General features: G+C 37.8%; 1 protein-coding gene across 1 annotated transcript; it reads right to left on the reverse strand.

Annotated features, from left to right (window-relative positions):
- Positions 1-3,295: 3,295 nt before the first annotated feature.
- On the reverse strand, positions 3,296-44,415 carry wnt7bb (wingless-type MMTV integration site family, member 7Bb). Its single transcript, XM_063003174.1, has 4 exons — positions 44,333-44,415; positions 31,687-31,913; positions 9,661-9,929; positions 3,296-3,846 (listed from the first exon to the last, which is right to left on the reverse strand). The coding sequence occupies exons 1-4, from the start codon at positions 44,413-44,415 to the stop codon at positions 3,367-3,369; spliced, it is 1,059 nt and encodes a 352-aa protein (XP_062859244.1). The 3' UTR covers positions 3,296-3,366.
- Positions 44,416-59,615: the final 15,200 nt, after the last annotated feature.

Consider the following 59,615-nt stretch of genomic DNA (forward strand, 5'->3'; position numbering starts at 1 on the left):
GAGGTCCCTATTTGGCTCCTTCCCTGGATGAACAACAGCCAATCGGATGGCAGAGCAGAGATTCGATATGATGTATTCGCAATCCCAGCTCTGGTGTGCTAGCGTATTTTACCGCTGCGCCACCTGAGCGGCAGAGGTTATATTTTAACTGTTTACCACCAATTAATCCTGGTCAGGGTCATGGCTGGACTGAATAACTGGGTATTTGTGTAATATCATGCATTGTTTAATAATCTGAGGTATTTAGTGGGACAAATATGCAATTATACTTGAAATCAGAAATATTCTTTTATAATAATTACACTGATAATTGTATGAGGTAACTTTTGAAATTCTTAATGCTTAAAAGTATCTATAAAGCAAAATATCAATTCAGCTAATATTTAACATGTAACCAATTGTAGAACTGGATTTTGTAATAGAATTTAAAACATACCATTTGAATGTAGCACTTAGAAACATTAATAAATAAATAAAAAATTAATAACCTAATAATTTTTTTTCTTCTGTCTTAGTTTTCTTTCTGGTTACATTTCTGGTAACCAGATATTTCTTTAAAAAGAGACAAAACGCTCCACTCCTCACTTGTAGTTCACTGCTAGCAAGCATCTTTTGCACCTGGCTTGAATGTGGCCCGAACCATTTTATGTAAACAGAAGGGGGGAGGGGATGCAGAGACTCTCTGGATGTTTACTTTTTGCCAAACAACAAAATGAAAGACATTCAAATAAAACACTCTATTATTAATGGCATAATTTAATTCATTGTAATAGCTTTGCAGCACCCCATACATTGCCCCTGCCCATGTGTCACGTACAAGATAAGGACCAAGTCAGCAAGTTGACAGATTTACTGTTACATTGTTTTTTAATGATTCATGTTTTTCCAACATGGCTAGTCATGGTATTTAGGGGTGGTTGGAACATCTGAACATGTCTTTAAAAACTGGCTCGAATATGCGTACAAATGAATAATTGCCTCGTTTAAAGAAACAATCCCAAATAAGGTCTCGAAGCATGGCAGTGGGAAACAGGTTTTTGACAAAGGGAACAGTGTGGTCATATTTGCTTACAGTACCAGAATCAAGAAACCAATGAACTATAGAATGTCAGCTGAAATTGCGATGGTTGGATAAAGCGGAATTTTCTATCCTCAAACGCTGAAACAATTTAACTCTTGATGTGCACAGTATGCCACTGTTTTATGTCTGTTATAAATATTACATACAAACATACAGAACTAGAACATTAATCCACCACTTTAGGACAAGAAATTTTATCAATGCAATCTTAAACTATATTACTTAAGTGTTACAATATGGCAATACAATGATACAATATGATCGTCCACTTAATTATTGCTATGAATATAGTATGTACAAGGAATGGACAAAAAACTGTAGACCTTCGTTTTAGAATGCTAAAGCAATCTAAAATTAATAAAGCTAATTTAAATAAAGAGCAGGGCAACCAGTCAGCAACCACTGAGCATTAAGTGAAGATAACATTATTATTTTTACGATAGAGCTTATTTTTCCTGCTTATTTTTTTTTTAAAGAAAAAATTGAAAGCACTACTGATTTTAATTACCTGATAAGGCAGACTTACCCAGAAGCAGCAGAGTCTCAAAGAGACATTATGCACTCCACAAATCATCCATCACTAGGGCAGGTGACTTAACCAACAATGGTGCTTGTAAGGACACCCAGCCAGGTGAACAGGACCATAGAGCATTAAACTGTGCTGTTTTACCTAACAATTCTTTAACATCCCAATGCATGTCCTGGGTGGTTTGTGGTGGAAATTTGTATATAAATTCATATAAAGGTTTATAAATGGTAGACTTGCCATTAATTTCAGCTTTGTAAAGTTTACAACATACAGTCGTTTATTAGGTCATTTAACAGCTATCAAATAAAATGCTGTCTATCCAGGTCAGTGAATAGACTTGGTTGGCTTTCAACAATCTGTCATTAAAGCTTTATAATTGCCTCATGTTGCTTTATAACTTACATATTACTAATACTAATAGTTATTTTTTTCATATATTTAGGTCACTGTAACCCTGACCAGGATGAAGCAGTTGATGAAAATGATATACAAATGAAATAAAAGATAAATACATGAAATGAAACTTCATCCAACATAACTCTTAAACATCTGGGTGATGTGTTTTGTTTTGTCCATCCCCTGTACATACAAATAAAACCCACAGTTACCATTGTAGCAGCTGGCCAATTTGTGGAATACATTATTGTTCCTATGAAAAAAGGTCCAAAGCCAGTCAAATGGAAATTTATTTAGTTTCATCTGTAATATCAGAACAGAAAAATATCAGTGCAGCACAACATATTCAGCAATATTTTAATTTCATGAGTCGAGTTAGCTAATGTCTAGGTTTTAAAAAATATAATGTTCCAAATTTTAGTGCATACCTTACGGCACACTAAGGCTAGGCTACAGCAAAGAAGAACCGATATTAAATAATTCAACTGAAAACTGTCCTAAACAGTGGTTTTTAAAATGAACACACTATTGATGGTTAAACCATTCGAAGAACATAAAAACTGTCACAGGACCGAGGAGCTTGTTTCTTGAGAAGACGCAACCTTCAGTCAGAAATTTATACAAAGACTTTTTTCTATCCCTCTCTGCTTCTTTACAGTTCATACAAAATAAGACGTTTCTACCCGTTAGTGCTTATTAAGAGACTATAACATAAATAAATTTATTTTCAGTGTTCAAACATACAGTTCCAGTGTGACTGGACAGCTAACGTATTCCACCGCCTTCCAGTTTGCAGCAGGAGGCTTTTTGTGGCAACTCCATTTTTTAGGTTGCTAAAATACAGAGCTTAGGAGCAGTTCCTTTTTCCCTCTTATGTCTCTGTCCCATAATCTTCTTCAGGATAACTGGATTAATTATGTCTGATTACTTTTGAAAAAGTTTGTGTCATTATTTAGATTCTTGTAACCTTCTGTTTGTACGTTTTTTTAAACTTACAACTTCATGGAAAAAATACAGATTCCAAAATGTAATGCTTAGGTCCTGGACATGATCCATATCAGGCAGTCTTTTTGCTCCAGTCAGTACAGATACCTCAGAGCATGTGCTTCTGATAGTTTAAACTCATCCAAGACAAGGGGTTGTACCTACAGATTTAGCATTTGACTGCTATAGGAAAGCGAACCTAAAACTGTGCAAAATGATGCGTGGTAGAGCAGAAAGTATAAATCCCATCTGATTTGAATGTTGTTTCCTTTTTCTGATTCAAAATTCTTGTACCATCCATTCTTCGAAGGGTTTTTCACCCATAATTACTGACATCCTCCTGCAAGCTGACTTATCCCTCTGAGTAAACACCTGTTCATTTGCAGGTGAACACTTCCGTCCTCTCGCTGCAGGTGTTACATTTGACAAAGCAGCACCACTGAAACTTGCAGTTACACTGCCACACCTTGGTGTACTGGTGTGTATTGTAGCCTCTGCCGCAACACATGAGGTCGCAGCCATCTGTGTCTGTTGATGTTCGGTTACATAAACGCCCCTGCGTCCCCACGCTGCCTGTCTTGGCGTCCTCCTCGCAGTAGTTAGGAGAACGCTCGATGTAGACCAGATCTGTCTCTGAGGGTTTTTGGTAACCAATTGTCTTCTTCACCTTGAGGAAGGTTGGCTGTCGCAGTCTACTGGCTCGTACCACCTCCACGTGAACTGCCTTTTTGTACTTCTCCTTTAGCACATAGCCAATCTCTCTGAACTTTGGGAGGGTGGTCCAGCATGTCTTAGTGGTGCAGGAACCTGACACACCATGGCATTTACACTCCAACTTCATCCGATCTTCCAGTACCTGAAAACAACAATGCAAGTAGAAATTAGTGGAGGTCTACAACCTTAAATCCAGAAGCTGCCTCAGTTGATCTGTCATGATTATGATATTTTAACTGATAATCAATATACAAGTTATACAACTGTAATATCTGTTACATATACACTGATCAGCCATAACATTAAAACCACCTCCTTGTTTCTACACTCACTGTCCATTTTATCAGCTTCACTTACCATATAGGAGCACTTTATAGTTTTACAATTACTGACTGTAGTCAATCTGTTTCTTTACATAACTTTTTAACCTGCTTTCACCCTTTTCTTCAATGGTCAGGACCCCACAGGACCACCACAAAGCAGGTATTATTTAGGTGGTGGATCATTCTCAGCACTGCACTGACAATGACACGGTGGTGGTGTGTTAGTGTGTGTTGTGCTGGTATGAGTGGGTCAGACACAGCAGCGCTGCTGGAGTTTTTAAATACCGTGTCCACTTACTGTCCACTCTATTAGACACTCCTACCTAGTTGATCCACCTTGTAGATATAAAGTCAGAGATGATCGTGCATCAATTGCTGCTATTTGAGTTGGTCATCTTCTAGACCTTCATCAGTGGTCACAGGACGCTGCCCACGGGGCGATGTTGGCTGGATATTTTTGGTTGGTGGACTATTCTCAGTCCAGAATGCAGGGACAGTAAGGTGTTTAAAAACTCCATCAGCATTGCTGTGTCTGATCCACTCATACCAGCACAACACACACTAACACACCACCACCATGTCAGTCTCACTGTGGTGCTGAGAATGACCCACCATCCAAATAATACCTGCTCTGTAGTGGTCCTGTAGGGGTCCTGACCATTGAAGAACAGCATGAAAGGGGACTAACAAAGCACACAGAGAAACAGATGGACTACAGTCAGTAATTGTAGAACTACAAAGAGCTTCTATATGGTAAGTGGAGCTGATAAAATGAACAATGTGTGTAGAAACAAGGAGGTGGTTTTATTGTTATGGCTGATCGGTGTATAATATATAAGTTATACAAGGGCACAGTTCGTATACCATGTGCCCTTCCCTTTACCCTTTTACCTCCCAATGACTACGCTGTTTCTGAACATACACCCCCCCCCCCCCCCCCCCGAACAGTTACTTCTGGATCAGTTACTACTAAACTAGTTGTACCTCTGGATCAAAACAAAAAAAAGTACTTAAACTAAAAAAATCCAAACGTTTTGCATAACATCACTCCAAAGTTCCTGAAAGCAAGACCATATGTACTGTATGTGCTTTCAGGAAAGCTGCATAACATTTTTGCATATTTGGTAGAGATCTTTTTCCAGTGTCCCTACCAACTAGTGTACCACACTATACCAGGCCTTTCATCCTTTTCCTGGAAAATTTGTGTAAACTAATTGATTAATCCAGCAAAAGGACCATGACCCACGCAAGGCACTGTCATTTTTTTTTGTTAAAACTAAGCCTTAATTCAGGCTGTTTTCAACAATATCTAACTCATTCAAGACAGCTGTTTCAATAGATCTGAGTTACAGATTACAAGTTTAATTCCACACCAGTCCTTTCAAATAAATGCCTGCATGGTTGTGCATATTCAAGGGGCTCTGGTTACATTAATTGGGATGATGTTCACCAGTTCTCTCCCCAATCCTTCAAAGCTAGCTTAAACCACACATATGTCTGATTGCAATTGAAATTCCAGAGCAGCGCAGCAGCCCTAATCCTGCTTGTTTCAGAGTCACATGGTAAATTCAAATCCTCCTAGCCCCCCTTTCTGCATTCTGATGTCACCGCTCAACTATTACTATGATGGCTCTTTTATAAAAGACACAAAAAAACTGATGTAGGGGAGCAAGGGCTGTGTTTTCAGCGCAGCAGAAAGAGGCTCGCAATAATATGCTGTTACTGACTTTACAGTTTATGATTCCATGCATTGAACTGGAGGGGGATTGGAATGGCTCCATTTGGCAACCGCAGACTGGGCTCCGCTCTGCTCGGGCTTAGTTCTTCCAGCATACACAATAAAGAGCAGAGTTATTAATTAGATCCATTTGCCACCAGAGTGCACTCTGAAGCGGAGGAGCTGTGCTGTTAGGGTGCATGTTATTTTATGTTCTTGGATGACTAATAACAAACAAACATGGCCAAGAGGAGCTGAGCCAAGCCAAACCAGCTCTGGAATCAGGAGGATGCCACAAGATGGTGAAGGAAAAATGCCCAGTAATTCGCTAAAGTAAAACAAGCTGTCGAAAATGTTTGACTGTTAGTTATCAGCCCGAGCTTTTCCAAAAATCACACTCTGTAAGCTATGTGCAGGATACTGGCTTTTTACCCCAGTGGATTTTAAGATTTTCTGAGGAATTTACCTTAACACCTGTATATGACTAGAAACACTGTTGTAAAAAAGTAATTGCACTGTTTGGATTCCCTCTGACTGAATGACTGACTAAAATTTAAATCAAAACCTAACACAGATCATACCATCAATGACTTATTAACTGAAGGTGTAAACTTGCCTTTGTATTTGGAATCACTATTCTGTAGCATGAGCCAATAATACCTTAGTGTCAGCTCAGGAACAGACCTTACCTTACACTCCCCTCAGAAATTTTTATTGTTTACCCAGTCATGGCAAGTCACACCGCCATGTTTAATGTTGGTATAATGCTCTTTTAATGAAATGCTGTATTAGCATTTTTTATTATTATTATTTATGCATTTTTTCTCCCCTTTTTCTCCATTTTTAGCGCGTCCAATGCGTAATGCTTCCTCTCCACCAATGCCGATCCCTGCTCTGATTGAGGAGAACGAAGCTAATCCACGCCCCCTCCGACACGTGGGCAGCATGCCGTATGCATCTTATCACCTACACTTTGACGAGTGCAGTGCAGCTCAGCACTGTGTATGGACAGACACACCCTGAGAGCACTCTTTTCTCTGTGCAGGTGCCATCTATCAGCCAGCAGAGGTCATAATTGCATTAGTTATGAGAGAGAGACCCTATCCGGCTTATCCCACCCATATCTGAACAACAGGCCAATCGTTGTTCATGTGGCCGCTCAGCCTAGCCGGCAGGCAGAGCTGAGATTTGATACGATGTATTCGAGATCCCAGCTCTGGTTCCAGCGTGTGATTTTACCACTGTGCCACCTGAGCGGCCCTGTATTAGCATTTTTAACTGATAATTTAACTGATCACCTGTCATAGTAAGACACATTTATAGAAAACATAGCCCAAAAGGTTTAGGTATCATCCTGATGCTTTTTTGTAAATCTTAAATATCTTAAATCACTAATTTTGGATAGCAATGGTTTCACATTTCCTAATGTCCAACAAACTGTCTTTTTGTTTAGCTTCATTTAATGTTGTGGATTCATGATCACTGGCCTTAGCTAAGAATTAAATAGTCTGCAGGTCCTTTGAATGTTTGTCTAGAATCCTTTGCGACTTTTTGAACGAGTTGTCACTCAGCCCTTAAAACACTTAATTAGGTCAACCACTCTCTCAGTAGATTAACCAAGGTTCCAAGATACCTCCATTTAAAGATAATTGCATTCACTGTGTTTCAGTGAAGTCTTGGAGCCTTAGAATGGGCTTTGTAACTCTTCCTAGATATTTACAGCTTTGTCAAAATATCGTATTTGTAGATGAGGAAAGATAAAGAAATTTATGTTTATCAGGACCAGGCTGTGAACAATTAGCTACACTGGTTAATCAAGTAGATTTGGTGAACTGGTAAGCCAGATTGCAACAACATTTTATAGATAACACATAGGTAATAATGTGTTGGGTTACCTTGCTCATTAAATGTGTTATAAAATGTATGTTTTACTTAGGTTTCTCTATATAATAATATAGGAATATTATAAACTTTCAGTGATAAATATGCAATGACAGAAGAAATCAGAAAATAGTGTAAATACTTTTTTACATTACATACAATGCATTCAGACACTTATTTACTGTAGTAAATTCAGGGTTGATTTAACCATATTTCTTAGTAACAGATTTGTAGCATTACTACTTTTTAAATCAAACAGTTTGTATTGTGTTACTATTTTGTCTCAATAGCTTGTGTTTGCAAACACTGCATAGTTTATGTTTTAACATATTTGCAATATGAAGTCACTGTCCTTGGGTTTGGTTCACAATTCTACCAAATAAAAGTTCTGTGGGAATTCAGCACCTCAGAAATTCATGCAATGAGAATTGAAAGTCAACACCAAAACCTAAATTCCACAACATAAGTTCTCATAATATTCTCATGATGTGAAGGATTGTCTGATAAATGTCTAACATATTTAGTAAGTGGTGTGTTTAAATAGCCCTAGACTTTTACAGTACCAACAATTTACTTAAATTAATAATTAATAGTTACATAATTTACTATAGTTGTACTAATCAACACAATTATTTATATGGGACAACAATAATAACTATATAATAATTATTATAATATAGTTACATAATAATTATGATAATAATAGAGTTTGTTATGAGTTTGTTATGCACCAACTGTAATGGATTGGTGTCCTGTGCATGGCAAATTTTTGCCTTTTGCCCACAATAACTTCTAACTTCATTGAGTATAACTTGATTCCAAACAAATAATTATTCTTATTAATTATAATAATAGTGTATAATAGTAATAGTAATAAAACTAAAAATGGCACAGCGGTAAAATAGGCTAGCACACCAGAGCTGGGATTTCGAATGCATCGTATCGAATCTCAGCTCTGACATCCAGCTGGGCTGGGAGGCCACATGAACAACGATTGGTTGTTGTTCAGGGTGGGATAAGCCGGACCAGGGTTCCTCATAACTGGTGCAATTACAACCTTTGCTGGCTGATTGATGACACCTGCGCAGAGTTGGGGAATAATGCTGATCAGGGTGTGGCTCTCTGTGCACAAGGTTGATCCGCATATGAACTCGCCTCATGCAGGTAAAAAGAGGCAGTCGGTACTGCTCACGTGTCGGAGGGGGCATGTGTCAGTTGCGAAGCTCCTCAGTCAGAAGTGGAGGGTTGTGTTGGTAGAGGTAAAGCGTAATGCAACCAGGGTAATTGGATACGACTAGATTAGGGGAGAAAATATGGGGGGGGGGGGGGGGGGGGGTAATAATAATGTTAAAATAGTGCTCCAATTATCAGAGACAATGCTTTATTAGATAAAAAATATTTAACAATACCAATAGGAAACAAAACGTGTATGAGTATCAACCCCCATTTAACATAATTTTTTCAATCTTTCTATTCTTCTTTTATTCTTATTTCTGGGTATTTTTAGGCATAAAATTAAAGGAATAATAAATGAGCCAATATAAAGCCTGAAGACCCAAACAGAAGACAAGATGTTCTGCAAAAACATTAATAGTTGCCAGGAGTTTGAATCAATCCGACAATTATATAGTCTTATTTATTTACCAAATAAAACAGCATGTTGTTTAAAGTTTCCCTAAACAAGTAAGTCAGTAGCTTAAGAGAATTTTTGGCCATGTACCAATCCACAGTCCATGACAAAAAAGTACACCAAAATTAGTGTTGATAATTTTTTTAAACTACTGGTGAGCATGTAGCATGTGCATAGTGGTATGAACTCCACCAACAAAAACAGCAGCAACACACATTAGCACATTTTTAATGGATGGCAAGAATGTTGATGTAAACATATACCTTTTGATCATACTGACACATAATTACATATTACATAGAACTAATTGTGGCTCATTCTGCAACAAATTTTGTTTCAAGCAAAACCATTAAAGTAGTAGCAACTCTTCAGAAAATATAAAGTATGAATATGATTGGTGTTTACCTTTCTCCCTGCTTCGTTGTTGTGCAGGTTCATAAGTCGACGGGCATTTTTTTTAATCTCACGAGCGTCCACAAACTTCTTGGAGAACTCGATGCCGTACTTGATGTCGGCAGAGCAGCCCCCCCACTTCCATCCCTCCTCCTGGTTGTAACCTTGATTTTCACGGTCGCAGCCACAGTGGCTCATGTTGCCTTGGCTACATGCTGCTGTCACCGCATGGGCCACTCCTGCAGCTGTGATGGCATAGGTGAATGCAGCCTCCCTGCTGCCTGGGGGAAAGAGAGATTAGCCTGTGATATCTGATCTATTCGGCTCAATTGATCATTTTAACAGTTTCTATTAATCATTTAAGTAAGATTGATACATAATTATTAATAACTGCAAAGGTCAATGGACTGAAACCTGTAGACTGATGATGCTTTCACAATGTTCCACCATTATAATTGACCATAAATGTGCACATTGAATAATTTAGTGTCTAGATAGGACTGCATCATTCAAATAAACAATAATGTTTGTGCTGTCTCCTGCTGTCACAAATGTTTCTGTGTTTGTCCCCTACAATTATTATGTTATTTGAGGCATTTTCACTTAGGAGTATAAAATACAAAGACATCTATACATACATTGATTCATTTAGTGCCAGAAGTGTGATTTTCTAAGTGCAATGTCGAAAGTGTATATTGCAAGTCTAAATTAATACAAGAAAAGATAATAATCTGATGCACAGCTTGCACAATGACCACTGCTGGTTGAAATTTCTTTTTTTTTAAATAACAAAATGACATAATAATAGAAACATATTAGATGTCTTTTGCCGACATTATTTCTGCTTAAACACATTTTTGTTCTCACTGTATTTCCAAATCCACATAGTAGCAGTAATTTATTTTTATGCAATTCTGATAGTTAAATTACATTACAAAAGTACAATGCACGTGCCAGTTTAGAACAGTGCATTAAGAGAGGATCCAATTTTACCATTATACCCCCTTGTGGACAAATGTCTGTTTAAAAAAGCCTCCAATGTTTGCTGGCAATTGTATGTATCAAACAAACAACAGTAATTTAGTGAAAATGATTAGGCTCAATTATGGCTTTTCCAGGACCAGGTGCACCTTACAGGACAAACGGTACTGTACTCTTTCCTGTTTCAGGACAATAATAAGTACTCATATATACTGATCCATTTAATTAAGTGTGCACTGATAAACCATAAAGTCAAGCACTGTCCATGTTCTGTCTGATCAACACAATGTTTTGGAAAGTAGACTGTAAAGCAGTTATCCACCTTCTTTATTTTTCAAAGAATTAGAAATCTTTTAACTTTAATAACAGTCTAACATTCCACAACAAACCATCCCCATAAACATCAGAATATTCTCATTGACTGTAATCAGTATTGTCGATTGTAAAATGTTGTAATTTAGTATAATAAAAAATAATAAAAATCAAGATATTTCTCACGCTTATATTATTCCTTTCAGATTCCCATACTGCTATTTACAACACATAAAATCTGAATCTTAAATCAAAAACACATGGCCTTTCAGACAGCCTGTTTAAGTACTAAATCCTGGCAAACTGATAGTGTGGGAACACAGTGCAGGTGCTGTCCAATGTGCTGAATTCCTCAGACTAAGCACCTTGCAAGCTGGCCACAAGAAAGAAGACGGGTCTCAAAGTCCTGCAGTCGTTGGAGATGGTCACAGGTTCACTATTTGTACAAGATGCATTGCTAATTTTGCATAAAATGATTTAATCATAAGTGCTAGCAATATGTTGATGTTTTAAACAGCAGGTAAGTAGATGTGTATTTTATTTACACCTATCCTGTGTCCATGTTTTGTGCAGAATAACCACATGACTTATATGTGTATAGATTTTAAAGAATGTCAGTGTAAGCCGGGCTAGCAGTAAAGACATGCACATGCAGTGCAAACTAGATCAGATGGCCACCTTTTTCCTCTGGTGTTCTACTGTAGCTCATTTCTAATATACGACACAATTGGACACTGACTCAGAACTGGTCATAGCAATTCTGGTTAGAAATCAAACTCTGTACTGTCAGTGTGTGGTACCACAGCAAGCCTACACACTGCACACACATGCATCCTGCTGCACACTCATGCCGACAGCTCACCACACACAGTGCCAGCATAATGATAAAAACATACACTTGCCTACTGCATATATTAAGGCACAAAGAGGAAATGATGGTGCATCAGTTGGTTGTTATTCCTGTTGGTTCTGGAACTGTTGAGGCTGGTAATGAGAGCATATTAAAGCAGCTTACAGAGAGAGCAAAAAGTCAGAAGTCTGTGTTTGTTCTGTGAGCTCAGCTAGCATTTCCATACATCATTGTTCACTTATACACAAAATAGGACTTTTCCACTGCTTATTAAAAAACCTTTCAGCATTTGTTACCTAGCTAAAAGTAAAAATATGTTTATTTTCAGTTTTGTAACCCTGAACCCTCAGTCTTGCTCTTTTTCCTTTCCTTTATTGCAGTCGTGTGGTTCCTGAAATGCTGAGTGAAAAAAGGACATCTTTCAAAGTCCACTTCCAGAAGTGTGACTCCGTTCCAGAAGGAACAACCCTGGGATAGCCTTGTGCACTGGCAGCGGAAAACTGGACTGATCCGAAAAACCTCAATGGGTTGGAGCAATTGGGAGAGAAGAACACAGCTTTATTAAACCACATGGCTTAAATGGTTCAGTGGCAAGTGTATGTGACAAGAGTCCAAGATTGGACCAGGGAGAATGACGTACTTCATATCCATATGAATTGCTATTAAAATCCCCTTCTATTTTCCAATTCCTCTGCTTGCTTAATATTCTCTTTCCCCCTCACGCAATCCTATAAATAGGCTCAGTTTGCCTCTCTATTTGCGAAACTGACCATTGTAACAGCTGAACAGTTTCTCAATTTGTGGAAAGTGGCTCACTACACAGACTGTGTATGACATAGCAGACTGGGTTTCCAGTCATACAACAATGACTGGAATAGTAAAGTACTAAAACATACTTTCTCTCGACTCATTCTGAAGTATTCAGTGTTGAATAGTGATAGGACATTCAATATCCAATTTAACCAGTTCCCAAACCATTTATTAATAACACCTGTTTTTATTGAAACCAGGCCTTATTTTTTTCTTAAAAAAGCACAAATAATAACTACAACATTTAATTTAGTAAATTGGTCAGAGGAGTAATTTTTAAACCTAGACTTACATTAGACACACAAAGAGTCAGAATAGACTCTCAAAAAGTGGATTGATGTACACACTGGACAAATACGTAAAGAACAGACTGAATTGTAACAGGGTGGAACAGTGGTTTGGTGGGTAGCACTGTCACCTCACAGCAACAAGGTCCTGGGTCTTGCGTTTAATTCCCAGATGGAGTGGTCCAGGTCCTCTCCCCAGATGCTCTAGTTTTCTATCACAGTCAGGCTAATCGGAGATCCAAAAATTGCCCTAGGGGTGTGTGTGTGTGTATTTATCTGCCCTATGATGAACTGGCAAGCTGTCCAGAGTGTTTCCTACTTTTCACGTGGTGAATAGGAATAGGATGAAGCGGTGGTAAAACTGACAATGACTAAATGAATGAATGAATAAATTAATGAATTAATTATGACATATTAACTGTTGTATTGAAAATCTTGAATATATTTTTAGATATTTACAATTAGTTTAAAGGGTGTTTGGGTGTTGCAGTGGTCTGTAATGGTAGTCTACTAGGTTCTGGGTTCGATTCTGAACTGTGCTACTGGCCAGTCAGGGATATCTACACAGACAGGATTATCTATGTCTGGGGGGGGGGGGATTAAAGCCCAGCATTGGCCAAGGATTGGCACCCTGTCAAGGGTATTCCTGCCATCCGCCCAGTGATTTCCAGTAAAACGGGACCTGCGGTAACTCTGACCAGAATAAAGTAGAAAAAACATAAAAATAAAATAAACAAATGATTCTAGCTTGTGAATTGGACTTTTTCATTCATGGGAATAGGCTATAGAATCAGTCTAAAAATGTAAAGATCATTACAAAACATAACCAAGATTACCAAGCCTGACAAATAAATTACACATTAAACCATGATAGTAACTGCTGATTTCTGCATTTGATTTTACACCAACAATGTCCGATTTAATATTTAAAACTAAGGCTGCAAGTTTATAATGCTATTTTTAATTAACATTGTATAGACGGTGGATATAATAAGTCAACACACCCCTGTTAAAATCCAAGATAAATCATTTCACATGTATTTTTACCTTTCATGTGACATATAATCTGTGTAATTCAATTGAGAACAAACTGAAATCATTTAGAGGTGGAAAAAACTAAAATAACGTGGCTGCTAATTGGGACTGTGCTCAATATAACCTTGTGAACTGATGAACCTTGTGTAATGAGTAACTACCGTTCCTGTCATGAATGTAACCAAAGTGTAAAACATTACATTAAAATCCTAATAAACAAACAAACAACTGCTTTTGATACAGTGACTCTGATTAACCTAAGTTCAGCTCTTCTAGTAGGATTTTCCTCACATTTACTCAGTTGCATCTTACAGCAAAGAGCATGGTTCACAAAAAGCTTACAAAGCATTAAATCTCACTGTTGAAAGTTATCAGTCAGGAGACGGGTACCAAAAAAATTTCAAGGCATTACATGTAACATGGAACACGGTGAACACAGTGAAGACAATCATCAACAAGTGGATAAAATATGAACTGGACATCCAAGAACTGGGCACCCCTCCAAAACTGATGAAAAGAAAAGTGGTGGCAGCATTATGTTTTGGGTCTGTTCTTCCTCAGCTGGAACTGGGGCTTTAAGTGAGTTTTAGGGAATTGTAAACAGTTCCAAATATCAGTCAATTTTGGCAGAAAACCTTCAGGTCTCTGCTAAAAACCTGAAGGTAAACAACAATAACCCAAATCATATCTCCATATCAACAAAAGTCCCTCCAAAAGATTTCAGTTTGTGTTTCAGAGGAATTGTACAGATTATAGGTCGCATTAAAGGTGGAAAAAGTTTTTAAATGATTCATCATGGTCTTGTTTTTTGCTAGATCATATTTAACATGAGTGTGTAGACTTGTTATATTCATTGTAAACATGTATTTTAATTAGTGTTGTAGAAACCTGTTGTAGTGTTGTTTTTGTTTATGGACATGGTTAACATGAGGCTTTTTTTGTGCAGTAAGGTTTAAAGTGGCATGTGTGAATGTAACTCTGTGTTGTAGTTTATACTGTCTGCAATGAAATAAAAGTCAAAGTAAATGTAAGAAACACTGCATTTTTCAAATGTATATAAATATTAATGTACTGTATGTGCTACTTAAATGTATGCTTTCCATTTTTTATCTGAAAGACAATTATAATAAATAAATCATTTAAGTAATCTTTGTAAATCTTTGTCAGTCAGCCAGTTGTAATCTAAATGGTTGTTTAAAGCAGGGGTTTTTCAACCTTTTTGGACATGCGCCCCCCTTCGTGTGCCAACCGTGAACTTGCGCCCCCCTCCCCTTCATCAACCACCACACAGAAATCATTGAGAAAGCTTCTGACAAGCTAAAAGAACGTAATTAATGTTGTGCACATTATATAATTTTGCTGATTGAAAATATTTTTTTTAAAAGATAATACATCTGAGCCGATTCTATCAGCACATTATATAAATTCGTGGTTCACTTTGATAAATCATAAGCGGTTCTTGCTTTGATGTAGATGAGAGCATAAAACGTTACTTCACAGAGCATAGACAAAAGTTCATCAATTACTAAGTTGGTTAGTTCGGGATCATCTGCTCTGACTGAAAACGTTTAGCTCCACAGGCAGAACGACTCTGACTCTGTGGTAATACTCAGTATAATTAAGCCTGAGCTTTTTAAGGTAAGCGAGTCACACGAAATGTTCTGTAGTAGTTGGTGTTTATTTACAACCGCAACATTCATTATAACAGTAAACACGGAGAGATGCCTGAGAAAAGAAACTTACGCTGCGCTTAAAATGAATTGACTCCCGAGTCACTTATAATCGATACGGTGAACAGAGCGTCTCTCTTAAAGACACAAACACGTCCTATAACAGCGGTCGTTGCTTTTGACACCGGTTATCTTCGCTGTGAGCCCTATTTTGAAGGTCTTTTTCAGACGGAACTGAATAACATTAAACGTGCGTGTGAGCGTGGTCAGTTAGAGTAATGAAATATGTCTCCCGTGGGTGAAAAATGAATTGCTTTAGTTTTAGAAGTAAAAAAAATCTCGTAATGCCACGCCCCCAGGTCAGGCACTCGCGCCCCCACAGACAAGTACTCGCGCCCCCCGGGGGGGTGCGCCCCACAGGTTGAAAACACCTGGTTTAAAGGATGTCATTCAATTAAACCCTATAGGAAAATAGAAAATATTCTAATCTTTTAATCTTCTGTTTTTTTTTATTATGTACTGACTATGGTTCACACCAAGAAATGCCCTAAAATGTCTTAGAACTGTGTCTAAAACATATTACCTAACACAAACTAGTCACAAATGAGTGGAAATAACTAAATTGCACCTGGATGCCTGAAGGCTTGCAAAATGTAAAGACCTGCAGTGTCAGTATGGCTACACTATGACCAATACGTCCAGGACCTGAGGTTTCTCAAATCTTTATTACTGAAACATTTTTCTCAATTTAACTCTGACTTCACTCTTTTGCTCCACTTAGCCAGTTACTCAATGGGTGTCTGCTGAAGCTTACAGAAAAAGTGGCACCCACTAGTGGCTACAAAGTGATGCACTCCACTCTCAAAAATACAGCTTTAGTCATTGTTATTCAAAACAATTTATTTAAGGTCATGTTCAAAGTCCAACTGGATTAATTAGCAGATTGATCTAATAAACTGAATTATACAGGCACGGGGCAAAAATGCTGTCATCATTATTTCTATGCTAGAGCCATGCATGCCATGTGTGTTTTGTGTCCCTGGCTCCAGGCATAGAAAGACTCCTTTGTATATCACTGATATAGAAACTGATTAATGAACTGTGCACTTAGGTTTTCCGTTCTACTTTTTTTGTCACGTTGCTATGAACATCCGTGCCCAGTTAATTATAGGCAAAGCTGTGGTCTATGAGTTTTGCAGCTAGAAGAATTAGCAAATCCATGTTCGTGGTCAATAAAATACTATGGCTTTACCAGAGCAGCATACTTTATAGCAAGCGTTTTGTAAAGAGTCCCAGGCTGAATGCACGTGTGTGTGTGTGTGTGTGTGCCTGTTGGGTGTGGGTGTGTTATTTTATCCACACCACAAAAAGGGCTAGGGTCACCAGGGCAGGAAGAAAGGAGAGTAAAAATAGCTGTGAAGTAGTGAAAACTCCTGGTTTATACCAACCTATGCTGATGGTCCAAAAGTATGTGGACACCTCTTCTAATTTCATGTGTTTTAGCCACACCCATTGTTAAAGTGTATAAAATCACTAACAGAAGATACATTTTATCCATTTGACTACTGCAATAGTTTGGGAAAGGCTATCTACTGTTCCAGCATGAGTGTGCCCCTGTGTATAATGCGAGGTCTGTAAAGTCATGGTTTGAAATAGAGGAACTTCAGTGCCCTGATCTGACTCCCACTGAACACCTTTGGGATAAATCCCAAAGCTTATTGCAAACCAGGCCTTCTCATTCAACATTAATGCTCTATAAATGCCACAAAAATGTTCTTTTTGCTAAATAGACACACATCCCCATGGGAAAAAACCAAAGTATAGTAACAAAAAAAGCCTCCATATTAATGGTTCGGAAAAAGATGTACAAAAAGATGTCCAATCAGTTTTGAAAATCACTACTTATATAGGCATATTTCCCGTATTTTTGCCTGGGGTCATCTTTAATATATTATAAATAATATAAATGCTAATATTGGTTTTAAAAGGAAACGTTTTATCCGCAAAACACTTCAAATGTCCATTCATGAAACATCTAGTCTATATTGTGATGCTTCTCCAGAGAGTAGATGCAGATAAATACACTGCCACTTATGAAACAAGATGTCATCACCTTTTACATTTGAATGCTCTTTAATTTTCTTATCCAGTTCACTTTAAAAATCCTATCTGGTTTCCTATCATTTATGGAAATTGAATGGCTTTAATATTCAAAGTCATAAGTCAATGTGCTAACCAAAAATAAACCCTCCTCTGATAGGAATGTAGCTTGTTTCATTCTACCCAATCAATGCAGTGTATTTATGTCATTCTCTAAAGCTGAGCAAGCCTTTATCTAATTTCCTAACATCCTGTTTCCACACTGATCTACCTGATAACACCCACTTCTCATCCATCCGCCTGTCTGTCCTTCTATTCATCCTTCTGTCTATCCATTTGTCCAGACAGGGTGTCAGGCACGCCTACCCTGACCAAGCCAACAGAGGCAGACACAGATTAGAATGATAAAATTTCCTACTCAGTCATCTATCTATCAGTCCAGTTGGCTATCCCAGCTCTGTTGGATGAGGGGGTTGGGGCCGGGAGGGGATGGCAAACCAGGGGAGCTGTGCTGTCAGCACACACTCTTCAGCTTCAATGCACACACTCCATTTAACCACTCTACTCGCAAACCCTCCCCTCATTTACGGAAAGAAAACTTTTTTTTACTTTTTGTCCAAGTAAAAGATTAGAACTTTGCTTTGTAGATTCTACCATGGCAAATTATCTGGACATTCAATTTGTAAAAAGCTAATAAAAGAATGCTGAAGGATTCTGGGTTTCTTTTTATAGGTAAATATACACTCACTGAGCACTTCATTGGAAACACCTACCATACCAATAAACTTTGTAGAAATACAGTTACTGACTGTAGTCCATCTGTTTCTCTGTTCACTCTGTCACCTTCTTGTACCCTATTTATCAATCTAAAGGATCCCTCCTAATAAACAGATGATGTTTGGGTAGTGGACCATTCTTAAGACTGCAATAACAGGTAATGACAAGGTAATGACTGTTGTTTTAGTGTGAGCAAACCAGGTGCAGTGTTGTTGGGATTTTTAAAAACTATTTATAACTACTAGCCTCTTTACTAGTACCCTATATACGTGTAGCACTTGTGGTAGGTTTAAAGATCTAGACTAGAGCTATGCATTTATTGGCACCTTTAGAAATTTAGAGACAAAATGTAGCTAAAGCATTTTTTCATTTATATTTAACCCTTTTTAATCAGTGTAGAGAAACTTCCAAGCAGTGTTCCACGACTTCCTCTTTCACTGGAGTATGTTTATAAGGTGACAGAGGTTAAAATAGGATTTTTCAACAGAGGAAAGAAAAGAGAAGACAGAATTGAAATTAGACAGGGCAATGTAATAACAAATGGTTACTCATTTGAAAGGTAGTGCAATAACAAAAAAGTTCCAATCAACTGCCTATATAAAGAACAGAGTTTGTTTTGCCCCTACATGCAGTGCACAGAATGGTAAGAAAGGCAAAAACTCCTTAAAGATCATTGTTGAAAAGTTCTTTAAAACTACTATCAGACACCACCTCCATGCCATGTCTTATTTGGAAGTCTTTCCTGTCATAAGTGCATTGAGTTTGCTAAACGCTACTAAGACTTTGACTGGAAACATGTTCTATAGTCAGCTGAAACAAAAAGTGTAAGTACGGTGAAGTGTCTTTGAAGTTGTGGAGCTGTTTTTCCTCCAAGGCTTCAAACAGGTGTACAATGTCATAAACTCCATGAACGACCAAGAAGATGATATTAAAATTAAACTTTACATTAAAATTCATTGAATTTTCAAGCAGGACAACAATCCAAAACTAATGTCTATGTCAACACAGAGATGAGCTGCGTCCGGAATCGCATAGTTACAGAGTACGTACTAGATTGGAGGAAGTATGCACTACTCGGCCGGTAAAAAAGTACATACTTTCAGTACAGAAGTATGCAGTATGCACACAACACCGCTACGTACTACATGGGCCATCTTGCCAATGTCAAGTGATGACGTAAGGACGTGATGACGTAATATCACCATAGTTACAGACTCATTACAAACCCCACTCGCCAAAATTTTGGATATTTATCGTGTTTTTGTTATTTATTCGTCTTTAAAATGTTTTATTTTATTTATCTTACTTACACTTGTGAACAGAGGACTCCGTTTTCCGCTATCTTTCTTGTTTCTTATTCCGCTTTCAACGCCTACGCAGCTCCAGTTGCATTATGGGATACATTAGCGGACCGCAAGTGTGCATCGCTTGCATACTCAAACATGGCTGCCCAATAAGTAGGTCATCCGGGTACTTCTCGCGTACCTCTTTATTTATACTATGTATTCGGACATACTAACCGCTCTCGCATACTCATTTCGCATAATATTGAGTATGGAAGTATGCGATTCCAGACGCAGCTATGGTTTACTGAACACAAAATTCAGCTTCTGCCATGGCCGCTGTTGGCCCCTGAGCTTAACCCCATACAAAAACAGTGTGGTGAGCTCAAGAGGAGAGTTCACAAAAGAGGACCAACAACTCCGAATGAACTGGAGAGAATCTGTAAGGAAAAATAGTCTCAAATGATCTGCTATGTATTCACCAACCTTATAAGATGCTGTCGCAGAAGACAAAGCGCTGTTGGCAAAGGAAGGCTGAGTATTAAATGCAGAGGTGCCAATAATTGTGTTACATGTGTTTTTTGTGCACAATTATAATTTCATAATAAGGAAGTTTTTTCTCAGAATACATTTACTTTAATTAAAGGTTAGATTTATTTTAGATTAGACCAATTCACCACCCAAACATTGTTTGGTCACTGGGGATTCTACAGGGTTCTATTCAATTGATAAACAGTGCACGAGGGGTTGACAAAGAGTACAGAACAACAGATTGCCTACACTGAGTAATTGTATACCCACAAGGTTTATCTGTATGGTAGGTGTAGCTTATAAAATAATCAATGAATGTACGTATCAGATAGGTGTACCCAATGAAGGCTTGGTCAGTGTGTATTTGAGATTAAAAAGGTGAGGTCTTTGATTGCTGATGCCTAAAGACTAACGTAAACGTAAACTAATCTAATGTAAACTCTGATAGATTGGAGATAAAATTCTGTTGGTGTAGGCCACACAGGTACCTGCCAACTTGATAAGAACATGGTAAAAATGACTAATCTAACCTTTTTTAACTGACCTATTTTGTCAATCAAATAGGCCACAAAACGATGTCTGAACGATGCTAAGAAAGGCTCAGTCATCAAAATGTACTCCCAATACTGGAAATAAAGGTATATTTATTTAGTATGCAGTAGTTTTTTTTTCTTCTAATATTTCAAATTTGAACCTTGTCAAATAGTGTAGTCAATTAGGTCAAAATTTCAGGTTGTTGTGGTTGCATGATCTGTGCAATACGCAAAAAAAAATTAACTTCCTTGGGCAAAAAAAGAAATAATCAAATTTGTTTCTGCTGTAACCTAAAAAGAAGGTAGCACTGGGGCACAACGGGTATTGTGTGCCACATAGCACCTGGACCTTCGTGTATTTCTGCTTTGTGACCAGTGTTTCCAAAATAGCTCCAGTATGAATCATGTCTGGCCCTGCAATATTTGAATTCCAAAATCACACCGAGGCCCCACGTTATATGCATTATAACCTTCCTCTGTCTTCATGACTAGAACTCTTCCTGGTACTAATCTTTAATCTGTGGTCTAGTCTACTTGCTGATAAAGCCCATGTATTTCCATGCAGATAGTTTACAATCTCTAAGTGAATGAAAATAGTAAGAACATTGTATTCTGATAAGGCAAAGCATATCGATGTTGATATGGTGTTCACTTAATCTACTATTGCTTTAATGGCATAGCTTATAAAATATAAAACAGGGTTTCTAAATAATGTAAGTCAAGACAACAACATGCCACAGGTCACACCAACATGCCAAGAGAGAGTGAGAGAAAGCATTTGTAAAGTTTGTCTTAGTTGCATAGAAAACTAAGCAAAGGTTCTTGGACTACAAACCTGGACTAAGTACTAAGGGGCTGGATGGCCTTTTGGAACCAACCCTCCATATTTTATCTGGGCTTGGGACCAGCACTGAGAGTGAGTTGCTATCAAGCAATCAAGGTGAAAATTAAAGAGCCACTTAAATTTTTAGTGCAACTGGGTCAATAATCTGAAAGTATGTGAGAAAGTGAGAGTTCAAAACCTTCCTGAACAGATGCTCAACCCTACTTTTTTAACGTAGAGATTAAATTTCAAGAACTTCAAGAAAATATATAACATTTAAGGAAATAGGGTTTGGGTTTTTGCCATTTAATGCTTTCTTTTTAAATGGCTTAATAGTCTGACAAAGACAGAATTGCTGGACCTTTTGCAGAATTTGTAAATTGTTTTTAATATTAGCATTCTAAGCAGTAATAAGGCACTATGTTTCTCATCCAATTACTAGACGCTTTTACCAACAAAATTACACAGAAAAGAAGTCAAAAATTGGTAAGAACCAGGGTGTCTGGTAACTCCGTTTCTACTTTCAACCCTGGCATTACTGGCCGACCGACCACTGCTCATCCCTGTCACCTGGGTCTCATTATGGACTCTTTAGAATTCAATACTTGAAATGTGTGTTTGGCATACTTCATTGTAAAGTCTTCTCATTGCTGATTTCCTGAGCCATGCATGAGTTATGTAGGGGTTTCTGTAATTAAACTTAAGATATCTGGTCATATTTTGGTATATGATTCTATATGCTTCACTATTTGCTTTACTCCATTTTTTGCAGTTGTTTTTTATTTTATTTTTCTCTTTTCCTTCTCAGCCTAGTAGTATTCAATTCCCTAGTTGTTACATCCTCTGCTACTGAAGACACCCACCCTGATCAAGGAGAGCTGCAGACTGTCATGCACCCCCGCTGTCACGCTTAGTCACATAGAGCAGTATTGCGTTTGGACCTGAACTCACTATCGTCCATGATCCTACTATCAATCTTGCAGGTGCCTTGACCAGTACGGCCACAGCAGCAAAGAAGGACCTGCATCATGTCTGTGTAGGCACCCAGCCAGTCAATGGCACACCTGACATTGTGGTACTAGCAGTGGTAGGCCAGTGCATCTTTTTCTACCATGTTCTACACATGCATTCAGTGCTTAGTGCTTATCCAAAATTAATAGTGTCACATTTGTTGCTTGTTTGCTTTATAACATGAACTACATGGCCAAACATATGGTAACCCTTCTAATTAGTTAGTTACATTTGGTACAAGTGCCCATGGTTTTGAAATGGGATATTGAACTAAGTCTAATAAGCAGAGGTCCACATACTTGTGGCCATATAGTGTATATTTCCGTGAGGTCGCATCACAGCAGTGATACACCAAAAATGGATTGTCTGATAATGACAGTGCATTAACAATTACAATTAAAGAACTGAACAAAATATTAGCATAAACAGAAAAATAAAAAAATGTGATTTCTATTTTTATTCACTAGTGATATTCTAAACTATTCACTTTGGGAATAGTTTGTTAGATTTTAAATGCATGTATAGAAATGTACAGTATATCCACCATTTAGATGAGAAAACATCTGTCCTGCCACACAGCCACTAGTACTAACTATCTAATCATCAGCACAATGTGTTGAAAACAACTAGCTATTAAAATGCCTTACTGAAATGTGAGGTTTAATTTTGCACCTGAAAGAAATTTATCCAAATGCAAGATGCTTAAACAAGGTAGAACAATGCTATGCTAAACAAGAAAAGAAATAAACACTAATAAAAGTAGTGCCCAAAATAACAAAAACAAAGTACAAATGAAGAACACAAAAACATCTGCAGCCCACAACAGTGAAAGTGGATAAACATGGATAGTGCAGAACTGAGAAGTGGTTGTCACAATATGACAGGCTGCTCCAACCTTCTGCAATAACCCAGTTATCAGAAAAAGAAAAAAGATGGGTAACACTCAGAACAAGCCGGGGACAGCAATGCATTAGTGGCACCTCAACCCCACCAACTGCCCCAGCCCATGCATGAAGCCTAAAAACGCTGTGACCATAGCCCGGTTTTCTTTTAAAGATAAAGGTATGCTGGCATCCCACACCAGCACAAAGCCAGATGGTTTTAGAGAAAAAGCAGAATCTGAGAGATATTGTGATAGATAGATGTGATAGACACTACCACCTGGAGCGAATTAATGCTCCCGAGGCACAGGTGACTTGTCACTTAAGAGAAACATGTCAATTATGTGCGCCTCTATGGATAAAAGGACTTAAATTAGGACTCAAGCTTTTCCCCTAAAATAACAAAATTACAACAACTGTTAACAGGAAATTATTTTCAAATAACACTCTATTCAAAAAAATTATTATTAATTGTTGACTCTATTAATTGTCATTACAAATAAATATAAATATAATTGGCTTAAACCCTACATACATTAAGTTTTCTGACTATTTGTTTTGTCATGCCCATTTCTACTTATAATAACGTATATTATTCAATTTGGATATCAGCAGCTCTGCTATACTAGGTATTAAATTTTATCAGAATATCTACAATCAAAACTGAAGCCACTTACTGCACCAAATAGTGAGACTATACAATAAACAAGAAAAGTGCCTTTTACTGTAGCCACTAGTTTTGAATTTTCTGGTCTCAAACAGCCACAATAATCATGCCAAAGGCTATTATTGCAAGTCTAAAATAAATTCTAAATTCTTTGTGAGGTTAAGAGGCTCATCCACCTGCCCTCATGCCAGCACTTTTGTAAAGTGTGTGAGGGCAGTGCAAGTTTGAACTGAAGCAATTATTCTCTGGGCTCAGTGACAAACTCCATTCACAAGCACACACTGAATCATCAGGATGGCAAACAAACCAGAAAGGTAAACGAAAGGAGTACTTCTCTCTTTCAACACCTCTATTGTGTAATAAAGAATGGAAGAGCCTTAGTTTTAGTCCTATTTCAAACAAAATAAGATTGTGAGATCATTTACAGCGCCACGCAGCAACACCTACACCACAACAGAGTAGTTATTGATTGACTGGATTGAAATTAGTTACCCGGAACATTTATTTTATTTTAAAGGCTTATAATTTTCATATTAATAAAGTATATGGAAACTGGAATACTATTAGACCTGACATTTCATTCTAACAACCATAATAATGGCAAAATGATTTCCATGAGACAATATAAAAAATGTAACTCCATGTACGGTAGATCTAATGGCACTTGAGCATTTCAAACATTTTAACAATTATCCATTACATTGATTATGATTTTTTTATATTCTCTTTTTTAACTGTCTTTCTATAAAGACAGTTCAGAAATCCTCTTTTACATATATTTATATTTTCTAGGTAATGTTGAACTGAGGATCAGATTACCTGCCCATTTTCTGAAACAGAATCTTTCCTTCAATGAAATCCCTGGAAGCTCAGTAATACCCAATAACCCAGCTATTAATGTTTGCTGCATTTTAAAGCCAAAGTAAAACAGCCACAGACTGTTCAGGCTGCTTGAGACTGGCCAGAAAAGAGCAAATTAGCTTTGTGGTTAACTGGCCTTTAACTCCTAAAAACAATGTAATCTTTGAAAGGAAAATGTTTGAGTGGTCATAATTTACATGACTTACATTAAAAAAAGATGGTGATGGGCATGACTGTAATTTTTTTTTTTTTTTTAGGTAAATATAAGGCCATTATTTTCAGGAGCTGGCCTGTTTCTGATGAGTAATAACGTGACAAATCTACTTGTCATCGTACTGCTAAAGTTAATAAATGAAACTCATTGAACAGAATGTTAAAACCTAGTATGACTACTGAGGTCAAACACATCATAAAGCATTTTACCTCAGCAAAAAAGTCTTTGCATGGTCAATGGGTACCAAAATGTACGTAGATCAACCTGCTTATTTTGCTTATGTTTATACACTGATCAGCCATAACATTAAAACCACCTCCTTGTTTCTACACACGTTGTCCATTTTATCAGCTCCACTTTGTAGTTCTACAATTACTGACTGTAGTCCATCTGTTTCTCTGCATGCTTTCTTAGCCCTCTTTCATGCTGTTCTTCAATGGTCAGGACTCTTACAGGACCACTACAGAGTAGGTATTATTTGGGTGGTGGATCATTCTCAGCACTGCAGTGACACTGACATGGTGGTGGTGTGTTAGTGTGTGTTGTGCTGGTATGAGTGGATCAGACACAGCAGCGCTGATGGAGTTTTTTTTAAACACCTCACTGTCCTTGCTGGACTGAGAATAGTCCACCAACCAAAAATATCCAGCTAACAGCACCCCATGGGCAGCGTCCTGTGACCACTGATGAAGGTCTAGAAGCAATCATCTCTGACTTTACATCTACAAGGTGGACCAACTAGGTAGGGGTGTCTAACAGAGTGGACAGTGAGTTGACACAGTATTTAAAAACTCAGTGCTGAGAATGATCCACCACCTAAATAATACTTGCTCTGTGGTGGTCCTGTGGGGGTCCTGACCATTGAAGAACAGTGTGAAAGTAGGCTAAAAATTATGTAGAGAAACAGATGGACTACAGTCAGTAATTGTAGAACTACAAAGTGCTTCTATATGGTAAGTGGAGATGATAAAATGGACAGTGAGTGTAGAAACAAGGAGGTGGTTATAATGTTATGGCTGATCAGGGTGCATAGACAATGCTACTATCTGAAGCTCTTTTTAAAAAAATATATAGAAAATATCATATAGAACTTCATTTAGCTTTGATTACTCATGTACGTTTGCCAAAATGAGAATACCATCCGGCTTTGTGTTAGAAAATACAACTGTATTCATCTCCCCCTGTTCAAAGATCTACCACATAAGTGTAATATTTCCCACAAACCATAATGCATTTTGTGGAGACCAAGTCAAGCAAGACATTTCAGAGCATCTGGACTCAACATTTACTTTGACCACATTTTAACAGCAACAAAACAGTCTTAAAGGAAAGGAAATATATATAGAGGGCTGTAAAAAAAAAAAAAAGCTCTATAGCCAACACTGGAACATCACTGAACAAAAGCAATGTAAATGTTTGTAGAGATGTAGTAAATTTTGACAGAATAGGAAAAACAGAGACAAAGAGAAAATCAGACATACAAGTAGAGAGAGAGAGAGAGAGAGAGAGAGAGAGAGAGAGAGAGAGAGAGAGAGAGAGAGAGAGAGAGAATAGCAATAGTTTTACAGCTTTAGGAACTAGTTTTGACTTTTTTAAAATCTTTTTTAGGATTGAAAATTAAACACATGACTCACTTGCCATTTAACTGGTTAAAGCAATAAGAACACAGCTGGTAGACATTCATTCATTTTTTTCTGTTGGCTGCTTTTTATTTAGGGGGTCGCCAAACCAGATCACTCTGGTAAGCATACCTTCCTGATGCAACCTTTCTTATTACTGACAGGTGCACCTCCCAATGTCTAGGCAGTGTGGCACACTCAGACATAGCCAATCATGTCTGTGTAGATGCCCGACTGGCTGATAACCTGATAGATTTGAATTCCATATCTCAGTGATATTAGACTAAGGTATTTTACCACTGCTCTACCTAAGTGGCCAATAAGCAATTGGTTAATACAGACACCAAAAGAAATCTCAGTCAGAACTCTGAGTCTTACACCACGATAATAAAAAAGCAGTAGCAGTAGAAACAGGACTATACTGTTGGGAATATCAACATTTTCTCAGATGTCTTAGTACAGATAGTAGTGAAGAGAAGATGCCAGACAATGACAATTACATTACAATTTGTAAACTGCTGGTGTTAGCGCATTTGAATTTTAACAACTTTCATACAAAGCTCAAGTGTGGGTTGTTTATAAATAATTATTGTAAAGATTAGGAATACAACCTATTTCAGAAACATCATACTAGATTATATTAGATTACATTAGATAAGATTAGATTATCATAAAGCCCACTTCCGCTAGGAACAAGGGTTCACATTTCCAGCAGTGCTATCAGCTTGGGGTTTATAGAAGTGGGTTAGCTAAGGCCATGCAATTAATTGATGTTTTGTCCAGGGTGTGTTACTGCATTGTGCCCAGTGATTCTGGGAGATTCAGACCCACCACGACCTTGACCAGATGGTAAAAACATGACAATTAAATAAAAAATATAATAAGTAGATATTTTATTCAGCATATATACACCGATTAAGCATAACATTATAACCACCTTCCTAACTGACCGGACCACACGGGCCAGCCTTCGCTCCCCACGTGCATCAATGAGCCTTGGCCGCCCATGACCCGGTTTACCACTGTTCCCTCCTTGGACCACTTTTGATAGATACTGACCACTGGAGACCAGGAACACCCCACAAGAGGTGCAGTTTTGGAGATGATCTATGGTCGTCTAGCCATCACAATTTGGCCCTTGTCAAACTCGCTCATCCTTACGCTTGCACATTTTTCCTGCTTCTAACAGTCGGTGTATTTCTGTATCCAACACCTCATTAATGGTCTTTTCAAATACTGAGGCTCTACTTAACCCTCCTCTTGTGTTAACTTTCTGTTACTATCTCTTATGTTAACGGGTCGGTTTTGACCCGTGTCTTAAACTAGCCATAAAATACCCTCAAAAGAATCATTTATCATCCAGTTTGTTTCTTACCTCTTGGTTACCTTGTTAGGCTTCCTTATCCATAAAAAAATTGTTTTTAATACTTTTGGTGTGGCCCCCGGGCCTTTCTTTTGACAGCTTACCCTTTGTTTTCAATTTTAAAAAATGGTAAAATGAACTTCAAAAAAATTATATAAATAAATAAAAGGTTATTAAGTAACCTGACTATTACTGAGGGGTATTAGAACACATCTCTTTAAAAAAATTGTTTTATTTATTTTTTATTTTAAAAAAAATAACTATAGTAACATCTATGGTGTTAGGGTCAATTTTGACCCATATGTATTTACTTCAAGAAACACAACCATTATCCATCTCCTGGTCATTTTCTGGCAAGTGTAGGTGGCAGTAGCTTGTCCAGGTTGCCCACAGGTTGTGTTCATTATAGTCCAGGATAATTATGGGCTTTGTGTCACTTCCTAATGACACAGCTGCATCTTTGTAAAAAAGTGGACATAAGTATCATAAGTAACTCTTTTCTTTTTGGATAATATGAAAAGAAAAACAGTGGTAGTGTTTGTAAAAGTAAATTTTGAAGCAAGTGAAGCCCAGGAAGGGACAAATCATTCATCTACTGTCACCTCTGGCCCTGGGTTTAACATCACTGGAAGGAGCTGCACCCATCTCTCCCAGACATCCAGTTCTGTTTAGATTTGGTGTCTTGCAGAGTACACATTTCCAGTTTGCAGCATGCAAAAATGAGGAGAAGATTTACAATAAGCCAAGCTCTGGGTCATATCTTTGCTAAAAATGAGGCAGAGGACACAGAGAAGCATAGCGATACAGATGAGCAGGTTTCTGAGGAGGAAGACGATGAGTCTGATGAGGAGGTCACCGATGTCAGAGATGCTCCTGCTCCTGCTAAAACATTCAAATCCAAAAGTGGTAACATCTGTTGGAGCTCAGTACCTCGTTTTGTCAGATTTTGCTCTAGTATCTGTGTTGTCAAATCTGAGGACTCTTGATATTATTCAAAAGGTCTGAAGTGACATTGTTCCCCGGAAAATATTTCTGCCTGTTGACGAGTCCCAGAGACTATCAGTGACCTCATTGCTGGATCTCTACACTCCAGCAAGAAGAAGAACACCAATATAAGCATCCAGGTATACCTCATCCGTGCCATTCCACATGTTGCTGTGGACTTTTTTCCTTCAAAATTTGTCATAGCAATGATGAGTTTTTTTAGTGACAATGGCATAAACAGGTCTTTATGTCACTTACTCTTGTCACAGCAAACCTTGTGATCCCAGGGGTCACTTTGATGACATTTGCAGCAGCTGCCCTGCCATGTAAGTTAGGAGGTACTGAGCTCCAACAGATGTTACTACTTTTGGATTTGAATGTTTTAGCGGGAGAGGGAGCAGCTTCAGCACCAGTGACCTCCTCATCAAACTCATCAGGTGTGTCTGTGTCTTCTGGTTGATGCTCTACATCGTCTTCCACCTCAGATACCTGCTCATCTGTATTGCTATGCTGCTCTGTATCCTCTGCCTAATTTTTACCAATAATATGATCCAGAGCATGGCTTATTGTAAATTTTCTCCTCATTTTGTTTGTTCAGGGAAGGAGACAAACAGGCAAAGCGAGAAGCCCCTAACTAAAGCTTACAGGGTTGGGAGAGGAGCTGGCTGTCAGTGGGCTGTTGGCTGACAGTGTTAGTGAGCTGACAGTGCGTTTATAATTTCAGTTTTGGCACTAATTATTGTTTAATAATCTTTTTTTAATAACTGGGTCGAAACCGACCCTAACAACACAAAGGTCATAATTTTCACTAGCGCATTTTATAATTTTATAATTATATATTTTTTTGTTTTATTTTGTTTAAATAGAGGTCCCTGACAAAGTCAAAAAGCCTTGATGCAATAAAAGAAATTTATGTGGTACTTTTGTGCATTTAAAACCTAAAACGGGTCGGTGCCGACCCTAACACGAGAGGAAGGTTAAAATAATTTAAATAAGGTGATTGTGTAAAAGCAGATACAGGGCTGTACATGCAGTGAAAGTAAAGTGATTTGGTAATCAGAATGATTGTTTTAAAATATTCCTACTGGAGGTGTTTTTAAGATCGCAGGGGTGGTTAAATAAATAGAATTTAAAATATAAAGTTCATATAAATATGATCTTTTTTTGCTTAAAAAAGTAACATATTTATGTTATTTACATTTACAGCATTTAGCAGACGCTTTTATCCAAAGCGACTTAAAGTACTGTGACAGTATGTATTGTCTAAGCAATTGCGGGTTAAGGGCCTTGCTCAAGGGTCCAACAGTTGCAACCTGGTAGTGGTGGGTCTTGAACCAGCGACCGTTTCATTACTAGTCTAGTACCTTAACCACTAGGCTACATTATGATTTGTGAGTAGTGCTGCAGCTAATTCAGTCAGTGCCCATAATATACAATTATGTGTGTTAAAATACTTAACCTTTAAAATTAAATAATAAAAAAATAGATCTTGAGTATAATTTGCTAACACTAGTTGTGTCCCCTACTAAACAAAAGTGCAACTTTTGTGTAATGTAATGTGTTAATACACAAATAAAGCCATTTGTGTATTTATTTATATTTTTATCAACCCCTTTAACCAAATCAAAGTTGTGGCAGGTCCAATTCTTACAGGAAACATTGGACGCAAGGCAGAAATACCCTGGACAGGGTGCCAATCCATCGCAGGGCTTCGGCCACCCCTCAACATGGCCAATTATGTCTGTACAGACACCCAGCTGGCCAATCTGGTTATAAATCTCAGTAGTTATTGGGTTAGTGGGTTAGTGTAACAGAGCTGTGCAACCAGAGAACCCTTTATTAAATTCTTTTTTACTAACCAATTTGATGCTTCAACAAATAATGCAGTACCTGAGTATATAGTCTCAAGTGCTTATTTTTTGGTTTGTTTCTTTTACCTAACTTCAATTATTTTTAATTTATAGTACATTTAGTAACAGCCTTTTGTACATGTTACACATATATAAAAATTAATTGCATGACAATCCTGTTTGTAACAAATGTTCCATACACATTAAAAGTAGTATCAATAATCTCAGTGAACAATGAGCATGTGCTGATTTTGTGAAATGTGCTACAGTACGTTTGCTAAAGCAGATACACAAATGTGCAGTGTTTTTGCAAACAAGGATCAAAACTTGACTTAAAGTTGGCACTACAGACTTTTATGTTCATAAAATTTCCATAAAATCTTTGAACTCTAAGATTGATCAGTATGTCAATATTCCTAAATCCAACAGTATACCTAGCATAAACTAAAAACAACCCATAGTTAAATGAAATGACCGAGATTAGCTGCAAAGATGGGTTTGAACAATTACAATTCTTCTTATTTACATCAAATGAATTCTCCAACTGACCTTTTTCTTTCTCAGTGTACCAAAAATAGCCTTTAGCACAGACTGACCTACTCGTAGCTCCTGACCGAAGACTGTGCGCTCACCCAGGGCTGAGCAGTTCCAGCGGCCATCGCGGAACTGGTACTGACACTCATTGATACCCAGCTGAGCACCCTCGCCAATTACAATGATGGCGTCGGGACGACTTTGGCAGATGGCCCGCTGGCGAGGAGCCAGGCCTGGAATCTTGTTGCAGATGATGTTGGCACCCAGGGCCACCACAGAGGAAAGGGCTCTAGAAGGGTGAAAGAGAGACATACACACAGCTAGTTAGTGTGGAGAAGCATCTCGAGAACTGGTTTCATACCTTTGTGTAGCCTGTAAAGAAATACAAGTATAATAAAAGTATGTTTTATAGTCAGTGTAAGTTACATTTGCAATTCAGCAAAGTTCACAGAGTTCACAAAGATTTTAATATTTTATATTATTTTTATTTATTTATTATATTTATATTTTTCCCCTCTTTTTCCCCAATTTTTATCCCACAGTCTAGTTGTGTCTGATTGCGTCCTCTATACTGATTCGACCCTTCACCGCTGACTGAGTATGCCTCCGGTACACACAGTCAGTACAGATAGTGCATTTTTCAGGGCCACACCCCCATCAGCATTATTCCTCAGCCCTGTGCAGGCACCATCAGTCAGCCAGCAGGGGCCGCAGTCGCACCAGTTATGAGGACCTATGATCCGACTTTCTTACCCTCTAACCCTGAACAACAGCCAATCATTGTTTATGTAGCCGCCCAGCCTAGTTAGAAAGGCAGAGCTGAGATTCGATACGATGTATTCGAAACCCCAACTCTGGTAAGATAGCGTACTTTGAGTACCTGAGTGGCTAATATTTTATTTTTGTTCAATATATGAAAACAAAGTCTTGCAAAAAATGCTGTGCTGTTCTATATTGCATTGAACGGCACAAGAACTAAATGTAATTAAAACTAATTATTACATTTATGAAATGCTTATAAATAAATTACACAGATCTTTAAGGGTATGGAGGAAAACGTTTGATAATGCATGATATTTTGTTTATTTGCTTGTGGATGAGGTCTGTCCACAATGGTTTGGAACACGGCCCTGATAAAGTACGGCGGGTTGGTACGCTAATTGTTAGGTAACATAGCTGGAATTATTTCCAGACCTAACCAACACCAGGCATGCTGCAGGCAAGAACACAATTTGTAATTTCTGCTTTTCAAATTTAGAAGTGGTTCAGATCTTGACCCTAAAGACACTGTAAATGTATTTATTTTATTTTGGGATTTTACTGTGTTTACAAAACATATGGTATGACACAAATAACAGTTTTATGGGAGAATCCTAGTTTCAAAGATACTGCAGGTCACTATTTGTTGTCTTTACAAACAGATCTGTGGGATCTTTTTCTAGAAAAAAGGTATTTTTAGATGTATACTTGAGAATATACGTTTAATTCAATCTGATAATGATCCAGTATTTTAGTGAAGTATGTTCTGATCTGTACATTTCTACATTTCTATGAAAGAGATGCAGGATCACTTTTACATTAAGCTTCCCGTAACAAACATTATTGCATGATTTAATCATTGTTATCAAGTTGAACAGCACTACCATTAAATAAACATAATGTTCTGCATAAATAAACCATACAAAGAGCAGAACTAGTGACAACCGTGGCTGAGGTACTGGACTGTAATAAGAAGGTTGCTAATTCAAGCCCCATTATTGTCAAGTTGCCACTGTTAGGCCCCCAAAAAACACCTTATCCCTTAATCCCTTAAGTGCTTAAGTTGTATTCGCTCACAGTTGTAAGTTGCTTTGGTTAAAAGTGTCTGGTACATGTCATAACTGCTCTTTTTTTCTGCATGAGCAGTAACCTTGACAATGTGACCTGTGTAAACTAATGCAGTAAATAATGCAAATAAATTACAAGCTATGCTTTAGTGTAAACTATTTATGAATTGTATAGTTACAATAAATGAACCGTGTAAATATATAAAACATTGTCTTAGTTTCATATTTGAAAATCCAGATTCGACACTGTTCTTATCCAGTGTTAATGCAGTCCTAACAATCATTTCCCAGTGTGCACTGGATATTTTGGGCCCAGTTTGTGTGTAGGAACCAGCAGTGTTTAACAACCTAGCCCTTTTGTTTACAGCCGTCTAACCAATGCAGATACATGTCTTTCAAACATATCAGACACAAGAGTCCTAAAAGCCCATGGAAGCACATGCCAGCTTTGAAGTATGACGTCGACCCACTGAGGACTCCACCACAAGCGGGGCAGGCTGCAGCGTGCAAGCTGTGTGTCAGCAAAAAGAAAAAGAAAAAGCGAACGGAGGGAGGGAGGCGGTTACAACTTATGGATTCCCTTTCAAAACACATGAAAGTTAGGAAACAAAGGGAGGGAATGTTCTTTGGAAATTGGATATGGTTGGTTTGAGTCTGGTTTGGTTGAATTTCCATGTCCACAAAGGCTTGAGAATTATTCTTAAATGCAAAACCACATGTGTGAAGACTGAGATGGGGAACCAACAAATGTGTCTTTGCCCCGGGTTTAGGATACATTCTTATTTGTGCACAGAATTAAATCCATCTGTTCTGGTCTACAGATAGGATCAGGTAAAGTATAAAAACAAGTTTAACTTTTAAGTCAAATTAACACATGAAAGATATAAAAAAACTTACTGTAAATATAGATCTTCAGCTGTGATCATCATAGTCATAAATGTAATTATAATTTCATTAATAGATCATTAAAAGAAAGTTGTGTCTTACAGGTAAAAGTTACTAATTACTCCTCAAAACTACAATTTTAAAACTAAGATGTTATAGCAATTCAAATGGTCTGAGAACTTCTCAATGATACAAAATCTTTATTGGCCTTTATGGGTACAAAAGTATGGAAATCATTACTCCAAATCACCAAGAATGACTCTAGAGACTATATACCACACCACGCCATATCAAGACCTACTTCCTTTTTTAAAAACAAGCAGATGGAACCAAATAGAGTTTTGCCAAACTAGCGTACAATAAAATCCTAATGATTACTGCTGTTCCATTCGTCATAACCAAAAGCCCATTTTTACTGCCCTCATAGTTCATCCTTTTGACTCCTAAAAACTGGACAATTTGCAGCCTGGGACACTTGGAGGTGCAGTATAAATGCAGCATATGAGAGTGGATTTTAGCCACTGTTGGAGCTAATTAACCACAAAGAAATGTGATAACATTTTTTGGCCATTTTACCAATGATGGAGCCAATGATTCTCAATCTTTCTGAAGGTTTTACAGAAGCTGTAACAAAGGAGCTTTACAGAAGTCCAGCTCTGGACCACAATAGGAAAGCCAAAATGTTATAGACCTGAAAAATAAACAATATTCTATAGCCTAAATTCTTACAGTGAGGGGAAACAAGTATAAAACCAACTACAAAACATTATTTTTCTTACAAGCTGTTGACAGTGACAGCTTACTAAGAATTAATTAGTCCAAAGCAACTTACAATTGTGACACACAACTGTAAATACAATGTTACAACTTACAATTGTAAATACAATTCAAGCAATTGATGATTAAGAGCCTTGCTTAGAGGCCCAACAATGGAAACTTGGCAGCAACTTTCCCATCAATAGTCCAGTAGCTTAACCACTAAGCTACTGCAGCAGACCTTTATTTTTGTTATTTTGCTCTATGTTTTGTGTAGTTGTCTTGTTAAAACATCCAGCTTATGTCCAGATATATTTTAATACTGATAATATAATGATCTTCTTGTATTTTCTGGTACATCACTTAAATCCTGTTTGCTCTGTTCCCCAGTACCTTTTGCAAAGAGGCAGCCCCACATCAACATGCACCCAGCTCATGCACATTACTGTAGGTATGGTGTTCTTGGAATCATATAGTTGCAATCAGAATTATTCAATCCCATTGCAAATTAGGATTAGCAAATTTTACAATTTTCAGCTGTTTGCAATAAACCAATCAAACAAGACCAATTTAAATAGCTCAACACAACTAATATAATAAGTGATTTCTCCAAATTAAAAAAAATTTCACTTTTAATGACTACTGCAGTCTCAGAATTATTCAACCATCCGAATAGAATTCCTCATAAGATCACACATTTCCAAATCAGGTCATTAGATAAAACATGAAATACGTGGACAAGCTAGAGGTTAGACTGTGACTACATTAGGAGAGTTGTTTAAAAAGTTAAGAGCAGACTTTTTGTGCCTTGCACAAACAAGGAAAAGGATACAAAAGATAGCAAAAGCACTGAATGTTCCTAAAGATTCAGTTGAAAGCATAGTTCACAAGTTTAAGGAACACTGGCTACACTACCTGGACGTGGCAGAAAGAGGAAGCTATCACCGGATTCCTGAGAAGGCAGCGAGATTTGGTGGCAGTAGGCACTGAGGTTTCAGTTTGTACAGTAAGGCACATAATAAACGCTAAAGGTCTCCATGCCCAAACTACAACTCCGAAGTCGGCTCCAATATGCTCAAAACCATATAAATAAGCCACGAGTTTTGGGATCCTGCTCTGTGGAGCAATGGAACAAAACTGGAACTGGAACGGTGTGTCTGGAGAAGGAAGAATGAAGCAGAAACTGAAAAGAACACCCTGCCTACAGTGAAGCATGGCAGTGGCTCTGTGATGCTCTGGGGCTGCTTTGCTTTTCCTGGCACTAGTAACCTGCAGCATGTGGAGGGCAAGATGGATTAAATCAAGTGTCAGGAGAAAACGTCATGCCTTTTGTGAGAAAGCTAAAGCTTGGGCATCATTAAACCTTCCAATAGGACAATGATCCCAAGCATAAGATTTTGAAGTGGCCATCACAGTCACCTGACTTGAACCCCCTATATTTAGTTGGATTTGAAAAAGGCAGTTGCAGCTTCAAACCCAAGAACTGGAGGTCAGAAAGCTGAAGCTTGGGTGTCATTAAACCTTCCAACAGGACAGTGATTCCAAGCATACCTCACTAAGGCAACTCCACTAAGGCTTGGATTCAGAGGAAGTACTGAAAGATTTTGAAGTGGCCATCACAGTTGTCTGACATGAACCCCCTATCTTTAGTTGGATTTGAAGAAGGCAGTTGCATGATTAAACCCAAGAACATGGGTAAACTGGAAGCCCCTGCCCATTATGAATGGACTAAGATTCCTTAGAAATGCTATCAGAAGCTGGTGTCTAGCTATGCATAACATTTGCAGCAGGTCATAGCAGTAAAATGGTGCTCTAAGAATTTAGAGAAACCTTATAACTTTTTATATTAATAGTGTTTAATTTTTAAATTGCTCTTATTTGGTTTCTGTCAAACAGCTGAAAGTTTATAAATTTTGCTCATTAACGTAAATTGCGATGAAAGTTGAATCATTTCAATTGCAACTGTACATGCAAACTCTCTGTTCTCCAAGTATGACAAGCTAAAAACTTTTTTTTAATTCTATTTTGGTGTAGTGTGACCAAAAGTATATTGTTTTAAAAGTGTTTTGATTTGTTTATGTGCAAATTGTACACGTCTTTTTAAGCTTCTGTTTTTAGTGAAGTGTTTGGGGTGTAGGAGTGGTAGCTCTTTTTGAATAACTGTTGGCTTCCCTTTTAACTTCTTTATTATTAGTCTGAAAACAGTCTGGGAATGTTTACATGTGCTTTTGTGAATTTTCCACTTGCATATTATTCAAGCAATTGTCCTGCTATTAATGTTTAAAGGGTTTGCTACTACTCTGTAGCTTTTCCAATCATTCATTCATTCATTTATCCATTGTCTGTTTTACCACCGATTTATCCTGGTCAGGGTTGCAGTGGGTCTGATTCATTGGGTGAAAGTCAGGAAACACATAGATCGGCAGTCCATCACAGGACACACACACACACACACACACACATACTTAGGGCAGTATCAGTAGCTCCAATTAGCCAGACTGCATGCCTTTGGACTTGGGGATCAGAGAACCCAGAGAAAAACCATGCAAACACAGAAAGGACCTTGGCCGCTTTATAAAAACAGCGTATTGTTGTGAATGTGGCAGTAATGTAGAACAGTATGTTGAAGATAAACTCCATGCGCAAAACCAGTTCAGCTTTCAATTCAATGCTGAGTTTACACAAAATCAGTAAGAAGCAGTCTATTACAAGTACTAAGGAAAAACACTAATCATAATGAATAAAGATGCAATCAGTATATTGAAGATTTTCCTGACATTTGTGTAGTTAATATAAGCTGCTAATCAGTTTTCTACTATTTTACTGCATCATAGTACAAAATATCCACATTATTTCTGTAAAAAAACATAGAACACACAGTTTACATGCGACAAGACTTCAGACTGAGAAAAGGCATCCTCACTGTTTGTGAAGTTAATGTTAAATAGTTTTGTCATTTATGATTTAAATATTATTAAAGGGACGGCACTGGGCTCGGTGGGTACCACTGTCACCTCACAGCAAGAAGGTCCTGGGTTCGATTCCCAGGTGGAGAGGCTTGGGTCCTTTCTGTGTGGAGTTAGTATGTTCTCCCCGTGTCTGCATGAGTTTCCTCCGGGAGCTCAGATTTCCTCCCAGAGTCCAAAGACATGCAAGTGAGGTGAATGGGAGAATGGGTAATGACCTGTTCTGTCATTAATGTAAACAAAGTGTATAAAACATGATGTTAAAATCCTAATAAATAAATATCGTTAATGCAAAAAGTTTTTCTGTTACAGTTTTTCAGAATGAGTTTGTGCAGTTTGGTGGCGCACTGAAGGCGTAAAGGTGCATCTCAAATCAGCAGTCTGAACTATCACTAGCTCCTCTCTCAGGTCAGATAACTCACAGAGTTGACAGATCGTCAACTGTTGGAAATGAATTGAAAAGATCTTTTTAACCAACAGCATTAATTGAACTTGATTGATTTCTTGGTCAGTTTTTAGCTAAGTGGTTAATCATTAACATCCACACTTCAACCCAGTCCTTTGGCCATAATGATTAAGTTACTCTCTAAGATTTATTTTGGATATGTGGGAAACTATATATACAGTGTATCACAAAAGTAAGTACACCCCTCACATTTCTGCAGATATTTAAGTATATCTTTTCATGGGACAACACTGACAAAATGACACTTTGACACAATGAAAAGTAGTCTGTGTGCAGCTTATATAACAGTGTAAATTTATTCTTCCCTCAAAATAACTCAATATACAGCCATTAATGTCTAAACCACCGGCAACAAAAGTGAGTACACCCCTAAGAGACTACACCCCTAAATGTCCAAATTGAGCACTGCTTGTCATTTTCCCTCCAAAATGTCATGTGATTTGTTAGTGTTACTAGGTTTCAGGTGTGCATAGGGAGCAGGTGTGTTCAATTTAGTAGTACAGCTCTCACACTCTCTCTTACTGGTCACTGAAAGTTCCAACATGGCACCTCATAGCAAAGAACTCTCTGAGGATCTTAAAAGACGAATTGCTGCACTACATGAAGATGGCCAAGGCTACAAGAAGATTGCCAACGCCCTGAAACTGAGCTGCAGCACAGTGGCCAAGATCATCCAGCGTTTTAAAAGAGAACTGTTCTCAGAACAGAACTCGCGTTGGTCGTCCAAAGAACCTGAGTGCACGTGCTCAGCATCACATCCAACTGCTGTCTTTGAAAGCTAGGCGCAGGAGTGCTGTCAGCATTGCTGCAGAGATTGAAAAGGTGGGGGGTCAGCCTGTCAGTGCTCAGACCATACGCCACACACTACATCAAATTGGTCTGCATGGCTGTCACCCCGGAAGGAAGCCTCTTCTAAAGTTTCTACACAAGAAAGCCCGCAAACAGTTTGCTGAAGACATGTCAACAAAGGACATGGATTACTGGAACCATGTTCTATGGTCTGAAGAGACCAAGATTAATTTGTTTGGTTCAGATGGTCTCAAGCATGTGTGGCGGCAATCAGGTGAGGAGTACAAAGATAAGTGTGTCATGCCTACAGTCAAGCATGGTGGTGGGAATGCCATGGTCTGGGGCTGCATGAGTGCAGCAGGTGTTGGGGAGTTACATTTCATTGAGGGACACATGAACTCCAATATGTACTGTGAAATACTGAAGCAGAGCATGATCCCCTCCCTCCGGAAACTGGGTCGCAGGGCAGTGTTCCAGCATGATAATGACCCCAAACACACCTCTAAGACGACCACTGCATTATTGAAGAGGCTGAGGGTAAAGGTGATGGACTGGCCAAGCATGTCTCCAGACCTAAACCCAATAGAACATCTTTGGGGCATCCTCAAGCGGAAGGTGGAGGAGCGCAAAGTCTCGAATATCCACCAGCTCCGTGATGTCGTCATGGAGGAGTGGAAAAGCATTCCAGTGGCAACCTGTGAAGCTCTGGTAAACTCCATGCCCAGGAGAGTTAAGGCAGTTCTGGGAAATAATGGTGGCCACACAAAATATTGACACTTCAGGAACTTTCACTAAGGGGTGTACTCACTTTTGTTGCCGGTGGTTTAGACATTAATGGCTGTATATTGAGTTATTTTGAGGGAAGAATAAATTTACACTGTTATATAAGCTGCACACAGACTACTTTTCATTGTGTCAAAGTGTCATTTTTGTCAGTGTTGTCCCATGAAAAGATATACTTAAATATCTGCAGAAATGTGAGGGGTGTACTCACTTTTGTGATACACTGTATATATATATATATATATATATATAGTAATATATATATAATATATATATGTATATATATTATATTGTATTTATATTTTACAAACATTAAACCACTGTCTGCTCTTGTTTACTTGAAACCCAGAAGCTGTGTATTATGGCATCACAGCTTTTAAGCAATTTTTATGCACTGACGAACATTCTGCTTAGTGATTATTTTAGTTTAACATGCTGAATATAGACTAACATTTTCATTTCTAGCATTTAGACTAACAAACGCCAGGTTATAGCAAGGTAGAGGACCAAAGAGGGAACCACAGACAATTACTGGTTGGCATGTGGTGATGTCACCCTAACATTGAATGCAGACAGAATTGTTTGTTGAACATGGTCCGGTGGTGAGACTTTCAGGAAATCCTCATGGGTGTACTGCTCACCACCTCAGCCTTTTAGTTACTGTTCAGTTCTCACAGGCATAAAAGAAGCAAAAGCTGGAAGTTTGTAAGTTTACACAGGCATTACTAAAAGTGAATGATCAAAAAAAAAAAAAGTTTTTAAATAGTATCATTAAACTCCTATCAAAAAGCAAAGTTAAACACAAGGCCTGTTTTGATTTTTAAAAATGTAACTGTGGTAATCGGGAAATGCAGCAAAATAAATCTAACCTGGCCTTTAAGGAAGATTTTAATGTAAGCAAAACTTCCTGGTAAAGGATGTATAAATAATCCTCCGGACCAGTAAATGCACTCTACATTTAAACAAGAGAAAATAAATGTTCTTTTTGTACTATCATGCAGTTCACTGTCCGTTTAAAACAAATCTAACTAAAACCTCAAAACTACACACATGAACTGGCTAGCACCGCATGCTTATGGGAAAATGACATCTCTCAAGCTCACCGCCCGTCCACACTTAGAATTTACTATCTAACTGCAAGAGGAGAACTTAAGGGCTTCTGGTTAATTACTCTGAATTAGTACATTGTTAAGTATATTGAGTTTACCATTAAAGAAAAAACTTCACATACACTTAAAGCAATATGTATTTTATTGTAATCTTGAAAGTGTGATCACCTATGTTTCCACAGCTTCTTGGAACTGATTAAAGACCCAATTTTTTTGGTTTTTGAAGTACATCAGCTGGATGAATTTCAGGACAGTTTGTGTATTTTGTCAAACCACTGTTTTGTGTACTTTTTAATAAACCTATAAATAAACCTACTGTATTTATCTGTGGAAAACAGTAAAAAAAAATGTCCTGGGCCTTTGTAAATGAAACGCATGTATTAAAGGTAACTGTAAATGTATGAAAGGTTACAATAGACTGCAAACTGCAAAACACACCCTGTAACATGGTCACAATCACTATAATTAAAAATATGGCTGGTGCTGTCAACAGTCAAGCAAGCGTTTGTATTCTGTCAAACCACTGTTTCATGTACTCTTTAAAAAGCCTATAAAAAACCTACTTATAGGATTAAGGTGCTCATACTACAAAGTAAAATTACATTACAGCACCTTTTAAATATGCCTACAATAAGCTTATAAAGAAAGTTAATTCAAAATAGTTTGTTTTTATGTAAAATGTATGTTTCAATTAGATACCCAGAAAAAGAAATCACTGACCACAACTGCCATAAAATACAGGTCCTGAATGTAAACTTCTGACTTTCAATGTACATTATATACAGTTTTGTTTCTACTTAGTACCATTGTTGTTGTTATTTTTATTATTATTATTATTATTATTATTATATGAATTTAATAATACATTAATAACATGTATTAATGAATATAGTTTTAGTGATATGTTAAAACATGACTTTGTCAATAACAGAATATGATGTGGTGTTAAGCATTAAATTTTTACATTACAACCCACTCAGAAATAACTTTCTAGTATTACGTAAACAGTATGAAGCAAAAATATGTATATAAAAACAAAGAAGTAAATAGTACCAAAAAAATATACTCACTAGCCACTGTTAGCCAACTTCAGGTCATCAGTTTTTAACAAATTCTTTTGAGACTCTTTTGAGACTCATTTGAAAATAAATCTTTTTTTTAAATATACAATTACTGTATATAAACAGTTATAAATATACAATTATTATTATGCAATTACTTGTTAATAAAGTATGTTTACTGCTAATATTATTATAATTAATATAATAATTATTATTAGTAGTAGTAGTAGTAGTATCGTCATTGTTGTTGCACTAATAATTGAAAATATTTTAAAAATTAAAAGTTGAAAATGCCACCACATCATAAACTTATATGTAACCATCTCAGGAGCTTTTAAATAATAAACTTACAACAGGCTTACACTGCAGAAACAATTGCACAACACAAACAATGGTATGTCTTACGGAAATATGTAACCCAAGGCTATGCTATACATAGTTAGCCACTCTGACCACAACCACATCTATGTAGAAACTGAGGTATCCTCTATTTCATGACAAACATTTTTGGAAAAAGTATATATATAGTATATATATTTTATGTAAATAAAAATACATCTTTATACACTCAGTGGAAAAATCACTAAGTCTCTAGGTAGGCTACTGATGGCACACTACCTACTGTACTAACCCGTAATTACGGACACTAGTGCAAAACCACATGTACATCCTGCAGAAAGTAAACAAGAAGTGAGGAAGCACCTGTCTGTGTGAAACCTACAGCGGCTAAAGGAGCACAGTCTCCCTAAACATCTCTGCCACTTAGTGGCCAAGTCAGAAACATCTCTTTCTTATCTGATCACTGAGCCACTGACTTCTTCTATTCACAAGCATGAGTGAAAAACTGAATGGAAAAATGCAACATGCATTCTTAAATCATGTCCATCATTCAGTGAATCAATATACATATATGTCTTTACATAAATACTTGTATGATTAGAGGAAATTAAAACCAAGTTATTCTGACTGATCACATGATGTCAGAGCAGTTCTTTGCTGATTGGAGTGGTGACAATGGGCCAAACCACAGGGCACAAGAGGCCAGTCAATGGTTTAGCCTGTTAAACAACGTGAATTATGAAAACATCAGTTGTGAATGGAAATATTAAAAAAATGCAAATGCATTAATAGTTAAATACTGTACATGCACACTTCCATGTCACATAGTGGTTATTTTCCTAACAGCACTCAACATTTTTATTTGTTTATTAATATGTTGTGCTCTGATAAAAGAACTGTAGTGATAATTAGTGATTTATCTAAAATCCCATTAAGATCTGGTTGTTTTTAAGCATTGCCCTATAGGGTCAGTATAATTTATGTGTAGTGTGTGTTCTAAAAACGTTATTCTTTGTGCAATTCTGTACAGCACATAAACTGACTGCATTTAGGACAGTTTATGCAGTGTGCCTTAAATAATGTTTACCTATTCCTGCCTAAAGGAAGGCGCGTCCAGCTGTCCAGCTCTTGTGGTGGCCCTGCACCTTACTAAAGCATGTTGTTGGCTTTATCTTTAATTTGTCAGTCGGCTGTTTTAAAGAAGCCTAGATTATTCTGATGGACAGACCTATTGCATTGCAAAATGCCGGGCAGATGATAAACTTTAAAAATGGTCCTTACTATTTATAACACAATGCAAACTTACAGCATTCTGTACATTAGCCTACTCATCACAATCCCTGAGGTAATGTTTAACCTGTAAGTTTAGCCCCAGTTTTAACAAGTGAAAGTACTGACTGGTCCTCTGTATTGAACAATGATGGTGTCAACATGAATCATTTCCATATCGCAATGCTCTATTTCAATTACTAATGTTAGTCACGGTTCATATTGCAAGCACTAAGTGGTACAGAACAAACAAAAAGTTATTGCTGTAAAGTTATTAATGTAATAGCCCACAAACAGGTACGATGGAATTCACTAATAAAATGAACTGCATGAGACATTGAATACACTGTGTACCGTTATATTACAGGCTACGGTAATGGATTTGCCAGCAACTCTTCAGGTTAATAATTCTGAACACCCTGGATGAACAGTTGCGCACTGAGCCTGCATGGCACTTACAGGTAGCTGCCGCTCGTCAGGATGAGGAAGATCTGCGGGTAGTAGACTGACAGCAGCACAGTGCGCGACGAGAACACGATCATGGTGGCATTGAGCGATCAGTCGCTTTCCGATCGGCTAAAACAAAAGCCAAAGTTTATTCCTTTGCGTGAAGCGATTAAACTATTCCGTTGTCCGTTCGGAGCTGCTTTGGAAAGGTCTACGCGGCTCGTAAATCCCGAATGAGGTCGAGCGCAGCAGCAGCAGCAGCGATAAGCGCGCACAGCGAGTGGGTCATGTCTCAGCTCAGCGGCCGAGCCTGGTACCATGTGGTTGCCAGGCTGAAACTAGGATGGTTTTAAGGATTTTCGAATGGCAGAGAAAGCGCGTCTCTCTCTCTCTCTCTCTCTCGGGGGCTGCATTTGGGTAGAGGCGCGACTGTCCGCCCACATTAGACAAAAGGGGCGACCCTGGAACCGTCTTAGTAGATGGTGTATGGACATGCAGCATCAGCCTCACTACTGGCGGGTAAGCTTCTGCATCACATCAAGTCTGGTGTTTTGGTGGCAACTAATTACAGAAATGATCAGGGCCACCAGAAAATTAATGCTTCCCATGGGACTCTTTGTGCCCCTTGTCAAATCCGGGCCCCTGGGATCATAACCACCATCACTTGTAAAATCCTAATTTGTTCACTAGTCATCAGTAATTATTTTATTCGGATCAGTGTTGTTAGTGTGGCAGTGGTAGCTCGGTGATGAGGGTACTGGGCGACCAAACAAAAGGTTGCGGGTTAGGCTCCACCACTGCCAATTTGACAATATTGAGCCCCTGAGAACTGTAGTGATATTTAGTGATATAACTAAAATCCCATCTGGTTGTTTTTATGCATTGCCCTATAGGGTCAGTATAACTTATGTGTAGTGCGTGTTCTAAAAACGTTATTCTTTGTGCAATTCTGTACAGCACATAAACTGACTGCATTTAGGACAGTTTATTCAGTGTTTTGCCTTAAATAATGTTTACCTATATTCCTGCCTTAAAGAAGGCGCGTCCAGCTGTCCAGCTCTTGTGGTAGCCCTGCACCTTTCTAAAGCATGTTGTTGGCTTTATCTTTAATTTGTCAGTCGGCTGTTTTAAAGAAGCCTAGATTATTCTGATGGACAGACCTATTGCAAAATGCATGGCAGATGATAAACTTTAAAAATGGTCCTTACTACAGTGTTGTTAGTGTGGCAGTGGTAGCTCGGTGATGAGGGTACTGGGCGACCAAACAAAAGGATGCAGGTTAAGCTCCACCACTGCCAATTTAACACTATTGGGCCCCTGAGCAAGACTCTTGACCCTCAATTGCTTACATTACGTTTGTCTAAATTGTCTGCCTTTATCCAAAGAGACTGACTACTTCACTACTAACATTGAAATCCTGTTCTTGACATTTTTTTATAATTCTGCAAAATTATGGCTAACTGGCCCCCCATTTCCTCAGGTTTCCCCTTACAACCTCACCAATTCAACCACTTATTAACACTCGTGCATCTGGCAGTTGAGAGTCCAATTAATTATTTTAATCCCTTAAAGTGTTTCTATATTTAAGGCATTTCCAATTTCAAATACAAAAGACACTGCTAATACAATAAAACTAATTCAAAAAAACACTGCTTTAAGCACAACTTACTTAAGGCCCTGAAATCTCAGATCATGGTTTAGGGTCCAAGACACTGCTATAACATTTCCCTCTACCCAGCACTCCCACAATGACTTGCTAATGAGCTGTATCAAAAAGCTGGAAAAATTTGAAACTACTCAGAGAAATTGGGTCTCCATGGTGGGACCTATAAATTGCTGCTTTAAACAGACTAGTCTACTGTTTCTTCCAGGCTGAAAATCTGTCTGCACAAGCACTTGAAAGCCTGTCTGTCAACACCCACAGTCTCATATCGCAGTTGAGTGCTGCTATAGTGGTGGGTCCTTTACTGGCTTTAGCTCCTGAGGGCCCAAAGCAAAACAAACAGGTTTGCCCTGATAAATCACTGAGATAGCTGGGTTAGGTTTGCTCTGCTCATCCCCTCACACAGTGTCACATCAATAGCCTGATAAAAACACTGGCGGTCATATAGACTGTTATACATGTGTCATTTTAGAGACAATCAGACATGTGTCACAAACAAGCACGAATGTTCATATAAAAGTGTTCTTTTCCAGAATATGACAATCTCCATTCACAGTGCACTGTTTTTTGTCTTGTAATTTTTTTTCAGCTGATCCTGTATCTACGCCCAAGCGGATCAGGTCTGCATACCAGACTTGGCCGATAGCACTGCTGAGATTCAAACCCAGTGGGCTAGCGACATTTACCATTGTGTCACCTGAGCACTAAATATATTTGGACAAAAATTTGAGTTGCAAAACTGCAACAATGTCCTAGGTTTCCAAGCCATCAAAAAGTATTATTAATAGGAAGGGTGATGGAACATAGTGGTGAACACGCCTCTGTCCCAACTTTTTTGAAGTGTGTTGCAGGCATAGATTGTAAATGAAAATTGTAAACCTCCCAACTTTCTTCCCAAGTTTCTTTTTTTTTTAAATTCATTTTCATCAACTGCTTTATTGTGGTCAGGGCTTAGGACATCCCCTCTCTGATGTAGCCAATCATGTTTGTGTAGCCGCCCTGCCAACCAACAGCATTGCTTGAGATTTAAATTTGGGTCTAAGCAGTGGGGGGCTAACATAATAGACTGCTGTGCCACCCGAACAGTCTACCAGTCCAAGCAGTCTATATAACTCTAAGCCTACCACTTAATATGATTTAGATTCCTATGACAGGACCACCTAGTTATGCACAAGTAACTCACTGTACAACTCAAAGTCCCTAAAATACTGTTATTTCTCATAATTTTTTTCCCTGAAATTACACAAACCACCCAAATGTGATTTATGGGGCCCGTAATGCATGGTGTCCATGCTTGTGGGAAGTTGACTTGAGGCTGTTTTAGGAAAACATAAAGCTTAAATTATCTTCAAATTACTTGGTGTCTCTTCATGACAAAAAAACATTAAGATTATATTATCGATTATCTATCACTGCTTATAATATGAAAGTTTTACATGAAATGGCATAGTCAGTGTGATTTTACTGTTCATATATAAATATAAAATGTAAAGAATCATGTTTCTATTTAAGGTAGTAAAACAAACTAAATAAATCCTACACACCATTAATTCAGAAAGTATTCAGACCTCTTGACATTTTACCCAATGATCTACACATTAATCGTTTAAAATGATAAAGTAAATTTCTTTTTTAAATGAATGAAATCTCAAAAAATGAAATATATTATTTTTAAATGTATTCAGACTCTGCTATGTTCAGGTGAATCCTATTAGCTTGAACTTTCCTTGAATTGTGTCTAGAAATTGACTGAACATCAAATGTCTGCAATGCATCAAGGTTTAAAAGCAAAAGAAAATGATATAAAACAAAACAGGGTTTCAATTGTTTTTAGGATCACAGTGGACTATATAATTTTGAAATGGAAGAAGCATGGTATAACCTTGAACCTTTTCAGATTTACAGAGAGTTGGGCGGCACGGTGGCTAAGTGGGTAGCACTGTTGCCTCACAGCAAGAAGGTCCTGGGTCCTTTCTGTGTGGAGTTTGCATGTTCTCCCCGTGTCCGTGTGGGTTTCCTCCGGGTTCTCCGGTTTCCTTCCACAGTCCAAAGGCATGCAAGTGAGGTAAATTGGAGACACTAAATTGTACATGACTGTGTGTGATATAACTTTGTGAACGGATGAACCTTGTGTAATGAGTAACTACCGTTCCTGTCATGAATGTAACCAAAGTGTAAAACATGACGTTAAAATCCTAATAAACAAACAAACATACAGAGAGTTACAGAGATACTGGTAAGAATTGAGGGACGGATAAATGCGGCCAAGGAACATTCTTAAGGAGATCCCATTGAACATCTGTGGAGAGACCTGAAAATGAGAGTTCATAGATTCTTGCCATCCAGTCTCATGAAGCTTAAGAGGATCTGTCATGAAGAATGCCAGGCAGCTGTTATTGCTGCATGTAAATGGTAATTCTACAAAGTATTGAATAAATGAGTGACAATACTTTTGACAATACCAGAGTTCATTTTTTCGGTAAAACATTTTAAAACCTTTTTTTGTTTTTACTTATGTTTCCTTTCCTTTCTATATAATCAAAAATATAAAATGCATCTACATAAAAATGTTGAGTACTGCATTTGGCTCCCACATGCCCAAAAATGATGTGTTTAACTACATATGAAACAAAATTATTTAGCTACCAAAATGTATTTGTCTATACAAGTTTCTTTGGAAAAAAAAACAATAACAGGAATGTTGAAGTGTGCTAACCAAACATGTTCATCTGTCTGTGAGGCATATAGCTTAAGGGTTAAGCAGCTGGAAGGTTGTTGGTTCAAACCAAACCATAGCCAAGTTGCCACTGTTGGGCCCCTGAGCAAGACAGGTTAATCCAAGTTAGCCGGCTTAATGAAACTATTCAGACCTGTAATCACTTTAATGAAATGCATCTCAATATTTACTGGTTGTAATATAAAGACACCAAGTGTAAGTTGTGGTTTTCCTCAAGACACTTAGTTTTATTATCATAAAAGATACTAATTAATATTAAATAAGACAATCATTGGATTAAAAGCAACTCAAAATATTTTGTCCTTAACTAGATACATTTAAATTTTTTGAAGAATAAATTATTCTTTTAAAAATATTTCTTTTGAAAATGTACTTTTCAGCAATCAGACATGTGAAAATACAGGTGAGGTGATTGCAAAATTCATGGCAGCTGCGTGTGAGTAAAGGAATGTGGAAATACAGCTCAGCCATGCCGTTATTAATGAGGGTTCAGAAAAGTGAGAGAGAGAAACAGGGAGAGAGAGCCAAGCAAATATAGCAGTGTATGATCATCCACCAAACACCTTCCAACTATTCAACCTGAGCATGCTTCAGGTGCAGTGACAACAATGCCAAGCACTTAAAAAATGTACTAATACAGGGGACAGGTGCTTACCAATGTGTTAAATCCCACGTTGGTTCCCACACTGCTGCTTGTCAAATTAAGTCAAACACATGTCGAAAATCAGTCAACTTAGTGTTTAATAAAACTGACTCGGATCAATAGCACAAGTAAACACTACTGCTAACCGAGTACCTTCTTCTTTGTGCTGTACCTGTTAATAAATCTTATTTATGCTTATTTGCTCTTATTTTGCTTATTTGCTTATGTATTGTGCTAATGGTATGTAGGAGGTAGGGGACATTTTTTTTTTTTATTAACACGTAAGATAATAAAAGTGTGTGCAGAGTTTTAAATTAATTTTATACATTTTTGCAACTACACAGCTGCTAGACCAACAGTTTCATTTTGTCTACATAGTCTCTTTGTTGAAATCTTTTTAATTATGCTTAAACTACAAAAATAAAAGTAAATACTCCTTAACTGTCTCTGTATTAAACATGGGTAGTGTAAACATGGATCCATACAAAAGATAAAAAGCTACTCTAAATTGGCCCTGACTATTACAGAATAATTAAACAGGTAATCAGCTGATGCCCTGTGACATACTGGCATCTTGTAGTTTTGCCTTGAACAGTTCAAGGAGTAGGTTAAATTAAAAGCATTGTTTCACTTTTACATTTTATTTGTTTATATACATCCATTCTGGCATTTCAGGCATGCAACACAATAAAAAATAAAAAAAAGTTGAGATGGAGACAATTTCGGGCTAGTAATGAGGTAAAAAAACATGAATATTGATATGATTTTAAAGGGGTGATGTCAACAGGTGATTGTAATCATGATTTGGTACAAAAGCAGTATCTACGAAAAGCTGAGAAGAACAGAGAACATCCAATATTGTCAACAAACACGCAAGAAAAATATTGAAAATCGTAAAAACAGTGTTCCTCAAAGAAAGATTGGAATGGATTTGCATATTTCTCCCTTTACAGTGCATAATATATCCAATTCAAGGAATCTTTATGAATTTTAATGTGTTGAAGGCAAGGGTGCCAGCCTAAGATAAACACCCGTGATCTCCAATTGTTGTTTTGTTGTTAGAATTTTTGAACACTGTTTGCCCTGTTTAAACCTGCTGCTTTTCTTAAAATAACTTGAAAAAGAACAATCTTTCTGTGGACACTTACTGATCACAGGGCACAAATGGCATCTGTTCCTCTCCCAACAACACTGTTGCACCTAATACTCTCATTCCAGTACAACACATACTACCATGTCATTACCGTATTAGTATCACTGCAGTGCTGAGAAATGTCCACCACCCAAATATGATCTGATTAGTGTGGGTTCTATGGAGGTTCCTTCCTACTGATAAATGAGGTACAGAGGTGTGACAAAGTGTTCAGAACAATAGATGGGCTAAAGTCAGTTACTTTATACCTGCTGTTTAAACCTGCTGCCCTGTTTATTAGGAACACACTCTGTTACCACTCAATCTAGGTGTTAGAGAGTAGGGCTTTTTTCCTTTTTCATGCACAATCTTTCTCTAGTTATTATCTGTGGACACTTACTGATCACATGGCACAGATGGCATCTGTTACTCTCCCAACAACACTGTTGCACCTAATACTCTCATTCCAGTACAACACACACTACCATGTCATTACCGTGTTAGTATCACTGCAGTGCTGAGAAATGTCCACCACCCAAATATAATCTAATCAGTGTTGGTTCTGTGGTGGTTTCTTTAGATTGATAAATGAGATACAGAGGTGTGACAAAGTGTTCAGAACAATAGATGGGCTAAAGTCAGTTACTTTATACCTGCTGTTTAAACCTGCTGCCCTGTTTATTAGGAACACACTCTGTTACCACTCAATCTAGGTGTTAGAGAGTAGGGCTTTTTTCCTTTTTCATGCACAATCTTTTTCTAGTTATTATCTGTGGACACTTACTGATCACATGGCACAGATGGCATCTGTTACTCTCCCAACAACACTGTTGCACCTAATACTCTCATTCCAGTACAACACATACTACCATGTCATTACCGTATTAGTATAAATGATCAGTGTGGGTTCTATGGAGGTTCCTATCGATTGATACACGAGGTACAGAGGTGTGGCAAATGTTCAGAGCAATAGGTAAACTAGACAGCTATTTAATACCCGCAGTTTATAATGTATGGTAGATGTAGCTTATAAAAGGATCACTGAATGCAGGTGTACCTATAGGTGCACAGTGTGTGTATATAATGTGAGTCAAAAACTCACCCGAGTCTAAGATAAACGATGGCGAAACAGATCAGCACGTTAATCATGCAGTGGCTCAGGGGTCTGGGCATGGTGCTCCACAGCGCTGTGCCCGGGCCATTCACTCAGCAAACTTCAATCACATTGGCACTTCACTTCAGCCTGTAGAGCTAAAGCAACTATATCTGTCTGCCACACAAAGTGTTCCGAGATCCTTTACAGCTTTCAGGAATCCGACACCCATAGTCAAAGTTAAAATCATGCAGAGAGATGCTATGCAGTCTTTTGTTTGTAGTAAAAAAAAAACACGCGCATACACCAGAGCAGAATCGAGGAGCGAGAACAGGTCGAGGCTGCGTTCCCTCCGTTCTTTCAAAAGCGGAGCAGACTTGTGTTTCCACTCTCCAGGTCAGGTGAACCTGCCGTCTCAAATTGCCACTCCGGCTCGGTTTGCCCTCATCTCCCTCCCGGCGGAATGCCGATGGTGGAGGCTATCGGGTTCCAAAGCGCATCGACTGACACTCTCGCCGTGCCCTGACGACATCTTAAATTCTTTCCGCCTCTCTGCAGGTAGGCGAGAGCAGGTAGCGCAGACCACGCCCCCTCTCGCTGCTCCAGCGCGCGCTCTATAAAGGCTTCACTGCACGAGCGCTGCTAGTGGAATAGTCGCTTTTCCTGATCCAGAATGGCTAGTTTCAGCGGTGTATAAAGTATAAAAGTACAAGTATCTTACCAGAAATTTACTTTAATAGAAGTAAAAGTACACGTACAAGTAAATGCTGTTAATTAAATCGCAATATAAAAATTGTTCTTTTAAGCCTGTAAAACACCTTAACAATGGAGCCTACCCTATACCCACAGAAAAACAAGGTCACAACATAAGAATTTACATAACAAAATACATTTTCTTCCTTTCCTCTGAACATGATTTGTGCCAATCATGATTTGTTAAGGTGGTTCACAGGCTTAAAAGAACAATCTTCATATTTTTTTCACAATTCTGACTGCTTGCGTTTTTTATTAACAGCAATTACTTGTACTTCTACGTTCAATACTTAAGTACATGAAACATCAGATACTTTAAGACCTTTACTCAAGTAATATTCTAAGAGGTGATTTTTACTTCTATCAAAGTAAATCTCTGGTAAGATACTTCTACTTTTATACTTTATACACCACTGTATCAAAGTAAATCTCTGGTAAGATACTTCTACTCTTATACTTTATACACCACTGTATCAAAGTAAATTTCTGGTAAGATACTTCTACTTTTATACTTTATACACCACTGTATCAAAGTACATTTCTGGTAAGATACCTCTACTTTTATACTTTATACACCACTGTATCAAAGTACATTTCTGGTAAGATACTTCTACTTTTATACTTTATACACCACTGTATCAAAGAACATTTCTGGTAAGATACTTCTACTTTTATACTTTATACACCACTGTATCAAAGTACATTTCTGGTAAGATACTTGTACTTTTATACTTTATACACCACTGTATCAAAGTAAATCTCTGGTAAGATACTTCTACTTTTATACTTTATACACCACTGTATCAAAGTAAATCTCTGGTAAGATACTTCTACTTTTATACTTTATACACCACTGTATCAAAGTACATTTCTGGTAAGATACTTGTACTTTTATACTTTATACACCACTGTATCAAAGTAAATCTCTGGTAAGATACTTCTACTTTTATACTTTATACACCACTGTATCAAACTACATTTCTGGTAAGATACTTGTACTTTTATACTTTATACACCACTGTATTAAAGTAAATTGCTGGTAAGATACTTGTACTTTTATACTTTATACACCACTGTATCAAAGTACATTTCTGGTAAGATACTTGTACTTTTATACTTTATACACCACTGTATCAAAGTACATTTCTGGTAAGATACTTGTACTTTTATACTTTATACACCACTGTATCAAAGTAAATTGCTGGTAAGATACTTGTACTTTTATACTTTATACACCACTGGCTATTTTTTGCATGATATGGCCAAAAGAAGGTAACAATTCCAGTGCAGAGTCCAGGACAAATAAAATGCAGTCGTATGACTTTCTTTCTTGTATAGCAGCCTTTAGTTCAAAACCACATGAAGTTTGCTTGACTATAGATAATGTCATTTATGTTCCAAGCACAATTCATGGCAGACCTCCTTTGTTTTGTTCTCTTTTTTGGAAATATTACATATAAAATCTAGAAATTCTGGTCAAATTTGCTCTCTTAAAATTCTAAAGTTGACAAGAGACCACTGTTCTGTGTGTTTTAATAAGTGAGATAAAACAAGCCCTATTTATATGGACACACAAACGAAATTATGCTACAAAGTTAATGGCACTCTGGAAGATCCTACATCACCACAACAATAATTAAAGTTGCTGTACTGTATGTACAAATATTTTTTGAAACAGCGAGTTTGAGTTTGATATTGTAGACTGTGCAATATAACAATAGAAACCACCACAAAACAGTAATATCATGCAACAATAGAAAAGTACAATATACAGGTAATAAATAAGCAAGTTAATATAACATTTGCATAATACTGGGGTGCAGAATGCAATAATGTGCAATAGAGCATGAAAGTATTCATTGTGTAACTATAAGGTTTAGTAGTTATACATTTTTCTACTGTCTTACTGTAAACTAACTTGCCAGGTCATTGCACAGCTTATAGGAATTCTGTTTATTTCTAAACAAACCTTTGTCCTTAACTACAACGTGTAACATCCTACACCTTAGCAGTTAAACAGATGAATACTTGGCATTCCAAAGAGAATTTTGCTGTTTTGGTAACATGAACAATGCAGATTTCTTACAGGTTGGTTATAGGGTTAACAGCAAGTCCTGTAACATATAAAATTAAGAAAAATGTACTAATGCATTTACAGGTGGCATGGTGGCACAGGTTTTATAACTTATAATTTCTAGGTACTGTCTGACTGAAATTTTAGCATGTTCTATTCATGTCTCCTTGCTTCCTTCCTTTTGATACTCTGGTGCTTTCCTCACACACCCCTAAAATATGCAAATTATTAATTCATTTTCAACTGTTGCATCCTGAACAGGGTCGTGGACATTCTGGCATATGAAAGTATAGCAAAAAAATCCATATGGACATGGTGACAATATGACTCCACACAGACTGCAAGCTGGGATCAAACCTGTGCAAATCCAACAAACCCATGTTTTGATACCTTGCCTTATCTGGTACTACTTTTATTGATTCATGTATTCCTTATTTAACAGGTCAATTCAGTTATAGTTGTATCCTGGGTAGGGTCACAGTGGGCCTGGAGTTACCTGGAAACACTCTGTTTACACTCTAAACAGGACCTATTTCAGGGTGTCACACACTTACAGACATCAATCCAGACAGCAATTCAGAGTAACCAATTCATCTACTGGCATGGTTTGAAAATAATAAATAAATAAAAAATAAATAATTGTACCTGGAGAAAACCTGAATGCATATTAGAAGAACTCTACACTAACCGGTGCCTAGCTGGATCAAAACATAGGAATTAATATGTCTATGTTGTGCTACTCATTCTTTTTTGATAATTACTACATGTTGATCAGGGTCACTATGAGTCCAGAGCCACCCAAAAACACTGGCCACAGGGGTGTAATACACCTTGGACAGACCACCAACTAATCACTGGCCGACAGACTCAATCATTCACTTACAATTTGGCAGAATTTAAAGCCACCAGTTCACCTATTGGCATGTGTTTTGAAGGTGGATGAAAACCAGATTGTGGATGAAAATTGTGTCATTGCGTCTGGAAATATTTAAGCTTTATTATGCTAGTATACACATTGTTTTTTCTTACTTTTCTGATCAAAAAGTCAAATTAAATGAACATGCAGTGACAAATAAACTTGAAATAAAAATTTAAAGCCCTGTTAGCTTCTAGTCATTTTATGTATGTTACTTATTTTAGTCGATGAGACATTGTTGTAATAACCGTGGTTTACAATTCTAAAAATGTAACTTCAAAATAGGGCTACTTATACCAGATGGCAGTCGTTGTGACTGAACTTTGGTATTAAATTCTAAGTAGGACTTAAACAGACCCATTTTAAAAGTTTTCCTGTAAAATGATGGAAATGTTTGTCACTGTGGACACATGGTGGGGATTTTCTCATTTAGTTTAAATAAAAACTTCAAAAAGCCACTATTTTTATAGAGTCCCATTGTCAGGACGTGTCAGTTTCATATACTTTTATACAATAGTAGATCACGTCATACTTGTGTATACATGCTTTTAACTGGTCTTCAATTTTTTTAAGCAGAATGCCTTTTCAAGACGAATTCTTTGTCATGTTTGTGACTATGAGCTTCCTCAACACATTCATTCAAATATTATTAATAAATGCTTTATTGCAATCAGGGTTGTTGAGATCCAGGGCATATCCTGGAAACACTGCTCACAATGCTAAAGTACACCTTAGACAGGACGGCACCAAACTCACTTATTCCTGTTGGATGATCAGACCTTAGTAACCACTTAATCCTGATCAGTGTTGTAGTAGTTCCAAACACTGGCACACAAGACAGATATATACCCCGGGCAGAGCACTAATCCATTCTAAGGCACCACATAATCACAGATAAACCCACACCTATTTGCAATTTAGGGTTGTATATTTGTAGAAAGCAGTCCAATGTTCTTTCCAAAGGCAGGGTGATTAGAGGAGCCTGAAGCTGTGTGACACCTACACATTCTTCTGCACCACATTTTCATTTTGTAGTTACAGCATTTAGTGGATGCTTTTATCTAAAATGACTTACAATTGAATTTGGGTGGCACAGAGGCTAAGAAGATAGCACTGTCGTCTCACAGCAAGAAGGTTCCCAGGTGGGGATGTCCGGGTCCTTTCTGTGTGAAGTTTGCATGTTCTCCCTGTGTCTGCGTGGCTTTACTCCGGGTGCTTCGGTTTCCTCCCACAGTCCAAAGACGTGCAAGTGAGGTGAAGTGGAGATACAAAATTGTCCATGACTGTGTTCAATATAACCTTGTGAACTGATGAATCTTGTGTAATGAGTAACTACCGTTCCTGTCATGAATGTAACCAAAGTGTAAAACATGACGTTAAAATCCTAATAAACAAACAAACAAACAAACAATTGAATTTAAATGCAGTGCAAGCAACTGAGGGTTACAACCTGTGTTTGGCACCAATCAGGGGCAAATTGGTGCTGGTCGGACTTTAACCAGTGAAATTTATCAGTAGTCCAGTATCTTATTTATCTGGAAAAAAAAAACACCAAAATTGTGATTCCAAAATGCAACCTTTATTACAGAACCTGCAAACTCTGTTACACAAAGATAAAGTGATACATCAATTCTATGCAGAGTTCTCTGGGCTTGAGCTCATCTCAGGTCCAAAAGACAATAGATATGTGTGTTGTGGTCAGATTAGTCTACTGTTTAGATTTTTTTGAGGAAAAATGACAGTTGGATTCTCTTTACCAAAGATAAACTGGACCATCCAGACTGTTATCAGTGAAAGGTGCAGCAAACACCTACATCTGTCATGGTATGGGGATGCATCAGTGCCCATGGTATGGGTATACCATTCATGCAAAGGTGTAAATTGGGATTTTAGAGAGACACATGTTGCTATCCAGACAACCTCTTTTCCCAAGTAGTCCATAAATTTCAACCAGATGATATCAGGCCTGATTCTGCATGTACTGCAACTGTGTGGCCTCACAGACAAAGAATGAATGTGCTTAACTGGCCTGCCTGCTGTCCAGATCTGTCTCCTGTTGAAAATGTATGATGCAGCATAAAGAAAAGAATCAGACAATGACATCCACGAACTGTTGAGTAGCTGATGTCTAGTATGAAGCAAGAATGAACAAAAATTCCACATGCAAAACTGCAACAATTATTGTCCTATCATTAATAGGAAAGGTGATGGAACATTGTAGTAAACACGCCTCTGTCCCAACTTTTTTGCAGTGTGCTGCAGGCATCAAATTATAAATGTGTTTATATTTATGAACTACAATAGTCTTTAGGTGACTAACAATGTCATTTTAATAATCAATCATTACAAAGTTTTTCTGCCTGGTCACCTAACATAATGGGACATTTTTATTATGTTAGCAGTGCAATCCAGGTTGACTTTACTCTACCCAAAAGAGTCACTAAATAGTTATGCATATGTAAATTATATAAATCATTCACTATGACCAGTTTTAAATGCTTTATCATGCTCTGGGTTGCAACAGGTCTGGATTTACTGGATAACACTGGCCACCACCACCCTTCCCCAGACTTGCCTGGTCGGCCGATCCGAATCTCAGTGGCCGGTTTAAATCTTAGTGGTAGTGGGCTAGCGTAATAGTCTGCTGCACCACCCAAGCACTGCTATAGCCAGTTACCAAAGCTTAACCAGACTGAACACCGGAAGTATCTCTCAAGAGAATGACGTTTTCACCCACCACTACAGTTTCATTGTGACACAACAGCTTGCTAAGATGCTTTCTGGTGTATTTTATATAATTTCTCACTCGTATATACAAGCAGTCACAAAAATAGTTTGCTTAAAATAGAAATAGCACCTAAGCTTAGCTATAGTAGACTCGTCATCCTATCCATTAAAAAAATATTAAGTAGTCTTGACCAAAAGCTAAATAAAAGAGGACACCAGGCATAGCTGTGTTTGGATGGGAGCTAGTTCAGCTGGAACAACGGCCACACCAGGCCGGGGGAATGGATTTCTCAAGCATGCCAAACCAAGGAAAGGCGTCTGGGTCTGCCACATCTACACACATGCTGCAGTCCCTGGACTGCTCTAGCCGCCAAGCCTCCAACATCATGGTGTAGGGAGCCTCAATTTCTGAGCACTTGATTTCAGAGATTTTCCATTTCAGTCCAGGAACGTTTCATTCTTTCCCCATCTACCCATTCTTCCAAAAATACATTGTAGTCTTTGGATTTTGAAGCTAGACTTTGATTAAATTGTACAAATTGTACAATTGTTACAAATGTAATGTTTCTTAAGAAAGTAAATGACAACAAAGGCAATCTTTGTCAGTTTGGTGTTCTGAAATATGCACCACCATTCTTTACTAGAGTCATGTCCTGTGTTGCCATTTTGTTCGGTATCTTTCTGGGAACTCACTCCAACGTTAAATGTTTTGGGCCTCACGATAGAACTCCAAGGGAGAGTGGATTGCCCCAGAGGCGACGTGACCTCCCACTTCCAGGGCGGACCCCACTCGTAAATCCGTGTTAATCTTTGGGTGCGACAGTAGGTGGGGTTGGGGTGCTGCTCGTGTGTTGCCTCTTTATTGCCATATTTCAGAGTGTCTCGGTGGGTAGCACTGTCACCTCACAGCAAGAAGGTCCTGGGTTCCATCCCCAGGTGGGGTGATCTGGGTCCTTTCTGTGTGGAGTTAGTATGTTCTCCCTGTGTGCATGGGTTTCCTCTGGGAGCTCTGGTTTCCTCCCACAGTCCAAAGACATGCAAGTGAGGTGAATTGGAGATACAAAATTGTCCATTACTGTGTTTGATATTAAACTTGTGATCTGATAAATTGAGTAACTACCGTTCCTATCATGAATGTAACCAAAGTGTGTAAAACATAATGTTAAAATCTTAATAAATAAATAAATTATTGCAATTTTTTGATCTTGGACATTGTTACTTACTTACCATTCATATCCATGTAGCAGTGTGGCTTTTCAGAGAAGCAGAAAAATGAATAGAGACTGAAAGATTTAAACCTTTTGCAAACCAAACACCCACTTAGTGTCTGTTAAGAGTATGATATGGTTCAGATGGGTTTCCTTTGCATACTCAAACTTGCCTCCAAATATAGGGTGATGGGTGAGTGCCATGGGCGAACCAAACCCCCTGTCCAAAGTCTACTCATGTTTAAGTGTTTGGACCCAGAGTGATTAACAAATAAGAATAATCCGAGTATCTTACACAGACAAACATTAAGAGGGGCAAGAATTAGAAGTGTCACTTGTGAGACAGGGG

This window comes from Trichomycterus rosablanca, chromosome 1 (assembly GCF_030014385.1).
Source record: "Trichomycterus rosablanca isolate fTriRos1 chromosome 1, fTriRos1.hap1, whole genome shotgun sequence".
In the NCBI taxonomy this organism is placed as follows: Eukaryota; Metazoa; Chordata; class Actinopteri; order Siluriformes; family Trichomycteridae; genus Trichomycterus; species Trichomycterus rosablanca.

What these genes read in the sequence shown, in the direction of transcription:
- wnt7bb (XM_063003174.1), bottom strand. Translation starts at nt 44,415, where the DNA reads ATGATCGTGTTCTCGTCGCGCACTGTGCTGCTGTCAGTCTACTACCCG. An exon ending in CGGTCAGGAGCTACGAGTAG is followed by an intron (nt 9,930 to 31,686) that starts GTCAGTCTGTGC and finishes TCTTTCCCCCAG; the next exon opens with GCAGCAGGGAGGCTGCATTC. An exon ending in ACAACGAAGCAGGGAGAAAG is followed by an intron (nt 3,847 to 9,660) that starts GTAAACACCAAT and finishes TGTTGTTTTCAG; the next exon opens with GTACTGGAAGATCGGATGAA.